This window comes from Taudactylus pleione, unplaced genomic scaffold (genome assembly GCF_031769625.1).
Source record: "Taudactylus pleione unplaced genomic scaffold, aTauple2 ptg000186l, whole genome shotgun sequence".
Classification (NCBI taxonomy): Eukaryota; Metazoa; Chordata; class Amphibia; order Anura; family Myobatrachidae; genus Taudactylus; species Taudactylus pleione.
The window spans coordinates 6712451-6784539 of NW_028284588.1; the positions used below are offsets into that span (position 1 = coordinate 6712451).

The 72089-nt window shown below is 42.5% G+C and overlaps 1 protein-coding gene across 1 annotated transcript; it reads left to right on the forward strand.

Annotated features, from left to right (window-relative positions):
- Positions 1 to 3018: 3018 nt before the first annotated feature.
- SLC39A6 (solute carrier family 39 member 6) lies at positions 3019 to 57983 on the forward strand. The gene is made up of 9 exons (XM_088476294.1): positions 3019 to 3775; positions 10704 to 10887; positions 15788 to 15957; positions 32869 to 33057; positions 36100 to 36199; positions 41533 to 41916; positions 49506 to 49586; positions 51753 to 51943; positions 55363 to 57983. Exons 1-9 carry the CDS (start codon positions 3188 to 3190, stop codon positions 55519 to 55521), a joined length of 2046 nt encoding a protein of 681 aa, XP_088332420.1. The 5' UTR covers positions 3019 to 3187; the 3' UTR covers positions 55522 to 57983.
- Positions 57984 to 72089: the final 14106 nt, after the last annotated feature.

A 72089-nucleotide genomic window follows, 5' to 3' on the forward strand; every position in this document is an offset into this window, starting at 1 on the left:
CGGGCCCATAATGCCCCGCATACTAGTACTTGTGGTTCTCCAAGTACCAGCATGCGGGAGAGGCTTGCTGGGACCTGTAGTTCCACAGCAAAAGACAATATTTTTAACTATTTAAAATGCACCACACTACATAATCAACACGGCACCCACAGGCGAGAGGTGCATGAGGTAGCACCGGGCTATCAGCCTAGTGTGCCCTGGTGAGTGGGGACCCCTTTATTGGGGGGTGGGTCCCCAACTCCCCAGTGATCCCCGGCCTAGGCTGACTAGCGATCAGGGGTAATGCTTTGGCTGAGGGACCCAGGAAAAGGGTTCCCCTGGCTGTGGCTTTACCCACCCGCTACAAAAAGTCTGGTGCTGGTTCTGGAATGTACAGGGGAACCCTATGCATTTTTTGTCCTATATCTCCAGAACCAGATCAGAGCCCAGTGCTGGTTGCGTTAAATACAGGTGATCCCTGTTTTTTGGCCCCTGTATTTTGACAACCAGGACTGGCTCTGAAAAGCCCGGTGTTGGTTGTGCTTTATTTGGAGGGAATTTGCAAATCATTAGATCGTGCACGATAGATCTTGTGTCACAGATTTAGGATTTTGCTGCGTATCATGTCCTGGAATGCAAGGGAGCTGCCGGGGAGAGTTCAAGGGAAATCGCTCACGATATTGCATCGTGTAATGTTAGGGGGGGAGGATGTATTTAAAGAGCATATGTTTTATCATTCCGTCAAGTTAAATAATTTAACATGGCAGAGTGATAAAATATATGATCTTTAAATATACCCCCCTAACATGACTGAGTGATAAAATATGTGCTTTTTAAATATATAATTTCCTTCCCCCCATCAGCACATTAATTTTGGGGGGGCTATGGGAGTGGAGTAGGTGCTGGGGGGGTGATACATTTAAAGAGTATATATGTTATCACTCTGTCGTGTAAGGGGGAGGGTGAAATATTTAAAGAGCATATGTTTTATCACTGTAATGTTAGGGGGGATGATATTTTTAAAGAGCATATGTTTTATCACCCTGTAATGTTAGGGTGAGTGATGTATTTAAAGAGCATATGTTTTATCATTCTGTCGTGTTAAATAATTTAACATGGCACTGGCAGAGTGATTAAATAAATGATCTTTAAATATACCCCCCTAACATGACTGATAAAATATGTGCTTTTTAAATATATAATCCCCCCAACCCCCACGTCCTACGCCCAGCGACGACCCCACCTCACCCTCATAGAGCTTGCCTGGCTTGCACTTGACTGACAGGCACTGAGACAGACACAGACTAAAGTTGCCGATCCACTGCAAGATGCGGGGACGACGGTACGAGTACGACATCATAATCGTGCCATCGTCCACCTAGGGGTGAAGTGCATACACTGAACGTTCAGTGTATGCAGATCAATCATCCCCGAACATGGCAACCTGACGGCGGTCGTCAGGTTGACAGTCATGTTCGGGCGATGATAGCTGCTAAAAACGACCAGCGAGCACGCGTATCGCTGGTCGGTTTTAACGTTTTACTGCCCTATTTGCGGACGATTTGCAAGCGATTGCACGATAACGACATCGTTATCGTGCAATCACCTGTCAAAATCGCCTAGTGGATGGGCAGCATTACTGTAATGTTTTACACTGCCAGTCTGCAGTGCCACAGCCAGCCCACAGAGCCTCTCTCCCGGGTCCCGGCCACTCTCTCTCCCCGCAGCCAGCCGCCGGTGCCAAGTAAGTTGTTGCAGCAGTGACAGTGTCGAAGTCTCGGCTGTTCAGAAGGGGCAGGCACAGGGTCGCGGGCGGTTACGATACGTGACCTCCGCGACCAGAGAGACCACAGAGAGTGCAGACTTGATGGAGTCGGAGGAAGAGCGCCGCTGATGCTGAACGGTGCTCAGCTCAGCGGCTCTGCTCCTCTACTACTAGTTAGAACTGATTGAAGATGGTAGGTGGAACAGCTGGGAGCCGGGTGACAATGGAGCCAGATGCCCCCTTTAGGGCTGGTGCCCGGCAGCAACTGACTCCATTGTCTCCAGGAGTTCCGCCACTGGTGAGCACATTGTCTAGTGTGAACCACCTTTAGTCCTCCTACACAATTTTAAAATGCCAAACTAGTCTGGTTTAACAGTTACCTTTATCGTTCCCATTATTCTTTCTATGGCTGGTTTGCCACCAGCGAGCTTCTGAAAAATCTGACCAACTGGGCCTGGCTCTCGCTCACGTGACAGCAGGCATGCATGTGACCTAACGTTCATGAGACCCACGCGTGCACTGCTCAGTTCTTATGGCAGAAGGAGTGAAAGTTCTTTCACTTTCCTCTGCCCCAGCGTATTCGGGAGGCTTGATGCCTAACCCACCTGCTGTTGCTAGGTGGCAATCGTTTTCCCTAGAACAAATCCAGTTTTCAGGTCTTAGATTCCTGCATACTAGTGTTTTAGTGAATACTAAAGAGCTTGTGTCTCGTTAAATGGAGCTCTCAGTACATATTGTATGCTAGCTTTGCTTGGCATTATTATAATAGTTGTATTCCAAAATAGTCACCTTATTTATATTGTACAAACCCAACAGCAGCTGTAACACAAAGGTGGGAGATGTATCAAGTCTTGAAAAAAGATAAACTGGAGAAATTGCTTAAAGGAAAAAAAACAAACAGCTTCTGTCATGTATCTAGCAGAGTGTTTGACATGACAGGTGCTGATTGGTTGATTCTCCACATTAATTCTTTCTACGGTTTGATACATCTCCCCCATAAAGCAGCAGAAAAATACATGAATGCTGCATACACGGAGTGTATTTAATGGTAAGCTTATTTCACAGCTACAGTAGTTAGTTATGTGTCCGTCGTAATAATAATATAAATAGAGGTTTCACAATGTGACAGCCTGCGGGGAGTAAATGGCACAGGTCCAGGTCACACAGCACCTGCCAAGAAACTACACGTCAATCACACAACATGAGAGTTTCCTCCCATAGGTGCACGAGTACTGAGGAGATCCTGTGTGGGTGTGACCGTGCGAGTACCGTACACAGTAGTACAGATACAATGAGACAGAGGAGCCCGGCAGGCGCGGCTACTGAGGGTGTGACCAGTAACGTGGCCCCGCCCCTATCCGGTGACAGCAGGCCGGGTACAGCCGATGTCACAGTGTCTCGGGGCGGGGCACCGTGTGTGTGCTGCCGCCGCCGCCGCCTGGGATGAAGAGGATGATGATGAAAGGGGTCTGCTGCACACGGTGCAGGATGCGGCCGCTGCTCGCCGTACTGGTGACCGCCGTTCTCTGCCGCCCGAGCGCCGGCACCGAGGCCGCCATCACCGTCACGCTGCCGCCGCAGGGTAGCGAGGGGTTCAGTCCGAGCAACGGCCAAGTGTTCTCCGTCAGTCCGGTCCCTCCTGCGATAGATCCGGTCCTGGCAGCACGGACGCAGCGTCACAACCTGCTGCTCCTGTTCCAGCGCTACGGGGAGAATAACCAGAGCCTGAGTGTATCCGGCTTCCGGCAGCTGCTCCGCAGCCTCGGGTTAGAGCGGCTGAGGCTTAACGCCTCCCGGCACACTCACCACGACCACCAGCATCATCATAATCATCACCACCATCACTCCCCGCAGCCCAATCACCATCATCACCGCTCGCCCGGCAGCCCGCAGCACGGCCACAGCAGCACTTGTGAGGAGGAGAGCAGCAGGAGAAGGCGGCATGTGACGTCTCCCGAGAAGCCGGCCAATCCCAGGCCCGATGGGAACCCGGCCAGAGCGGCTAGCAGTATCCCTGAAGATGGGGTGCAGGTGAGGAAGATGAGACCTGTGTAGCGGAAGCCAGGCGTGTGACACGTCTGATGTATGTGAATGCACTTCTGTCAGTACAGCCCGCCGTACACACTGTACATACTATTACACATGTGTAGATGGAAACAAAGAAAGAGGCCATGTGGGTTATGGAGCATACACACGGTCAGATGAACGATTTGAACTATGAACGATTTTTGACTGCACGGTCAGATTTGTCAGATGAATGATTTGAATGATTTTTGACTGCATTAAAATGAATGGAATCGTCCAAGTCTAATGGTGCATACACACGGTCAGATTTTTCTTCAGATCTGAACGATTACGATTTAAAAAATCGTTCAATCGTTCATATCTGAAGGAATATCTGACATGCCTGGACGATGAACGATGCGCATTCCCGATGGTCAGATAACGATATCTGACATCTGATGTGTTTGCAGTCAGACTCGGATGATTCCATTCATTATAATGCAGTCAAAAATCGTTCAAATCTTTGGTAAAATCATTCAAATCGTTCATCTGACAAATCTGACATCAGATATCGTTATCTGGCCATCGGGAACGCGCATCGTTCATCTGATAGATCTGACAGATATGTCAGGTTTTCCTTCAGATATGAACAATTGAACGATTTTTTAAATCGTTATCGTTCAGATATGAAGAAAAATCTGACCATGTGTATGCTCCATTAGACCTGGCCATTTTAAAGTGTGCATGTCCCAAAGACAGAAGTTTGAGAACATTTAGCTGCCCTCATAGAGTAGCTAGTTCTGCATTTGACCACATTGGCCTAACTTTCATTGTAGGATAATAATTTTATATGCTCACCCATTTCTCTGCTTCAATGTAATTACATTGAAATTAAGTTAGAAACTCCTTATGAAGTGTTTGTTTATATAGCACCACCAAGTACACAGAGCTGTACAAAGAATATTATTCGGAATTGGATTGAAGAGTGGCTGAAGAGCAGTGACAGGTGAGGATCCTGAAGCTTGGTAAGTATGCTACCCCTAACCCCTCCCACCCCCCCCCCCCCACCACCTAGTGCATAACCCTAACCTCCCCCCATGGGTGCCTAAACCTAACCTCCCCCCACCACAAACCTAACCCTCTCGGGGGGTGCCTAACCCTAACACCCCCTTCCCCTAGCCTAACCCTAACCCCCCCATCTCCGGGCTAAGTGTATACTTAGCCGGCAGAGAGGACGATCGGTCCGGCGTCGGGATTAACATAGGCGTTGGTATTTCAATGCCTATGTTAAATCCCTTGCCGGGATTACGCTGTCGGAATTGAGACCGGCGGCCATAACTACATCCCTAATTATTTATCACCTTCCCTGCCCCATTAGAGAGGAAATCTTATTAAATGCATTGAAAAAGCCGGAAACCATAGTAAATGTATTGAAAAAGCCAGAAACCATGTAAAGTGTATTGAATAAATCCGGAAATCATATTAAGGGCCATATCCAAATAGCCGTGAAAAGCTGCGGTTTGGCGAAAAGTTTACACTTGTACAAACTTTTCACCAAAAATGGATATTGTACTATCCTATTAGCTGCGGCTTTTCGCTCATGCGAATTTTGCACAGCTAAATGCGGAAAATAGTGTTCACCCAAAAATGTACAAAACCTCTATTTTGTGCTAAAAATGTTGGGACTTGGGTCAGAACCCTTTGGCCCCCCCCTAATGATTAATTAAGCAAAAATAATTTTTTAATAACTTAATTCCCCATAATAATGACACGTCATTTTGGTGGTCAAAATGTAAAAAGTGTTAGAAAATGGGTTTTAACGTAGTGTGGTAGGTATTTTGAGGTCTGTTTGGATGGGAAAAGTGTTTTTGGGTTTGCAGATGGCTGCAGTGGGTGTATTTTTAACTTTGTGTACCCTAAAATGACAAAATATATACTTGCACCCAGTTTTATGTACCCCTAATTTAAATGCAGCATTTATTTTGCCCAAAAACTTGCTTTCCATTATGTTTCCACTGTTAAAGAAAAATGAATCAATAACAGCCATTTCACACAATTTAAAAACGAAACTATTACACAATGTTAGTTTACCTTTTTTTTTTTTTTTTTTTTAGGGGTTACAGGCACATTTCCCAATTTTCAGGCACAGTTTTTTTACATTTTTTTTTTTAAGTAAATGCTGCATCGTGTTTTTTGTAATAGGATTGCCCGAAAACCCGCATATGCAATAGTGGCAAAAAGTGACACATTCAAGCGAAGGGTGCAAAAAGTTTGCACATGCAAAACGTAACCTAATATGATTTCCGGCTTTTCCAAAACATTTACTATGGATTTCCGGCTTTATCCAATACATTTACTATGGATTGCCGTCTTTTTCAATGCATTTACTATGGATTTCCGGCTTTTTCCAATACATTTACTATGGATTTCCGGCTTTACCTAATACATTTACTATGGATTTCCGGCTTTTTCAATACACTCTACATTGTTCCGACTTTTGCCCTCTTCCGTATAAAAATTCTGTAACACACGCACATTAAGGTAGATTTTAGTCAGCAGCCAATTAACCTTCCAGAATTTATTCTGGACTGTTGCAGGAACTAGACTCTAGTTCCTGCAACAGTCCAAAATAATAATAACCGCATATGGATGAAACACAAATTTAGCACAGAAAGGACCCTGGACTGGAATCAAACTCATGACCCTAGTGCTCTCAGGCAGCTATGCTATTCACTGAAAGTTCAATGAGATGCTTTTATAGTTGAGTTTCCACATACACTTGTCTTGCACAATTTGCTTTTTTTTGTCGTAGATTAATGATTGAAATGCTGCAGATTAATTGCAAATGCAAACGCTGCAAGATTAAAAACTCCCAGCATTTAAATAGTTTTACTGAAGTGAGGTGAGGACTGCTATTGTATGCTTTATGCTGTGTAATAGATGTCCCTTTTAAATCCTGCTATGGCGACTAGTGTGCCATACTGCAAGATGAATACTTGTGATAATACACTTCAATAAGTAGTTTCTTACGGCATCATCAATAATTGTTACATTAAATTAGAAACGTTGTTTGGATTTTTTTTTTTTTTTTACATACACCCATCAGCCATAACAATAAAACCACCTGCATGATATTGTGTAGGTTCCCCTCGTGTCGCCAAAACTGCTCTGACCCGTCGAGACATGGACTCCACAAAACCTCTGAAGATGGCCTGTAGTATCTGGCACCAAGACATTAGCAGCTGATACTTTTAAGTCCTGTAAATAGCGAGGTGGGGCCTCCATGGCACATCCTACAAATGCTTGATCGGCTTGAGATCTGGGGAATTTGGAGGCCTTGAACTCTGTCGTGTTCTTCAAACCATTCCTGAACAATTTTTGCAGTGTGGCAGGGTGCTTTATCTTGCTGAAAGAGGCCACTGCCATCAGGGAATGCGGTAGCCATGAACTTGGTCTGCAACAATGTTTAGGTAGGTTGTTTTATGTGTCAAGGTAACATCCACATGATTGCCAGTTTGCCAAGATTTCCCATCAGAACATTGCCCAGAGCATCACACTGCCTCTGCCAGCTTGCCTTCTTCCCATAGTGCATCCCGGTGACATCTGTTCCCCAGGTAAACGATACACACGCACCCAGGCCACCCGCATGATGTAAAAGAAAACATTAATCAGACCAGAACTCCTTTTTCCTTTTGCTCCATGGTCCAGTTCTGATGCTCATGTGCCCATTGTAGGCGCTTTCGGAGGTGGGGTCAGCCAGTCTGTGGCTACACAGAAGGCTGCGATGCTCTGTGTGTTCTGACACCTTTCTATCATAGCCAGCATTAACTTATTTTTTGTTAACAATTTGTGCTACAGTAGCTCTTCAGTGATATCAGACCAGACAGGCTAGCCTTCACTCCCTACGAGCATCAGTGAGCCTTGAATGCCCATGACCCTGCCGCCAGTTCACCTGTTGTCCTTCCATGGACAACTTTTGGTAGGTACTAACCACTGCATACCGGGAATCCCACTGAAGACAAGTCATTTTGGAGATGCCCTGACCCAGATGTCTAGCCATCACAATTTGGCACTTGTCAAAGTCACTCAGATCCTTACGCTTGCCCAGTTTTCCCACTTCCAACACATTAACTTCAAGAATTGAGTGTTCACTTGCTGCCTAATATATCCCACCCTTGTACAGGTGTCATTGTAACAAGATCATCAATGTTAGTCACTTCATCTGTCAGTGGTTTTAATGTTATGGCTGCTGGGTGTATCTACTAGGTTTGGTGGTTGGCAGGTCCTATGTTGCATTTATAGAACAGGGGACTTGCTCTCTCTTTTATATCTTTATACTGTATATATTTCAGAAATTATAGCTCACCACTTGCAGTATGAGCACCAAATGGGAAGCTCTGTAGTTTCCAGTAGGTGTCCTGCAAAGGATGAATTGCAATATATGCTCTCCAGAAAGTTGTTTATTCAATTTCCCATGGAGAAGTCTATCAAGGACATGCAAGTGCAGCAATAATCAAAAACAGTATATATACAAGTGATTTCACATAATGTATCAATTGGAACACCAAGGGGCCCATTTATCATTGAATATTTGTGGGAAAATCCCCCCAAAACACACGTTTTTGGGGGTTCACCTCAAATATTAAGTATCCAACGGATTTATCACTGTAGCCTATGGGTACTTACCGCATATCAGCCGGCGGAGGGATCTCCCGGATCCCTCCGCCGGCAATGGGCGCCGCTCATATGGAGTCCGCGGTGCTGGGCATGCGCAGCAGCCCCGAGTGCGCTCCGGCCACATCGCAGGAACAGGCTCCTTTCGGAACCCGTCTGCGGAATATGTGTGCGCTATATAAATAACTGGTAATAAATAAAAATAAATAAATAAAATGTGCCAGTTAAGACATCCGGCCGTTATGATCGCATTTTGCAATGCGATCATGGGCGGTACTGACATGCCCTGATCGCATTGCAAAAGCAATCATTAATAAATGGGCCCCCAAATATGTTAACTAGGTGATAACATAAGATAATATAAGTATTGAATATACAGACATTAAATACATATTCTAAAAAATCTTTGTGAATGGCAGATGTTGGGCAGTCCGAGTGCAGGGCTATAGCAGTGACATACTGCTAGCTATTCGGGTTCTCTATGCCAAATAGATTTGCTGTGCAGCTGCCCACATTTGTATATACATACACTTTGACAAAGACGCCAGCTGAGGGGTTGGAATGTGTACTGTAGGTGAACACACCCACCAGCCACTGGCTCACCAAATTAAGGAGGCCACGGTCCAAACTTAACGATTACACTGCATCCTTACAGCTTCCATTATCCCGACTACTACCTGAGCAGTAAGTAGTCTCAAGTGCCCTGCAGAATAAGCATCGTGGCTGTGCTCCCGGTCACTAATAGCTTTTGCTCCATAAAATTGATTAGCGCTTCGGGCTGACATAGAGGGAGGAGTTAAAGTGAGCTGAAGTTTTTTTTGTTAAATAAGACTTAAGCCCGTATTCAATTAGTTTCACGTACGCGATAAAGTTTCGCCTGCCGGTCTTTTCGCCTACATTGCGTATTTTAGCCGTGGAAACTTATCGTGTGTGTACCCGCTATTCTCCCTATTCAATTCCAAAGGACATGAAAACGGCGACACGCGAAGTCAGAAATGTGAAAAGTGGTGTCGGAATCGGGGAAATCAGCCTGAACCCCCCAAAAAGATGCAGAAACATTGGGGAACAATGTAGTAGTGCCGGATTAGCCTTAATGAAACTATTTGGGGTACTTAAATTCGCATAATTGCCACTAATTCGCGTCTTTGTACAAGTGGTGAAGAATGGCATAAAGCATTGTTATTTGGATAAAATAAGTAATCCTGTCAAATTTGGGGTACCTGAAAATGGGTGCTAGCATGTTTTAATGTCTGTAAAGTGTCATTTTAAAAAATGCGAAATTCCACCCTCTTAAAAGCACCTGCAACCCCAAAAACATATGACCCCTTCTTAGAGCACCCCCAGAACCTTATTTCTCTAGTTTGTGAACTTGTCCCCCCACTTTGTGCTTTTTCACCCCCAAATTCAAAGTTCTTTTTTGGGGTGTTCCTCCCTTTTTTTTTTTAAGGGATTTTTTGATGCAGTTATCCTTTGGGGGGCTGTTCTGAGTGGTTTCCCCACCTTAGCACCCCAAAATAAAAAAAATGCACTTCCTTTTTCCTGCTATTCAGAGGTGAATCTTTTTCGCCTACTACATTGCATTGACTTTCTGTGTACGCGAAAAGCGGATGGAATTGAATACGGAGATAAATTTCCGCTTGGCGAAAAATCGCAAATGGCGATATTTTTTGGCGGATCTCGGCTTTTTGCTTCTTATTGAATACGGGCCTTAGTACGCATTTGTTTGTGGACCATAATGAAGACATAATTTTTTATCAGCAATCTAAATAGATTGAAAGATCTATCTATAAATAATATAGCTGTGCCTAAACTTGTTGGTCCATGTATGTCTTAATTTTCATGGCCCTATCCCCTGAATTTGGGTTATCTGAGGTTGATGTCACATCCATTACGGAGGAAGGATGTAAATATAAGCAAACAGATAGTACATTTATACTTTTTTTTTTTTTTTTTTAAGAAACAAGGTTATTTGGTATATTGCTTTTGTTAAACTATCGCACCAGAGGGAGCGGTCTCCCCACTCATTCTCAACTAATCACTTTAGTCTGTTGTACAAATCTGTTACAAGTGAGATTCAGGGATTGTCTTTATCACAGGCTTGAATGAGTACTAACCAATATTGAGAATTCTAATGGATAACTGAGACTTTATTGGGTTTATATTATGTATTCATTGATCTGCCAAAATCTCCAGAAGCTATGTATAAAGTTGATGTTTAATTTCCATGTCAACAGACTTAATTGTTTGTAATGGAGATGTATCATTTGTCATTCAATTCCAGTGTTTAAATGCCTCAAGACTCCTGACGTGGCATGGCATAGACATGCAGATGCATCTTGGTGCAGATGAGTTTGGGTACATATGTCCGGCAATTATTAATCAGATTGACAGGAAGTCTTGCGTGATTGATGTTCATGAAGAATCAATGGCAGAAAGTAGCCAGGGTGTATATTCAATGAAAATCGGTAAGTATTTGTTATTTTGACAATTATGCGACTAGTCTTTTTTAAATTTTTATAAATCTAGCGCAGAGCCTTCTAGGTAGATGGTACTCTATTATTGGGTAAGTGTTTGGATTTGTCAGTGCAGTGGCAGGTCTGCTGAATTCTGCTATAACATTTACATTTGCTTTTTCAATGTTAGGAAATAACTGTTACCAAGGTGAATGTAAATGAAATATGGCTGTTTAGAAGTTTAGATGTGTCAACATAAGCTTTGTAGCTTTTCTGTGCTATGCAATGTTTTCTTAAAATATTACATACAGATGTGTCCTAATTAGGGGTGAGCGGGTTCGGTTTTACTCTGATCTTTAAACGGCATTTTATTGGCTATCGCCTATCATGTGTTTTGGATAGCCAATATAATAAATCCGAATTTGCGGTAAAGTGGTGATAAGAACCGAGTAAAACCGAGCCTGCACATCCCTAGTCCTAATACATCTTGCCTCAGTATGCCATGTGCACAAATGCATCTTCTTTGCAATGTGATGAGACTATTCAGTGATTGTGCTGTGCGAGAAAAAATTGTGGGTCCCAGGGACCCCTCACTTAATATAAATATTGGGCTCCTACTCCACATTTTCTGGGCCCCATCACATATTATGGGGGGTGAGGGAAGGGAGCAGTTGGGACAGTGCTGGGGGTTGGGAGGGGGTAAGGGTAGAAAGTAGGCGCTGTACTGGGGGCCAAGGAGAGGGTTAGGGGCATGCAGTACTGGGGGTATTGAGTGGGCAAAGGTAGATAGCAGCTGGGGCAGGAGGTGGCTAGGGGTAGGAAGGGAGCAAGGGTAGAAAGCAGCTGGTGCTGTACTGGGGGGCAAGGAGGGGGGCTAGGTGAATTAGTGAGAGAGGAGTACTGTGTGACTGAAGCAGAAAGAGGAGTGCTGTGCAGCCAGGTGTACTGAGCTTCCTACCTTAGGTCTTTTCAACTATTTTCTCAGCGCAGGGATTGGAATGGCACTGCTGCTGTTGTGGGCCCAGGGGTGTGTGACCTGGTCCTCCTGTGGTCGCCCTGCAGTGCTCCGCTCCTGGCTCTCACCTGCTCCAAGTCCACTGTTGTGGGCCTGGGGGTGTGTGACCCGAACTTCCTGTGGTTGCTGTGCTCCGCTCCCGGCTCTCACCTGCTCAGAGTCCGGCCTGGGAGTGGGGAGGGGGGGTGGGTTTGGCCATTCACACCAGTCCATGCCTTAGTGGAGTTTACAATCTATATATTGCCTATGACATTCTTATACACACACTAGGGTTAATTTGTTTTGTCAGGAGCCAATTAAGCTACAGTACCAGTATATTATTGGAGTGTGGGAGGAAACTGGAGTACCTGCAGGAAACCCACGCAAGCACAGGAAGAATATACAAACTCCACACAGTTAAGGCCGGAGACTAGCAGAGTTGCATGGGACCTGCCATGTCAAGAGGGGCTGTTGTGCGCAACTGCAGCAATAGTGTATGAGGACATATCTGTACTCCTTCACGTAATCTAAAAAATATTCTCAATCTGCGACAAAAAACCCTTAAAACTAATCCTAAATACTTGGTACACTATTAGCAATTTAGTGCACTATTAGCGCATTTAGGGCCTGATTGAGCTTGGATCGCAATTGCTATTACGCACGCAATCAGGTGATTGTTGCTTTCTGCGTGTGCATCGCAGTGTGTGTCCGAAAACCAGACACTGCGATCGGGACAGCGATCGTAGTGACTATGCAGAGTGATTGACGGGGAGTGCCGTTTGTGGGAGGTGACGGGGGAGAGGTAGGGGAAACGCAGGCGTGCCAGTGTGTTTGAACGATGTTGCAGGGGCGTGCATGAATTAGCCACTGCGATGCCCTACGCAGCCTGAGGTAATGAAGTTAGAAATTCCTGAGCAAGGTTAGAGCTTGTGCAAGTGTGCATGAGGCTGCGATGTTACTCGATGTTTTCGCAGTTTGGCTAAACATTACGGATGTGTGTAAGGTTAAGGTAAGGTGGGCGTCCTTATGTAGTGCTGTGACTGCTTATCGATCACAATGGATTAGCATACTATCACAGTTGAACTGCATGCGTAATTGCTATTGCCGTTGCGTTCGATAGTGACTCGGGCCCTTAGGGGGTCATTCAGACCCGCTTGCGAGCACAGGACGCTCGCAAGCGGGTCGATGTTCCCCCAATGCGCATGCGCACGACGGAGGGATCTCCGTCGTGTGCGAGACCCGAATAACGACGGCCAAGCCGTTATGGGTCTCGCACTAAAGGGGGCGTGCTGTCGATGGTGAGTGACAGCACGCCCTCTTTAGTGGGCGCGCCGGGGGCGTGGTTGCCAGACGGAGGCGTTCCCATGGGAACGCCTACCGTCTGAGTCCGGCCCCACTGACATCACTAGTGATGTCAGTGGGAGTGATTTTGGCTCTGATAGAGCCACAATCACTCCAGGGCTTGCGGCAACGAGACCGTACCGCAGGGTCTCGTCGCAAGCCCGATGGTGGCGATGGTCTTGACCATCGCCACCATGTTTTTGTCCGCTCGCATATGCTGTGGGTGGTCACCCACAGCTATGCGAGCGGCCAGGAGGCCGCTCCATTTTAAGGTAGGAGGGCACTGATTCAGAGCGAGCGCTCTGGTCAGAGCGTTCGGCTCTGAATCAGGCCCTTAGTACACATTAGCGCATTTAGGCCCTGATTCAGACCTGCTCGCTCAGCTGTGGGTGACCACCCACAGCTTTAGCGAGCGGCCAGGTGGTGGTCGCGACCATTGGGGCTTGTGACGAGACCCTTGTGGTAGGGTGAGCCGAGAGCTCACCACTGACATCACTCGTGCCAGTGGGGCCGCCCCCAAACGGCAGGCATTCCTTCGGGAACGCCTCCGTTTGGCCAGCCACCCCCCCCCCCCCCACCCTCCAACCTACCTCCCCCCGAACCGTCTACCAAACTGGGCGAGCTGTCGTTCAACATCGACAGCCGTCCCTTTTGGATGCGAGCGCCGGAGCGTGTGATTTCTCGCTCTCTCCGGGGCTCGCGCACACTGCTCGGCCATCAACCCGCTTGCGAGCGGGTCTGAATCAGGGCCTTAGTACACTATTAGCACATTAAGGTGCAAACTTCATGAACGAGTACATAATATAGGTGAAAGAGTAAAAGGTGGAGTGACTATACACGTGATTATGTTTAATCTGTTACTTTATACTAATTCCTTTGCGACAAAAAATACTATTCCTAAATGCAGTACTTGGGGCCTAATTTAGAGATGTATGCAATGCTGATATTTATGAAGATCGAGCGCTTGTTTGCCATTGCACATGTATGTTAGCCGCACTGTGCATGTGCAGCAATTGTTTTGCGACTACACAAGCACAGAGGATTCAATTGCAAAGTGAGTGACAGGTAGTCAGCTTCTGGTGGATGTAACGGGGGATGGCTAGCAAATGCAGGCATGTCTGACCGTTTAAAAACTGTTTCATGGACGTGCATAAATGAGCTATTGCGATCTCCTTCGCAGCATGAGAGCTCTGTGTATCAGGAGAGATGCTGTGTAGGTCAGACTTGCTGCATATGCTGAATGGCTGCCCGATATGCATCATTGCTACCAATGTTTACGTTTGTGTGTGACGTCGGACGGATATTAGAAGGCAACAGTGGGGCGTCCCTATGCTTGTGAAAGCTTTGGAGACATTAGCATAGTTTTGCAACTGCAAGCCGTGTGAAATCACAGTTGCAATTGCGTAAGCGTTCATCAGGCCCGACGGTTAGCAGGACGGCGCGGTCGGGTATGTGCTGTAGCTGTTTCCAGTGAAAGACCACACTGAGGGACGCCAAGACTACGGTAACTAATCTCCGATCCCTTCATATACACGGCACGTATACCCATCGGCTGCCATATCCTACAAGAGCACAAATTTGTTAATACACAAGTGTGTGCAACATAAGCGGGTCTCTTTACCGAACCTTTTTAGCACAGTACCAGCGGGGAGTAATTTGCTTCTTCAGTATATCCCCGTTGAGTGCACCTGAACTACACTCTAAAAACTTAAGGCAAAGTGGAATAGTTCCAACGTATAAGCATTGCTTTTGCTGTCTGTTTTTTGTTTTTGTGGATGTGTGTACAAGTATGTCTTTTGTATACCTGTATTAGAGAGTCCTAGTTGTAATACTAAACCGTTTAATAGTGCCAATACATGAACTACCTCATATTTTTTATACATTCATTTATTGCTAATACATTGAGTAACAGTCACCTACCATATTTCTTATATTTTTTACATTTAAATCAAGTTGTTATCCACTCACATTCGTACTGTATATCTATTTTCACCCATTCCTATATGATATTTTAAATAAAAGTGATAGTTATCCATTACAAAACGTATGAGACAATTTTTATTCTATTAGTTATATACGGATGGGCTTAGAAGTTTTTCATATGTCACTATTTCCTCGGTACACCATTGACTACTTAGAACACTATTAGAGAATTAGGACAGGAATTGGTGCTGTCTAAGTCGCACCAGGCATCTGGCACATATATGGCACAAAAAGGGTTGGTGCACGAGGACGCATCTGTATGTGTGAATTGTTTTCTTTCTCTGCAAGCCACCAAAGTGTAAGCATATTTTGGCAGAGATAAAGAACAATTTCTTAAACAACTACATACGCTGTTAAAATGATATACATATTTGCCTACACTCAAATAGCAGGGCATCCTATACTGTCTGCGACTGTTTCCATTAGTGAAATACCTCCTGGCAAGTCAGCACCCATCATTGCGCTGCCACGTGAGCACTGGGATCTCAAACATACACCATTATGATAATTACACTGAATACCCATGATATTCTTTTTGAAATCTTAATATAAACTATCAATGAATAACCTATTTATTTTTACCATTTTTGACAGAGTGGATTGGTGGCTTTATAGCCATCACTATCATAAGCGTGCTATCATTGCTGGGCATCATCTTAGTTCCTCTGATGAACAGGGTCTTCTTCAAATTTTTGCTAAGTTTCCTGGTGGCGCTGGCAGTTGGCACTTTAAGTGGTGATGCATTTTTACATCTTCTTCCACATGTAAGTCATTTACAATTTCTTTTTTTAAATGTTTGCTCTTCCTAATCCAATGAGTATATGTATTTACTTCAAGCAACTGTGTTACCTATTACTTATGTAGATACATTAGTAATGTAAGAAATTCTGTGTTATTGCCCGGCATTATACCTAAACACATTTCCATCTCAAAGAAGTTAAACTTTTATATTCTTCACTAGATTTACTTGTCAGTTCATGTGCAAAATGTGTATCGTGTTGGGTAAAACACCCTTTACAATTCTATATCCTGTAAAAAATTGAAAAAGAATGTTAGATATTAAAGATGAATCTCATACTTGGTTGAAATAAGAACCTAATATGTAATTTTTTAAATCCTGCATAAAGATAAGTGTGACAGCTGGCAATTGGGGGCTATCACTGAGGAGCATGTTAATGCAGAATTTTTGCAGTGGTGTTATCTATATAATATCCTATGGTCTGTTACGTCTCCAAAACAAATGCACACTGGGAGCCGAGGAGGTGTAAATATGTGGCCGGGGGATGGAGCAAGGGGCAGGACTGAGTGTATGGCAGACTGATGTGAAACTGTATATGCCCAGTACAATATACTTGTACGATAACTCAATCTGCAGAAAGAGAAATCTAACTCCCACAGTCTTTTCTTGTTCCTTCATATCTAAAATGAGAGAAGTGAAATGTGCTAATAGTTAAACAACATTTGGCAATCCTTTTGGGGGTGTCCCATCGATCCCAAGGTCCATTTTAATTCTTAATAGTAACAGTGATTTATTCACTCAGAGATTTAATAAAATGAAATGACACAAATCTGTGCACTTTTATTGAATACATTGTAATAATAAGGTGCGCATGTAGTAACATTCCATGACCATTACAGGATGATTATATAAGGAACTAAACAGTTCCTTCTAATGGCCTACAAATACATTTTAATGTACAAGGGTATTTAAATGGAATGGGATTGAAATCCCGGCGGCTGAAGAACAGCCGGTTCAAATCCCGACCCTGGAAGTTCGACTCTTCAGAATCCCGATGCTGGCTGTTAACTAGGCTAACTCTCCCTTGGTGGTGCCTAACCATAAAACTCCGGGGTTGGTGCATATCCCTAAGTCCCCCCGGTAGGTGCCTAAACATAACCCCCCCCCTCTTCCTGCACCCTAAACCTAACCCTCCCAGGGGGGTGCCTAACCCTAAATCCCCCTCGGGGGTGGCTAAACCTAGCCTCTCCTCCGCGGCTAATACTTGCCTGACTATGAATCGGGATTCTGTCGGGTATCCTGATCGTAAGGGGGCTAGCGGCGCCTGCGTTTTGCCCCGAGGCGGGATATCGACGGCCAGCATGTCGTCCAGATATACACTACATCCCATTTAAATGACACATGATAAAATCTTGTGTTGCAATGACTACGTAATGATAATTGTAGACATGTTATATGTTTAGGGGTCAATCCAATTAGGTGCGAGTTGCTGTTTTCTCTTCGAATTCGCTCAGCGAATTCATTTTGCAATACATTTAGCGACTCGCACTGAATCAGTCAGTGAATTCGCATTTTTCCATTTGCACCTCCCTGAGGGTGAGAGATGGAAATAGAAAATATTTATTTTAAGGTTAAAATGTCAGGACACCGTGCTGAACCCCTTGGACACCTCACCCCCCCTTATGACTAATTAGGCAATTGGAAGCTTCCAATTAGCTTAATTAGTCCAATAATTACATGTAATGTTTTAGGGGAGAAAAAATGGCCTCAAATTACCCCAAAATTAACTTTTTCGTTGGCTTGGGCACCCCAAATTTAATTGCAGTATTTTTTTAAATTGGAAAAGTGCCCTCAAAGTACCCCATAATCTTCTTTTCCTATTTTTTGCATATTTAATTAGTTTAAGATTAAACGAAAAAAGTTTATAATTTTTAAATTTTTTTTGTAAAGCACAAATTAGCCATTTTTCACCATTTAAAAACCTTCAGTACTCTCCTAATGCCCACAAACAGCCTTCTATACGGTCCTGCTAACGAAATTATAAATTTTGGGGGACCCAGGAGGGTCTCCACTTTTCATGCACATCTTTCATCACATTTGGCAATCATTTTGCAAACCTCCGCTGCAAGTACCACTAATAAGCACTTTGAATTGGATTGGATAATTTTCGGGTGCGTGCAGTCGTCGAGTTTCCTGAAACACACTCGCTACTCGCAATTTGCACCTAATTGGATTGACCTCTTATATTTGGAAGGGGTGTGTTCAAACTGATATCTAAATTGTGGTGTAAAAATAAAGCTGCCCAGCATTTGTGGGCTACAAGCAGAAGCAGCCAGTATTTACCCTGCATGCAAAAATCATAAATATTTCTTCTTCAGGGTCCATAGGGCTCCACAGGGAGACCTTGGGGTGTAAGGTGGTGGTTGAGGACCGGTCACCACACAGTTAAACCTTTCATCTCCTAGGATGCATCGGTCCATCCCCCTATAACCCGCCCCCGAGCCAGAGGTACCTCAGTTTCGTCGGTGCCCAGCTGGAGTCGGTCACCATTATGCAGTGGGCTGCTTAAGCAGCCCAAATAGCTTTTATTTTATGATTTGTTTATATTCTATTTTCCTGCAGAGCGTGCAGCAGCAGACTGTCCACAGGACGTCTGCGCTGCCGCTCCGTCACCCCTCCGGGCGCCACAATGCCAGATTCGGCTGGGGATATCGATGGGCATCCTGTGGGCCTTGCGGACGGACCCAGACTGCAGCCCGGACGCAAGGGGACAGGTAAGACATGTCATCACTTGTGGTGACACGTGGATTGGCAGTCATACCTCCGGTCTCAGGGGACAGAGTGAACACAGGCTTTGTCCAAAATGATCCACTAGACCACCAGGGTACATATGGAGTGGGATTCTAGCGTACTGGTGGTTACAAATCAGCATGGGAAGCTTTCCCCATTAAAGCGGCCTCTCAGCTCAGGGAGCTTAACTCTGAAGTCTCTTCCCTGAACTGCTCTCCTCCTCCGACCACGCCCCCTCAGAGGTCATCGGCAGCCATTTTCTCAAGGCTCAGCCACAGCTCTCTCAGGGAAACATGGGGTCCGGTCCCCCTACATACCTCTCCCTGGAGTCAGGTTATGTAGCGCTATAGCCAGCCAGATGTTGAGTCACTGACCACAGAATCTGTATCTGGAATCTGGTATTTCTGCATTTGTCTGTGACTTATGCTAGCACTGCCTGTTTATTTCTCTGTACTGTCCGTTTATATCTTTCCCTTTTTTTCTTACTTTGCCCTAACATCCAGGTGTATTCATGGTTTTTCCAGTGCCTCACATCTCTACAACATATGTATTTATGACGGCTGTCACATACAGTTGGTTACTGCACTGTGCCATTTTTGTGCTGTGTGCTCCTGCAGCTTGCCCAAGCGTAAGACAGGATCAGTATATTGCATTCCTACTTGTATCCTACATACGAAGTGGTTGCATTAAACCCAGTGCCATATTGTGTGCTATACTACTCTACAGCTATGTCTAGCAAAGGCAAGAGTAGCAAGCAAGCATCTGCTCCCATACTGCTATCATGCAAATTATGTGCTGCAGACTTAAGTGAGGAGGATTTGATACAAGGTGGGTTATGTGTTATACTCCACCAGGCCCATCAGATCCCCCAGCTCCTGCCCAAGAGCCCCCCTGGGCTTCCTTTTCTCAGGTGGTGGCTACTATTGCGGACGGCCTAGCGGTACCAGCTGTAATTCCCCCTATGGGGGATACAGGTACCTCCTATGCCCCCTCCATGGGTTGACCTACTCTTCAGCTTAGTACAGAGTCTGGTGGCTACCTCCTTTCAAACTATGTTGCAAGGTCAGAATCCCCTACCCATAAGCCTTCTAAGCGTCCTGTGTTATCATCATAGTCAACGCAGCTCTCATATTCTGAAGAGTCTTCTGAGGAGGCAAAAGATGCTGATCTCTCTAACACTGACTCCACTCTGGGGGAGGATGAGTCAGTCTAAAATTAATATTCCTGCCTTGGTGCTGGGCATACACTATAGAATTATCTGTCCAATCTGGCTGGTTGGAATGAAAATCTGGTAATGTATAGGAGCAAATGACAATCGATTATATGGTTTTAAACACTGGAAAACAGACAAAAACGATTATCCAAATTGGTTACATTTGTTTTATTTAACCAATTTGGTTGAACGCCCATTTTTGTGTTTTCCAGGGTTTGTGAACAAATGTTCAATTGTCATTTGCTCCCATACACTACCAGATTTTTATTCCAACCAGCCAGATTGGACAGATAATTCTATAGTGTATGCCTAGCATTACTTATAGAAGATGACGAGCCAGCCCTCTATCGGATTAACTATTTGAACACATGGCTGCAGCCTGGCAGACGCCTGGTAAGAGGTTTCAGCCCCAAAAATGTCTGACCTCCTGTTATCCATTTTCTGCGGCTCATTGTTCCAAATGGGAGACTCCCCCTGCGATAGATTCACATGTTACGAGTTTAATTAAAAGCGCCACGTTGCCTATCCCTACAGAAACCTCTTTGAAGGATCCTACGGATAGAAAGGTGGAATCTTGTCTTAAATTGATATAATCTCTCTTAGGAGCTGTTGCCCGTCTGACCATGGCTATTGTATGGGGAGGGCTAAAGCTATAGAGAGCTGGGCTGACTCACTTGAAGACTCTCCCTCAGATGCTTCTATGGATCAGATGTCTTTCATCGCTCACATACGAGATGCAGCTTCCTATATTGGAGGAGCGACGTTGGATGCCAATCTCCTAACCAGAGTCTCGGCCGCGGCCGTGTCTGCCCACCGTACCTTGTGGCTATGCCCATGGAAGGCAGATGCGGATTCCAAGAAAGGCCTAGCAGTGTTACCCTAGATTGGGAAGATCTTGTTTGGCCCAGACCTTGACAAGATTGTACCTACGTTGGCGGTATCAAAAACTGCATTTCTGCCTTCAGCAACTACTGCTACAAAGCCTCGGACTACATCTTTTAAGTCCTTTCGTCCTCATGGAAAGCCTAAAGGTCAGTCCTTTCCTAGGCAGTCAGCTTCCACTAGGGCTGCCAAGCCCAAGACCAAGCAGGCCTGGACCACCAGACGCTCTACTTCAAAACCTGCGGATAAGCCCTCAGCCTGACAGGACGGGCCATCCTCTGGGGGATCCCAGAATGGGAGGCCGACTTCTTCAGTTTGTCCAATGCTGGTATCAAACCACCACTGATGCTTTGGTAAGAGAAGTGGTGTCTCACAGGTATGCCCTCTCATTTCTTCGATGACCTCCCCACCACTGTTTCTACACAGACCCTCCTTCAGACCCGAACAAGGCCCTACAGATCTCAGCGGGGGACTGGTTATTATTCTACTCTTTCCTCAACCTCAAATCCCTCAGGGTACCCAAGTTCAGGATGGAAACCCTACACTCTATAATCCTGGCTATGGAGCCTGGGGACTTTATGGTATCTCGGGATATTCAGGACGCGTACCTATAGCGCCCTCACATCAGCGATATCTCTGGTTTGCTATACTACAGCAACACTTCCAATTTCAGGCTCTGCCCTTTGGACTATCCACAGCTCCATGGGTGTTTACCAACATTATGGCTATCATGGCGGCCCACCTGCGTGGTCGGGGTGTCCGACTGCTACCATATGTGGACGACTTCCTGCTCTTAGGATCCCCAGAAGTGCTTCACCGCCATCTGCAGCTAAACATTGCTTTCCTTCCCAAGAATGCATGGTTAATCAACTGGAAAAAGTCCCCTCTGAATCCCTCAAGAGAAAGATTGATTCATCTGGGAGCCCTGCTGGATTCTCAGGATAAGAGAATCTTTCTGACATCAGAAAAGATCTCCACACTTCAACTACGAGTGTGCAGATGTCTCCACGGTCACCGGGTGTTGATCCACTCAGCAATGCAGGTTCTGCGATCCATGGTGTCCACCTTCGACATGGTGGAGTATGCTCAGTTCCACTCCAGGCCTTGTGCAGAGGCTGATCCTCTCCAGGTGGAACGGGTTACCCCATCGGACCAAAGCTCAGATGATGGTACTCTCTTCGGTGAGTCCCTCTCTTGGTGTCTCCTCTAACCAAGGGTCGCCCCTTTTGGATCCCGGACTGGGTACTCCTAACAGCGGATGCCAGACTCCGCAGTTGGGGCGCAGTGACCGGTCCACACTCCTTTCAGGGCAATTGGACATCGGTCGAATCAACCTTGCCAATCAACATATTGGAACTTCGAGCTGTCTACAGGGCCCTCATACTGGCCCAGAACATACTTCACGGAAAACCTGTACAGGTACAGTCCGACAATGGCTTACATCAACCATCAAGGAGGCACTCTGAGTGGGCAGCAATGACAGCAGTGTCCCGCATTCTGACATTGGCCGAGGGTCACCTCCGGGCCATCTCTGCGGTGTTCATTGGGGGAGTTCTCAATTGGGAAGCAGACTTCCTCAGCCTTCATGACATGCAACCCGGGGATTGGTCTCTTCACCAAGAGGATTTTTCAACTCCTAGTGAGCAGATGTGGCCTCCCAGAGGTGGATCTCATGGCCTCCCGACACAATCACAAACTGCCTATGTACAGGTCCAGAACAAGAGATGCCGATGCAACCCTTGTAGATACATTATCAGTGAAGTGGACCTTCCAGTTTGTGTACCTAATCCCTCCGGTCTCCCTTCTTCCTTGAGTTCTTTGGAAGTTCAAACAAGGCTGAGGCACTGTTCTGCTGGTGACGCCAGCTTGGCCCAGACGTCATTGGTACTCAGATCTTCGGAGTCTCTACATCGACGCTGCATTCCTGCTGCCTCAACGACCGGACCTGTTGTCTCAGGGTCCTTGCCTTTACCCGGACCTGGGTCGTCTGTCTTTGGCGGCGTGGCTCTTGAGACATCCCTCCTGAGGTCCAAAGGATTCTCTAGCTCTGTAGTCAAAACTATGCTCTGAGCGCGCAAGCCAGCCTCTGCTCGGATCTGCCACAGAGTGTGGCATACAGATATGCCCAGCTAGTTTGTTGCTCCATACAGCCATGTAGCATGCCAAGCATCTCGCGCCACACCGTAATCGTGTAATACAACTTTTTGTCCACCAGGTGTCACTTTTCCTAAACTACACCGCACATGCGTCAGATTTCCAAAGCATTTTCTGTATCACCGCCCGATGATTGACAGAAGCTGTGATTCTGTACATTATAGTACAGCAGTTTGGTCATGGAATCAGCGCTGTAGAAGAATGTGTAAAATTGAATATATATATATATATATATATATATATATATATATATATATATAAAAAATCTCACACACATACACACTAGCTGGAGTACCCGGCGTTGCCCGGGATTTTAGGAATGTTTGTTTAGACATCATCCTCCAACAAACCTCTCCTTAGGCAGGCCTCACGAAAAGTGTGACAAACTTCCCCATCAGCAGTCCTAAGGTCTTCGAAGGAAGGAGGACCTGTAATGGTGTAAAGCAAACTTCGGAGGTAGAAGCCTTCAAAATTTGTTGTATGTACAGTGTAAACACGGCCAAGCACTTCTGTTGCTCTGGTACCTGGATGACCATCTACAGTGGCTCCCTATTTTCCGCGCATAAAAACTTTGGGAGAAGCATTCCATGTGTAATATTTTGGCAGCTCACAGTACAGCAGGGTCCTTGCAAAGTCATCATTTTGACACAGTTTGAAAAAAATAAGTAAATGTTGCGTAATTTGGTATAGTCAGACAGCTGAGAATGCTGGGAAAGCCTGCTAAAGCGCTCTCCGATAATAAACATGAAGATCACGACAAAACATGACAACACAAAAGGTTTGCTCCGAGGCCCTACCCATATGCCGTGAGGCCCCAGAATGAGCGTACAGCAAAAATTTAGGTTTTTCATTAATTCGAATTTAACAGTAATTAATTTTCCATTTTTAATTTTTTTTTTTTTTTTTACTCATGGGCTCAGACAGGGGTCACAGGCACGCACAGCTTTCACTGAGATGTGATGAATGTGCTTACGTGTACTGTACTAATATGGCATGACTCGGTAGCGCAAGCGTCTTTTTTTTTTTTATGGGACTTTTTACCTTCAAATGCGTCTGAATCACACAGCGGTGCGAATTGATAGCACAAGCAGCTTCTGCTGATTAAAATGATATGCAGCATGCCTATGTCTTGTGAGCCAGGGTGGGTGTATCTGCGCGCAAAATGCTACGTTACAGCATCAGCGACTGTAAGGCTGCCCGCTATTGACATTGTACACATTGCCTGCTCTAATTTGCACACTTCACATCATGTACACAACAGGTGTAGCTCTCAACATGGATAGTGTGTGTGGGCTAGTGGTTAAGATGTGCACCTTGGGTGTCCCGGTTTTGAATCATGGAAGGGTAGGTTTTGTTTTTTTGTTTTGTTTTTTCTTTTAGTTTTTAAGTCTTCACTACTGGATTAAAAATGAATCACTTTGTGTGTGAATTCTGTTATTTGTACAAATACATATACAGATGGGTCCTCATATATCCAGCCTCCTTGCACGTTAAACAGGCCTTCTTGTCGTGCCATGCCATGGCGTGACTCGGTAGTGCGAGCGTCTTTTGAAATGCGTCTGAGTCACACAGTGATGCGAATTTATAGCACAAACAGCTCTGCTGATTAAAATGATATGCAGCATGCCTATGTTCTGTGAGCCAGTGCAGGTTTTTTTTATTAAAACAATATCTTCTATACCTAGGGCTCCCTTTACTTTCTCGGTCATTTACAATTGTGGGGGATCAGCACCCCTTATTTCTGGTGAGCAGCATAAGGTATTAGAAGCACATTAGTGTATATTTTATACTCTCATTTTTAACATTGGTCATTTTGGACAGTTCTATAGTTTAGCGCAGGGTTGTATATGTATGTGTTTACAGACATGTTAATTATTTCCATCAAATTTGCATATGTACATACATGCATATTTTATATTTTTTATTATCCTTTCCTGTGTAGTAATTAAGTACAATGTTGACAAGCTACCTAGTTGTTTGAGAGACTTCCCAGTCCAAACTGGCTTCTGCATGTACAGTCTTAACACTCAAAAACACATTTGAGAATGAGGAAAAAAATGAAATTTTTTGGCAGAGTGGAATTATTTGAAGTCACAGTAGTGGTGGGAAAAATGTAAAGAATGCAGTTCTGAAAGCTACAGGCTCTCATGTTAGGCAGGTTACTAAAAAAACACAAGGGAAAAGCCAAATGGGTTCTTAAAGTAAGTCCCGACTGCTTCTAAAAGAGAAAATAATATTGATTTTAGAATACAAGGAATAAGCGGACTCAAAGGCTAAAGAAATAAATCAGATTTGCAAAGACAGGCTGAAGAGAAAATGGTCCAGTCTGTAAGTAAAGGGACAAAACCTTTTTTTAGATTTGAGAGGAGCAAAAACAAAAAATGTAGGACAAAAGTGGTCTAAAGAGACCTATTAGTATAGCAGATCATCTAAATATGTTTATCCATCATTTTACAGTAAGTTGCTAAGTAAAGGATACACCTTAAAGTATCTTTAGTATTGATGCAAAGTGGGTAGACCTGCATCATTTGAAAGAGGAGAGGATCCTGAGAAACCTTTAAAATAGACATGATGGGACCAGATGGGTTAAATGCTAGAATAAAAAGACATACACATTTTACTGAATTATTCAACTACATACAAAACCTCAAGACTGACATTCAGCTTGTGACACACAAACTCTGGACGATTGTGGACAGTATTGTCTGGCATGTATTGTCAAATCCGACTGGCGTGCAATAATGCTGCAGATAACAGCAAAATTTCATACTGGGAGCCACCGGTAACATGGAGTACAGGAGCATATGGCCCACTCTGATCTTATTGCTGACCCCTTGGTACAAGGCTCTGCACATTGTCTGGGCTCGTGAACACTAGACGCAAATGACTGGAAACGTGTAGCCTGGTCTGACGGGTCGACTTTCCAATTGATTCAGGCAGATGAACTATTACGCATGTGGAGAAATCCCCATGAGACAGTGGACCCTGCAAGTCAACAATGGACAGACCAGGGCGGCGATGGCTCTGTTATGGTGTTAGATTTTTTTCAGCTTGTAGGCATTTGTACCTCTGATATATCTGCAGACATCACTGACTGGCAGATGCTATGTAACCATCCTTGCGGATCATTTGCGTCCATACATGTAATGCATTCACTCAGCACGACAATGCGCCACCGCAAATGTCAGTAGCCTCCAGATTATGGCATTCCTCTGAGTTTAGAATCGTGATTTGGCCCCCTTGTTCGCTTGATATGAACCCAATAGAATACATGTGGGATGCAGTTCAACATGCCATCAATGGCAGGGTTCCACAAAAGTTGCATATTAGGCAATTGTGGAGCATTATTCAGGAGGCATGGTGTACACTATCTACACAGTACATCAGAGAGCTTGTGAGGTCCATGCCCCATCGCGTTGCTATAGTCCGATTGAAAGTAGGACCTACGCGTTACTAGACTGGTGTCCCAGTTTCTCTGGCACACAATTGTATAGTGGAATGGAAACATCGCTGTAATACAAAATTGTAGAATATATCACATTTAAATCAAGCATCTAAAAGTAAAGATTGTTTCAACCAAAGCTTTTTTTTTTTTTTTTTTGACTGGGTGATCCACCAGGAATGTGTCTAGGGCATAATGAATAGCTCCAAATATCAAGCTAGTTTGGCATGAAACCTGCTGGCCTCTGTGAGAAAGCTAAGGAGTAATCTCACTTTCCAACATAACAATCTAAGTGCGCATCCAAGTTAATCAAGGAGTACCTGCAGAAAAGGAAAATTGAAGACTTGGAATAGCCCAGATCTCAATCCCTTTAATCCTCGCCTTAAACAAATTGCTGCCCAATGCTCTTTTTTTTTTTTTTTTTTTTTTTAAATGAATTTTACTGGCCTAAGCTACAGTATGCGACAGTGGTGTACCTAAGATGCGGAACAAGAGAACAGGGGTGGTTTCTGGGGTTGTTAGTTGCTAACACATGGCTGGAAGTTTGGCCCTCTTCTTTTTGTCTGAGCGCACCATAATGTCACTGTGCCTATATGCTTTTAAGCTGAACAGATACGTTTGTGCACACTAAAACTACAGCGCCAAGGAAGATTTCTCAATCATGTCTGGGCCAACCCCAAAAGCCAAAGAGCACCATTCCTAGTTAAACTCCTTTTTAGTAGTGCTTTATTGGAAAAGCTATTTTAGCAGAGTTTATTTAGTAACTTTTTATATTTTTCTATAGTTTGGCAAAGCCTGCTGTAAGAAACAGTAAGCTTTGCTAGTTTTCTATTTGTGCAGCGTTTAGTAAACCTATAGCTGATAATATGAGGCCTTTTATATGTTTACCGTATCCCTAAATTGAAAGAATCCTTGGATTTGTCTCCTAAATAAATGCAGAATAAGTTTATCACCAACGAGGACTTGATCAATATTAAGGGGCAGAAGAGAGACAGACCAATAAGTATCATTATAGAGGATATACAGCCTGGTTCCTGGGTTCTGCTATTGGACTTGATTGGTCATCATGCAATGAGTCAGGAGAGATTTGGTAAAAGCTAGGTCATTTAATCCTAAAGTTGAAAATGTTAATCATATTAACAAAACAAGGGTGAAAGCCGATATTCCAGTCCCTGTTTCTGCCAACATCCACACATTGGGAAACATCAGGTTGTTAAAGATCTAATTAATAAAGACGGTGGGACAGATGACTGGTATCTCTTATGAGATTTAATTGTATGTCTCCCTTTCAGGTTGAAGAAACTTAAAAATGTGTTTTAATGCTTAACTGGTCTATAAAGACCACTATTCCATTGGAAGATTGAGGTCCAATAAAGGCTTTTTTTGGTTACAAAAATGTAAAGCTTCATGTTTATTCTGGGAACATACCAGAGTACTTGGATAATATACCAATTTATCCTTCATTAAGATACAGAAGTGAAAATAAGAAGACAATATTTAATTGAAAAAAAACCAAAAACTATTGAGGTGACACAAAAATCACTTGATCATCCAGAATATGTTTCTTAAAGTTTTGCCAAGAGAACCCTATGTTTGTGGCCACAATCAAATCATTTTTATGACTAAACTTCTTTTGAGGTTTTCTTTTTTGTTGTTTAGGGTAATGCTAGACACAATGGAAACAATTATGAATTGTACGCAAGTCTGCCGCAATTGTGCTTGCACTGAATAAATGTGGATATTTGGCTGTGTGAGAGCTGCACATATCTATGCAATCTCACCGTCCCTATCCATTTGCTTGTGCGCCTATAATGATGATGGTTTCATATACACTAGCCCTCTGCCTGAGGCAAGAAATTTGTCTGAAATTAGACGAATCTCTATGTACTCACTTCTGCATAACCGATACACTCCCACATCGCACCCTTAATCAAGTTAGGCTACAAGTGATCACCCATTTAAACCCCTTCGGCCATAAGTGAGATGTGATTAAGTTTTGTACGACTTAGAATCACTGCTAGTTACGCATGGTTGAATGCGATCGGTTACAGAGCATGTGCAGTGCTGAAAATACCAAGATCCATCTGCAAAATTGATTTCCGTACAAATCTGCATTTGCCCTAATGATTTTAATAGTCACTTGATGTGAAGTAAACCAGCATAATTTCTGGTGCGTCCACATTCAAACTGCCTTTTCGTTTAGGGACAGCAAGGGTAAGCCAGGGCCAAAGCCCTTGCAATGACTATTTATTAGACTAGTTTCTATGAAATACTGTGGGTGATATACAGTATGTGTGAGGTGTTTGCCGCACAAAATTTGTCTACATCAACCAAGGGTGAAAAATAAAATTTCAATCTATACACACGCAGAGGGAGTATTTTAGTGTAATAGAGAGGCATCCTTGCGGAAGCAGATTTATAGGATGCAAATGTCCAAATTTCCTTTGCAACTCAACATCATCAGTTTTTCAGAATTTTACATTTTTTAATTTTTAAAAAGAAAACTTAAGATTCATCATGAATTGAGTCTGGTGCCATTACAATTATATTTTTCTCTTAGGAATGTTCTAATGCACTAAAGGCACTTATCCTTGGGCAAGGTGGCATATGAGTAATCTTCAACTCTTAACTACTCACTCAACTCCTGGAAGTAAAGTATCAGTGCAACTTGTAATTGCAGTATGTAAAACAACTTTGGGTGCCTCAATCCACCCAGAAATCGTGAAACGAGATTATTAATTATTGGGTGCTGTTTCCATTTAACAAATAACTATTCCATAAATGTGACATAATAAAACAAACTCTTACTCAAATTCTCAATTCTCCTTGTGTCCTTTCTATACCCCAACTTGATTGATTGATTTTTTTTTTCCAAAATATTATCCAAAAAAGGAAGCTAAAACAGTGTTGTATATCAAATGATTATCAACACCCAAATGATATGTAAAACAAAAATTTTCAGTATCCGTTTTCATATTGTTTTGTGTAGACTTTGCTTCCTCAAAAGGTGTTCCATTGGGTAGAAGAAATACAATGCCTTGCAAAAGTATTCACCCCCTTGGCTTTTTACCTTTTTTGTTGCATTACAACCTGTAATTTTATTTATTTTTTCAATCTGATTTTTATGTGATGGATCTGCACGAAATTAGTCTAATTTTGTGAAGTGAAATGAGAAAAAAAAAAAAATATATATATATATATATATATTATAAAAAAGAATCTTTATAAATAAAAATTCTGAAAATTGGCATGTGCATTCACCCCCTTTGCTATGAAGCCTCTCAAAAGTTCTGGTGCAACCAATTACCTTCAGAAGTCACATAATTTAGTGAAATGAAGTCCACCTGTGTGAAATCCAGGTGTCACATGATCTGTCAGTATAAACACACCTTTTCTGAAGAGCCCCGGAGGCTGCAACACCACTAAGCAAGAGGCATCACACCATAAAGACCAAGGAGGTCTCCAAACAAGTCAGGGACAAAGTTGTTGAGAAGTACAATTCTGGGTTGGGTTATAAAAAAAATATCCAAATCTTTGACGATCCCCCTGGTGCACCATCAAATCCATCATCATCAAATGGAAAGAACATGGTACAACAACAAACTAGGGGTGAGCGGGTTCGGTTTTACTCAGATTTTCTCGGATTTTTAAACGGCATTTTATTGGCTATCGCCTATCATGTGTTTTGGATAGCCAATATAATAAATCCGAATTTGCGGTAAAGTGGCGGTAAGAACCAAGTAAATCCGAGTAAAACCGAGCCTGCACATTCCTACAACAAACCTGCCAAGAGAGGGCCGCCCACCAAAACTCACAGACCGGGCAAGGAGGGCATTAATCAGAGAGGTAGCACAGAGACCAAAGGTAACCCTGATGGAGCTGCAGAGTTCCACAGCAGAGACTGGTGTATCTGTGCATGTGACCACAATAAGCCGTACACTCCATAGAGCTGGGCTTTATAGAAGAGTGGCCAGAAAAAAAACATTACTTAGTGATAAAAATAAGAAGACACGATTTGAGTTTGCCAAAAGACATGTGGGCAACTCCCCAAATGTATGGAGGAAGGTGCTCTGGTCAGATGAGACTAAAATGTAAGTTTTCTGCCACCAAGGAAAATGCTATGTCAGGTGCAAACCCAACACATCCCGTCACCCCAAGAACACCATCCCCACAGTGAAACATGGTGGTGGCAGCATCATGCTGGGGGATGTTTTTCAGCAGCAGGGACTGGGAAACTGATTTGAGTCGAGGGAAAGATGGATGGTGCTAAATACAGGGATATTCTTGAGCAAAACCTGTTTCAGTCTGCCTGTGATTTGAGACTGGGACGGAGGTTCACCTTCCAAGCAGGACAATGACCTGAAGCATACTGCTAAAGCAACACTCAAGTGGTTTAAGGGGAAACATTTAAATGTGTTGGAATTGGCTAGTCAAAGCCCAGATCTCAATCCAATTGAGAATCTGTGGTCAGACTTGAAGATTGCTGTTCACAAGCGGAAAACATCCAACATGAAGGAGCTGGTGCAGTTTTGCCTTTAGGAATGGGCAAAAATCCCAGGGGCAAGATGTGGCAAGCTCATAGAGACTTTTCCAAAGCGACTTGCAGCTGTAATTGCCGCAAAAGGTGGCTCGACAAAGTACTGACTTTAGGGTGGTGAATAGTTATGCACGCTGAAGTTTTCTGTTACGTTGTGCTAAATGTTGTTTGATTCACAATATAAAAAAACCCCACAACTGCACAGTTACAGGCATGTTCTGTAAATGAAATGATGCACAGCTTCAAACAATCCATTTTAATTCCAGGTTGTGAGGCAACAAAACATGAAAAATTCAAAGGGTGGTGAATACTTTTGCAAGGCACTGTATGTACTAAATGTTTAACATATGCAGATAAAGTAGTCTTATAAACCAATCCTTTTTTTTTTTTACCTAAGGTAGCTTCTACTTATATCAGGAAATGATTGATATATCATTCTCTTTGTCCATAATCAAGCAATGTTAAAGAAGAACTATTATATACCTTGGATCATGTCAGGGCAATTTTAATTGATTTCTCCAAAACAGAGGCATTCAGGAAGATTGATAAACATGATTATTCATGTAGGACCTTTTTAATGACCAGTTCCATTCAAAAATAATTTAGCATTATGGATCAAGGGGAAATGACATATATAAGGTTCAGGAAGAATTAAAGGTACATTTTACAAGAGTGGTGGCTTGCAGGGCTCAGGTTTCAGCAGACCATTTATGCAAAGCAGCGGGGTAGTCATCTTTAACCAGACACTATTGTCTGGATAAGATCTTTAGTAGATGCTTAGGTTTGAAAAACTTTCCTTCAGTTAGCAAATCATAAAAAAAATAATTTTTGCACTGTTTTATAAGTTACTCCTGCTCTGTTTTAATATAGTGCTTGGGTACATTTCATTCATGATGGCTGCCATGGAGTTTGTAAAGAAAATTGTCAAATTATTACTGTTAATTTTAATTTCCTTGAAATACTCAATGGCAGCCTTGAAATCCCACCTGTTATGTCTTTTTTTATATTTTGTAGGACAACTCAGGAGTTTCTCAGAGACACTGAAGGGAAAGAGGAGTCACACAATAAACCGTCCGGGTTGTTCCTTCTTCCTGTCTTTGCTCAATTGTCTAAGGTCTTAAGCCTTTTGTGATATTCCAAGGAAAAGAGATCAACTGTAATAATTTGTTCTACTCATAAATTTTGTATGTTGGATTTTGTTAAAGTGATAGAGTACTGCACCATCACTAGTCGGCAGAATAGCTTCATTGTGACTTTGTTACTTGTGGTTCAAAATCCCTGTAGGAAAAAAAAAAAAAAAAAAGCTTTTCTGTCTTTTAACATAGAAATTCATGTCAATATCACCTTTTCCATCACTAAACATTCACGAGTGGATTTATTGTAACGTGCCAAAGGTGTCCCAATAGTTACGCACTTGGCAAAGACTCAGCCTTACTTAGCCAACATGTTGGGCATCTTAATAGCTCACAAAACCTGTGTGATGGCACAAGCTTTTATTTTGTATTGTATCTAGTTTCCTTTGTATTTGTCACCAATTGCCCTTAGACCGTTTCCTTTTAGGATTAATTGATAGTCCGAGTAAATCAGTGTGTTTCTATTTCTCAAAACCTTCACTAGAACATACAATTTCAAATACCGGTACTTCTTTGATTTATGTTTTCTAAAACTCCCCTGCATAGTAGAGTAATTGTTATAGCTTAAGATAAGGAGATTTGCTATATCGGGTGTCACTGTATGATTGTTGACTATTTGTTAATAACAAACCTACCTCTGTTTCCATGTTACAAATATCATTCTGTTTACACATGTTTGTGGCTTTAAGGCGTACCATAGTCATTGAATATATAAATGTATTTGTGGTTATTTTGTTAATGTCAAAATTAAAAGGAAAATCACTTTTTTTTTTCCCCCCTTTCAGTCTCATTCCAAACATTACCATAGCCATGGTGGATCTGTGGATGAAAGTCATGCAGATGAAAAGGCTGAAGAAAGTGCTCATTTAGATGCAACTTGGAAGGGCCTGACTGCGCTGGGGGGCCTGTATTTTATGTTTTTAGTCGAGCATTTGATTACTTTGATCAAACAGTATAAGGACAAAAAGCAAAAGGTAAAATGTTATAATAATTCAAATTGGACAAGTTTGATATTTTCTTAGGGGGAAACCCTGTTTAAAAAATTTGAGGATTTTTTTCTTCAGAACTTTCTTTCCAGAAGGCTAAAATGCTGATGAAAAAGGTACCTCTAATTTGCTTAAAGCAACAATCCCATTTTCTTTAATAGCAAATGAATTACTTTTTTGTAACGTAACTATTCTTAGCTATCTTCCCACTTATCTCTTTCCTTTTCAATATATCTCTGGAGGGCAAGCAATAATGGCTGCCAAGAGTTACAGCTCTATGCATGTAATGAATTGGTAGACATTGTCTGACTGCCTACACAACAGCACAGTCAGCTGGTTTCTACCTATACAGGCTCTGTCCTGGGAAGACAGGAGGGAAAGGATGACGTCATGTTAGTCATTTGACAATGTGAAAATCTAAAGAAGTATCAGTCATTAAGGGGTCAATCCAATTAAGTGCGAGTTTGCTAAAGCGAGTGCGTGAACCCAAGAAATGAGAGATCCATTTAATATTGCCAATTAGCTGTAGTTGCTGTGAGATTGTGCAACTTTTCTACAAACTGTGACCTGGGAGAAGTGCATGCAAAAGTGGGGAAACCATCCTGGTCCCCAAAAAAGTGACAACTGAGATAACGGGACCATATAGAAGGCTGTTAGTGGCCATTGCGTAAATACTGGAGGTGTGTAAAATGTCTTATTTTTGCACTTTTTATTAATGATTGAAAAATGATCACAAGCATGTGTTTTACAGCAAATTAAAGTCTTTCTAGCATTTTGGGGGTAGAGGTAGTGGTGGTAGTAGTAGTAGTAGTAGTTTTAAATTATTTTCCACATAGTAGATTAATACTGAAGACCTCAAAATTATGAAAGAATAAATATGGAATTATGTTGTAAACAAAAAAAGTGTTTAAATCAAAATATGTTTTATATTTTAGATTCCTCAAAGTAGCCCCCTTTTGCTTGGATGATCGCTTTGCACACTCTTTGGCATTCTCTTAATCAGCTTCATGAGGTAGTCTCCTGGAATGGTTTTCCAACAGTCTTGAAGGGGTTCTCAGAGGTGCTGATCACTTGTTGGCTGCTTTTCCTTCATCCCGCTGTCCAACTCATCTCAAACCAGCTCAATTGGGTTTAGTTCGGGTGATTGTGGAGGCCAGGTCATCTGACGCAGCACTCCATCACTTTCCTTCTTGATCAACTAGCCCTTACATAGCCTGGAGGTGTGTTTGGGGTCATTGTCTTGTTGAAAAACAAATGATGGGGTCCCAGTAAGCGCAAACCAAATGGGATGGCATGGCGATGCAGAATGCTGTGGTAGCCATGCTGGTTAAGTGTGCCTTGAATTTTAAATAAATCACCAACAGTGTTACCAGCAAAGCACCCCCACACCATCACACCTCCATGATTCGCAGTGGGAACCACACATGCAGAAACCATCCGCTCACCTTCTCTGCATCTCACAAAGACATGGCGGTTGGAACCAAAAATCTCAAATCTGGACTCATCAGACCAAAGTACAGATTTCCACTGGTCTAATTCCTTGTGTTTCTTGGCCCAAACAATTCTCCTCTTCTTGTTGTTCATCCTCACTAGTGGCTTCGTCACAGCAATACGACCATGAAGGCCTGCTTCACGCAATCTCCTCTGAACAGTTGATGTTGAGATTTGTTTGCTACATGAACTCTGTGAAGACTTTATGTGGTCTCTAATCTGAGGTGCTTTTAAGTAGCAGTTTCTGAGTCTGGTAACTGTAATGAACTTATCCTCTGCAGCAGAGGTAACTCTTGGTCTTCCTTTCCTGGGGCGGTCCTCATGAGAGCCAGTTTCATCATAGCATTTGATGGTTTTTGCAACTGCACTTGAGGATGCGTTCAAAGTTCTTGAAATTTTCCGTATCGCATGACCTTCATGTCTTAAAGTAATGATGGACTGTAGTTTCTCTTTACTGAGTTGAGTGGTTGGTGCCATAATATGGATTACAACAGTAGCCAAATAGTGGTGTCCACTGTGTACTAACCCTACCTCTGCACAACACAACTGATGGTCTGAAACACATTAAGAAGGCAAGTAATTCCACAGATTGACTCTTGACATGGCACACCTGTTAATTCAAAACCATTCCAGGAGACTACCTCATGAAACTGATTGAGAGAATGCCAAGAGTGTGCAAAGCTGTCATCCAAGCAAAAGGGGGCTACTTTGAGGAATCTAAAATATAAAACCTATTTTGATTTGTTTTAACACTTTTTTTTTTGTTTACAACATAATTCCATGTGTTCTGTCATAGTTTTGATGTCTTCAGTATTAATTACTATGTTGAAAATAATTTAAATAAATAAAAACCATTGAAGGAGGTGTGTCCAAACTTTTGACTGGTACTGTACATGTCCCACATCATTTACACCTCCACATATCTGCCCCACATCATTTATACCTCCACATACCTGCCCCACGTGATTTACACCTTCACATACCTTCATCATTTAACCCATTACTGAATTATATAGAGAAATTCAACTGAAAACTGACATGACTTTATTGGCCAAATTATGCTATTTAATCCCCTCCAAGTGCATGAATAGTCATTGGGAGGGGTGTACCAGAGGTTCTGCACTGTGTCCTAACATTTTTCCCTTACAATAAAGGTTTTCCCTACCTTTTTGAACTGCTCAGGGTTTGGAATTGAATTGAAAATGTATCCCAACTCGCACCTAATTGGATTCACCCCTAAAGCTGTAAAGGAAAGAAATACAAATTCTATTATAAAAGCTGCCAAGAAACATGCAACTTATTTAATGTATTTTTACTAGCTATCAAAAGTAATGGTTATCACTTTTTGTATTTTACACATGTATATGGACAGACTTATACTTGTAAAAGAGGCATGCTGTATATGAAATATTTTAGTCTAGGGTTACATAAAGAACAGTAAAGATAATCGTTTTAAGTGGTGAACTAAGATTATGTTTAAATCTGTTTTAATCAGCTTATGTTTTCTTACCGTAATAAATTTTTTTCTCATTCACTAAGAATCAGAAAAAAACTGAAAATGAAGAAGAATTAGAAATTAAAAAGAAGCTGTCAAACCATTCACATATTGAAGAAAAAGAGGCATCAGAATCTGGTTCCCGTAAGTATATATTTTTAACACTGCATATACTTTACAAAGCCAAAAAGTTATATACAATATAAGTGTGTGTTTTTGCTTCTTCTTTTTGTATATAAAAACTACTATTTCCGGGTGAGCAAAAGCTTCAGTAACTTATTTTTCTGGAAACCAACTTGACTCCTATGTGTATACAGAGGGTAGGCTGCAAGGGAGGGCTGAAAGACTCGCATGATTAAAGCAGAAAAACTATTAAATTGGCAAATGGAAGATTTTTAAATACATATGCGTCCTCATACACCTAGCCTCAATACGCCATGCGGCGCAAGATATCTGGTGCAAGTGAGCCGCCAGGTCCTGGGCGACTGGGCTTGTGCTGAGCTGCTTTTTCACCTAAAAACTAAACTTCGTTGCAAACGGATGCGACAAACTGCTTTACAGGTTTGCAATGATTCATTTGATATGCAACACTTGTATATCTGTGTGTAAATTAATCTGCATACGAAGCACAGACTTTGGCGTGGCATCGTAGCAGTGTGCATACAGACTCAGACTCCGTCACACACACATATACAAGTGTCACATTTAAAATTAATCAGTGCAGTCTCATGAAGCGGTTTGCCACATCCGCCTGTGACTATGATGCAATTTCGGGCACAAAGGACAGATGGGACCTGGCACTCAGAGAAGGGCTGTTCGGCGCGACTGCAGAAATAGTATATTAGGACACATCTGTATTCTGTGCTTTTGTTTCCTGATTTGTACTTTTCATAATATACACATAAAAAACTGTGTCCTAAAAAAACAGGTACAGAGCTCTGTCCAAAATGACTTCTCCATGCTGCCGCTGTACTGGTATTCCCAAAACTAAGCTCTGTCATTGGGTGTCGTTGGTTGTCTTTTCTACAGTAATCTCTGATTGGCTGTTGGGATAATAGTGAAACAGCAACCAACCAGCTGTTATGTGCACCATCAGGTTTTACTGTGGCTATATTGGAATTCTTGCTATAGCTGGGCCTTCTTGTGACCAAACCTAATACTTGATGATTTAAGCTAGGCATCCACTATACAATTTTCTGTCAGATATCTGTCCAATCTGGCTGGTTGGAATGAAAACCTGGTAATGTATGGGAGCAAATGACAATTGTCCATTTGCTCCCAAACACTGGAAAATAGCCAAAAATGGTTGTTCAGACAAATTTTTTAAAACGTACAAATTTAATCAATTTGAACAATTTTTTTTCGTCCTTTTTTCAGTGTTTAAAACCATATGATCGACTATCATTAGCTCCCATACATTACCAGGTTTTCATTCCAACCAGCCAGATTGGACAGATATCTGACAGAAAATTGTATAGTGGATGCCCAGCTTTAGTCTGTCTGGTTTTATGGAATAGAGGTAGTTTTGGTGATTTTATTTGATGGTCTACTATTGACTGATTTCTAGAAGTGTATTTATTGTAAGACATTGCATTGGCTCACACCATGACTGAAGTAATGATTTTTTATATTAAGAATTTCCTAGGACTTTCTATTCCAAAATTATTGAATGCGAAAAATCAATTACAGAGATAATGTGATCTGAAACTAGGTGATGTGTTTTTTTTTTCCATAGTAGATATATGCGAAAAACACAAACTATGTTTACCTGTGTATGTGAAAGTGAGGCAGATAATTTAATTTTTTAAATAGAAGTACTCCAATATGGTACTTAAAATCTATATTTACATGGTTTTGTAATAAGGTGCATGTGAAAAGACTTCAGTTTTGGTATCCCTGTATTTTATATTAAGCATGACAATCTACAAAATGGCCATAACATGTTATGCACCTCCATAAAAGAGTTTATTAGTTGCATGGATATAAACTGTTTCTATTTTAGCTACGTTTTTAGGAGTTCTGGGGGGTCTTAAGTTTATGCATAGCTGAGCCACTTGCTCCTTTAAAACTTGAAAACGTTATGAGTAATCACAAGCCTAGCACAGAATGTGACACAGACCCATGACTGTCATATCTGTCTAATCCATTGTGCACATCAAACGGTCTTTCACATTAGAAATATTGCATGCATGTCCTGTGATTTTTCCATGTAACGCATAATATAATTATCAGTGATATGTAGAAAGCTATACTGATTTACAAGGACTATTCATTTCAATGGATTTTTTTACATGCAGCACACAACTCCATAAAAATCAGTGTTACAAAATACACTGGTTAAACAGTTTAACTTGTAGTTGGCATATACACAATATGTTCTCTTAGAAACCAATGAACTTTTAAGTGTGGTGACTTGTTTTTAACATACTGAAATGGAACATTAAGTATCATTAAAAACCATTGCTGCATATGTGCACAGATACGAGTATGGACGCAGAGTTTTTATATTTAGCTGTATTTGCATGCATTGCACTTTTATTAAGCTTAGATGCTTAGGTTACCATCAATATACAAATTAATGCTAAAGCTAACTGCACATTTGCTGGTCTTGGCGCATGGCAAAATTGCTGGTGCAGCTCTTTCTACTGCAGTAGGAGATCCTGGCAATAAGTGTCCTTCTGCTGTGAGTAATATCACAGTGTAACTGGAAGCCTTATCTGGTCTCCACAGTGCATGCTCCTGCTTCTGGTATGTTAAGTAAATATTTATATCCTCACCCCACTACCTCTTTACTTTGCTATGGGGCCTGGGAATTGTTATGTGAGCAATTTCGAATTGCTAGCAATAGTCCTTTTTTTTTTTTTTTTTTTTTTAACCAAGGTGTTATAAGATTAATAATCAGATTAGGTAGGCGCTACACTGAATGCATATGAAAAATGAAATCCAAATATGATAAATGCACTACACAAAGTGATATGGATCAGCGCTACACTAGGTCAGCGCTGCACTAAAATGTGATGGGAAATAAAATAAGTATACTGCACAGACTGGTTTAATCCAATATACTTTGTATATATTTATTTGTAAAAATCAGGGTCACAATGCCCTTATATGCTATTTATAGGAGTGAAGTGCACTGGTGTGAGTGAATGTAGATACCTATGGATGGACCAGGACTGTAGGTATCAGTTGGGATAATGATCTAAAAGTCAATGTCCTGGGTGTGCAATAGGTAATCTATTAGTATATTGAAATGGTAGACTACTTGTAGTCACCAGTAGTCTCTCTGATATAGAGCTGGTGAATGTCTGATGTACGCGGGGTGTTGCAAGATTGTGTCTGGCGGGGAGGCGTCCCGTATCCCCCAGGTGCACAAACTTACCCTCAGCGTCCTTTACCGCTCACCTCCGGGTGGCGACATCCACTTCGGTCTTCAGCCTTCCAGTTCCTCGTTCCACTATGTGTGTCAGCACGCGTGGATCCACGCGCTGACTGGGAAACAAAGTCCTCACCGTGGGTCTGCGAGACTTCCGGGTAGTGAACTCTCGCGAGATCGTGCACTTGCCTGGGCTCAGCAGTTCCGTTACGGTGGCTCGACTCGGCGCCGCGAGGAGACTTCAGGAGTGGGACTCGGAGATGTATGTGAATCTCTTGGGTGAAACAGCGGGTGTCTTCCGAACGTGTATCGGCTATACAGCCTTCCTCAGGGGTTAATGTGAGCCATCTTGTGTGTGACTTTAAGTACTCTATGCCGGCAACCATCTTTGTTGAGGTATTAAGTAATCATGTTGTTGCGGCGGCCATCTTTTTTGTGGGCTAGTAAAATAGTCTCAGTATAGATGTCGTTTATTTGCTATTTAGGTATCAAGGTGATACCTAAATATTGGTTAGATACAAAGATGCATATGTAGCCATCTATATTATATAACCAGAAGTGGGTGGTGCATACTTAACAGGAGGAGTCTGGGGATGGATTATTGCATTATAACAGACCTAACTTCATTATCTGCATTGAGACCCTGTGGTATAAAGGTTTTTAATGTGTAGATCCATTTTAGTTCCTCTCTATTCAGTGTGCCCTCAAAATCTCCTCCTCTCCAGTTATTTTCCATGCAAGCAATTCCTATGTACCTCATCCCTTTAGGGTCCTGTCTATGTGCGTCTTTAAAGTGTAAAGAGAGGGAATGAGTTTCTAGTCCCTTCCATATATTACAGCGATGTTCAGATATGCGGGTTTTCAGGTTGCGTTTGGTCCGACCCACGTATTGAAGGCCGCAGGGGCATTCTGTCAGATAAATAACCCCTGTATTGTTGCAACTAATATGTTGTTGTATTTTGTATGTCATATTGGTGGTAGTAGATGAAAATTTTTCAATTCTTTTAGTGCTACTGTATCCTTCTCTACAGTTTTTACATGTTCCACAGGAGTAAAATCCTTTTCTGATCCCTGTGTTTCCTAAGGTCATTTGTCTAACGGAGTGGGTCTTGATGTAATTTTTGTTTCAGGTCGGAGGCTTTTCTGTATATTATTTGTGGTCTAGCTGGTAGCAAATCTGAACTTATTGTTCCATAGTGGGTTGGGTATTCCCATTAAGGTCCGCAGCAAGCACAAATCACATATGACTCCCCTAGAATCCTAGCGCGGGTTTCCCCATCCCTTTGTTTTTGTCATCTAAGATTGCCATGTAGACAACAGTAGTTTTTTCCTGTCCCTGTGCTTTATTTATTGTCATGCCAAAGCAGAGTCTTACCGGGAATTGAACTTGTTTAAAAGTAAAGAATAGTTTTTTCACATAAATGTAATCGCAACGGTAAACAAAAAGGGAATATGACATTTTTTATTAGTAAACAGGGCTTATATAAATTTTTCTGGAGAAACCAAATAATATATATCAATCTCTACATGATATAAAATAAAGTTCATCGTTGTGGGCGTAAGCCAAGAAAAATGCTCAGACGTCTGTTTTTTCATTGACTTGCTTCACTAAAATCGTCACCGCTCTGCTCCCTTTTGTCATACAATAATGTTCCATACACCTAAACCTTCGTCAGCAAATGCTCTATAGAATAGCGAGAACTGCATCAAAATTTATATATATATTTTTTTTAATTTCTTTACATCAGATGGTAGAATGTACCATAAGTGTCAGATATATGAAAATTATGTAACAAATGTGTATTGTACATTGTGAATCAATTTTAATGATTGTGTCCGTAATTAATAACGTTAACATATTTGGTTAGTCGCTTGCTTAAATAACTCATGGTGGAATAGCAGAGAGCTTCAATTTAGTGACTGTTACGTCAGTTGGGCTACTGATGCTGCACAGTGTAATTCTAGAGAAAAAGGAAAATAAGATACTTGCAGAGTAGTAAACTATTTCAATAGGAAGAGACATTATACAGTGTACTGTAGTAAATATTGCCTCTTGGTGATGAACTTTAGAAAGCTGTTTTTCATCTTGCCCACTATATAGATCATGAAAGCTACACAGAGGATGAGACACAAATTGTAACACGTTTCCAGTCTCAACAGCCAGTTGCCCCAGAAGAAGAGGAAGAAGAGATAATGATTGCCCAATCTCATGATGAAACAAATTACCGGGAGTATGTGTCTAGAGGATGTGAAAATAAATGTCATTCCCACTTCCATGACACACTTGGTCAGTCTGATGACCTGATACATCATCACCATGACTACCACCATATCCTTCACCACCATCATCACCAAAATCACCACCCACACAGTCACTCACAGCGCTACTCCCGGGAAGAGCTTAAAGATGCTGGAGTGGCCACTTTGGCTTGGATGGTAATCATGGGCGATGGACTGCACAACTTCAGTGATGGATTGGCAATTGGTAAGCTCATTGCAGCAGGCCTGTTTTGTTAGTTATTTTGAGGCAAAGATGTACAGATGTTTTTTTGCATACATCTTCCTTGTGCATTATAACAGTCGCACCATGGTGTGGCGTGATTCGGGAGCACCGAGCATCTTTTCATGCAAATTTTTCCTTCAAATGTGTCTTAGTCGCAAAGCGATGTGAATAGGACGTACAAGCAGCTTCTGCTGATTAAAATGTAATAATGATATGCAGCATGCCTATATTCTGTGTGCAACTGCTGGTGTATCTGCATACTAAATGCTACCTTAGTGTCACAGCTGCTGACACTAACATAACAAGGTCAGATGTATGTGGACACATCTGTATAAAATACTGTAAACATTATTTTGCTTAGAAGGGAGAAATGTATTTTGATTTGTATGCTGCATCATTAAGTGGAAATGATCCCCCAGGTCCTTTTTACGTAGTGATGAGCACGAAGAGTGTTAACTGTACTCAAAGCATGTGAGGAAAACTCATTACAGAACCACTGAGCCCCTTCACTGTAGGAAACTGCTGTAGCGTTGGGGCCACATGTAGTTTTGTCAGTTTGTTGAGGTGAAGGATAATTTGTGTACTCAGTAGTTCATTGCCTGTGTTTTGTGCACCCCTGAACTTGCAATGAGTGGTTTATGCAGTGGCAACCTGATGGATATACACTACAACCTATCCTGCCATATTTACCGACTTTTAGGCTGCCCCCTCCGGCCTCTCGTCACAGCAGCTGGGCGGTGCGGGGGGGGGGGGGCATGGCGGCTCAATGTTGTCATTGCGTCCCCGTCCCCTGCTGTACAGAGACGATAATACAGGCACTGTAAAGTGGTGGGGTGAGGCTACAATGACCAGATTCAGCGCGAATCGCGTCATCGCCCCCCCCCCCCCCCGGACTGCCCACTTTTGCACAGTAAATTGGCAGTCACTGTGGGGGGAGTGCGGGCGGCAACGGGGGGGTGCGGGCCGGTTTCGGGAGATTGGCCTAGTCTTCCGGGTGGATACATACTATCCCGACCATTTCGGGAGAGTATGTATCCTGCTCTATTGCCTCCTCATTAGTCGCCCGTTTTGCCTTGCACTTCAAATTACTTCACGGATATCACAATCCTGAAGTATGCTTCTTCGTCCATTTTTGCCTTCTGCTAATATTATTTTCTACTTCAGGGTCCATAGGGTATCCACAGGATACCTTGGGGTATAGGTGTGACGTCAGTCGCAGGGCACCAAAGAGTTAAGCTTTCAGCCTCCCAGGATGCACTAGGTCCCCCTCCTATACCCCGCCCCCGGGCCAAGGCACCTCAGTTTAGTTTGGTGCCCGGCCGGAGTCGGGTGCACCTGTTGGAGTGGGGGCTAGAAGAGCCCCTGAAGCTTTTTCTTCATGCAGCTGTGGCTGCACATCTGGATGAACAGCATGGACAGTCAGTCCTGACGTCCATGCTGTCTTCCCTACACCCCGCCGGTACCAGAACGCCGGTACTGATCCGGGGATGCTGGTGGGCGTCTGGGGTCACAGCTAGCGGTGACCCCAGATGCTCCGGACCATGGCCGGATTCAAGGGGGACAGAGGTAAGCAGCGGGGTCCCGCGGTGGGTCCCCGCTGATCACATGGTCCTAAGTCCCCAGGCAGGGGGCTCCCTGGGGACCGGCTGCAGCGTGGAGCCAGGCGACCAACCTGCGCTTCCACTACCCCCTGGGACAGCGGACCGCAGCAGAGCGGTAGCGCTGCGGCGTCCCAGGGGTTAAATGCATGCCAGGGGAGCGCGCCTTCCCTGTCTCACAGCCGGCGCCTCCCCCGCTGCACACAGCCCTCTCTGCATGCTGCCGACTGGTCCTGTGGCAGCGCTCCTCCCCCAGGCCAGCCTCCTCTCGGCTCCTCGGCGGCCATCTTCTCCAGAACGCATGGTGAACGCTGCTGGAAGCACTGGACGGAAGCATCGTGGTCTAGGTCCCCCCGCATACCTCTCCTCCGCTGTGGCTCAGGTCTGTGTATGCAGCGCTGTGTCTTACCAGGCCCTGTGTCTGTGTAGTTGAGTAATCAGCGCTGTTAGTGCAGGAATTGTTATTTCTCTGCATTGTATGTGACTCTGCTAGCGCTGCCTGTAACTTTTCTTCTCTAAACTGTCAGCTTTATTACTGTCCCTGTTCTTTCTGCTAAAGCCCTTGTGGTGCGGTGCTGCAGGGTGGTCTCTCGCCTATTTAATACTTAATTGGTGAGAGAGGTCACATACGTGGTGCCATCATGTCTGAAAGTGATTTTCCCCTCCGGCTACAGTGTACCACGTGCAAAGTACCGTTAGCGGAGGGGGAGGGTAGCGCGGAGGGCCTTTGCCGGCAGTGTTTGTCCATGGCGCGGCCTATTACGGTTACAGCACCGGTACAGGAGCCGCCCTGGGCTTGTTTCGCTCAGGCGTTAACAGCTTTAGTGGGCCAGTTAGCTCCGCAGCCCGCGTTTACTCCGATGGGTTTGTCCCAGCAGTCTGTGGTGTCGTCACCCATGCAGGGGTTCCCACGACAATTGGTGGTACCCCACAGTCTCCCTATTTCCCCGCTCCCGGGTTCTCAGGAGCCAGCGTGGGTTAACTCCCTGACGAGTTCTGTACAGCACTTGTCGGATGTGTTGCAAGGGGAGTCTGTGATGCGGCCTCATAAAAGGCCGGTGGCGTCTCTGTCCGCTCCTTATGAGGATGACGAAGGGATGTCTGATGATGGGGAGATTCTGGATCCTTACGATCAGGAACCTCTCCATACTAAGGACGCTGATGCTAAGTCCAAAGTATATATTCCTGGACTTATTCGGGCGGTCCGCACAGCCTTGGTGATTGAGGACGAAGTTCCCCCAGCGGCTAAATCTAAGTATGCCTTTTTCAAAGATGTGAAGGGCGATGCCACAGTCTTTCCTCTTTCGGGTCAGTTGGTGGACCATTTAGAGGAGGCGTGGAAACAACCTGGCAAAAGATACCAGCCGCAGAGACGCCTGGCGGTGGCTTATCCGTTCGCAGATAATTATTTTGCTAAGTGGGAATCCCCTCCACAGGTGGATTCTCACGTGACCCGTCTTGTCCGTAGTGCCACATTGCCGATGCCATCCATGTCCTCCCTTAAGGATGCTACGGACCGCAAGGTAGAAATCTGCCTGAAGTCCGCTTATTCCCTTGCAGGGGGGGCAGCACGGCCGGCTATGGCCATTTGCTGGGTTGCCAGAGCGATGGAGCGCTGGGCGGATTCATTAGAGGCTTCTTTTGAATCCGACTGTCCGGCCGAACAGGCGGAGGTGATTCGGCCACCTACATCAACGAGGCGGCTCTAGACATTAGTACTCTGGTGTCTAGAATTTCTTCAGCAGCGGTAGCTGCTCGTCGCACCTTGTGGCTGCGATCCTGGAAGGCGGACGCAGATTCCAAGAAAGGTCTGGAAGCGTTGCCGTTTACCGGAGAAGTTCTCTTCGGTCCGGATCTGGATAAGATTGTGGCCAGGCTGGCGGCAGCCAAATCTGCTTGTCTCCCGTCGGCCGCTGCTCCTTCTGGTTCGGGACCATCGTCCTTTCGGTCATCTAGGGCCCAGGGCAGGCCCAAACCACAGTCGTTTCCTCGACAGGCTGGCCCTAAGAAATCGGTCAAGCCCCGGAAGCAGGCATGGAGTACCAGACGTCCGGCCCCCAGGCCAGATGACAAGCCTGCGGCCTGACGGTCCGGGCCTCCCTTTGGGGGATCCCAGGGTGGGAGGCCGCCTGCTACAGTTCGCCCAGTGTTGGTCGACCACTACGACAGACACTTGGGTTCTGGAGGTGGTTTCCCACGGATACGCCCTCTCCTTCCGGCACAGACCCCCGGCTCGCTTCTTCACCACGGGTCTCCCATCAGACCGGAACAAGGCTACGGAGCTGCGGAAGGTATTGCACACTATGCTCCAGGCTGGAGTTATAGTGGCTGTTCCATTCTCCCAGAGGGGCCAGGGTTTCTATTCAAATCTATTTTTGGTACAGAAACCCAATGGGTCATATCGTCCGATTCTCAACCTCAAAGCACTCAACAAGTCTTTGCGGGTCCCGAAGTTTCGGATGGAGACCCTACGGTCCATCATTCTGGCGCTGGAACCTGGGGACTACTTGGTGTCATTGGACATACAGGATGCTTACCTGCATGTCCCTATTCTTTTGCGCCATCAACAGTTCCTCAGGTTTGCAATCCGCAGCGACCACTTCCAGTTTCGGGCGTTACCTTTTGGCCTGGCAACAGCACCACGTGTTTTCACCAAGGTGATGGCGGTCATGGCGGCTTCTCTGCGGCTGCAGGGAGTCCGCATGTTGACGTATTTGGACGACCTGTTATTGGTGGCAGGATCTCCAGAGCTCCTGTTACGCCACTTGGACCTGACCATTGCACTGCTGCAACGGCACGGCTGGCTGATCAACTGGCAGAAGTCCACTCTAATCCCGTCTCGGAGGATTCTGCATCTTGGAGCCTTATTGGACTCGGGACAGCAAAGGATCTTCGTGACGGAGGACAAGATCTCTGCTTTACAGTCAAGGGTGCGCAGTTGCCTGCACAGCCGCCGGGTTTCCTTACACTCGGCGATGAGGTTACTGGGCTCCATGGTGTCGGTGTTCGACATGGTGGAATACGCCCAGTTTCACTCCAGACCTCTGCAGCACCTGATCCTGTCCAAGTGGAACGGGCTGACTCAGTCTCTGAAGTCCCAGACGATTGTGCTCACCCAGGAGGTTCGCCTGTCCCTTGCGTGGTGGTTACAGACGACCCACCTCAACAAGGGTCGTCCGTTCTGGGTTCCAAATTGGGTCCTGTTGACAACGGACGCCAGTCTTCGGGGCTGGGGAGCAGTTTCGGGTCCACACTTGTTCCAGGGCAGGTGGACGCCGACAGAAGCGGAGCTTCCAATAAATATCTTGGAACTCCGTGCGGTCTTCAATGCTCTCCAGCAGGCACAGCGGTTTCTCCAGGGTCACCCGGTGCAGGTCCAGTCGGACAACGCTACCACCGTGGCCTACATAAACAGGCAAGGAGGAACTCGCAGTCGGGCGGCTCTCGTAGAGGTCTCTCGGATCCTGGTTTGGGCGGAGCGCAATCTTCCGGCCATATCAGCGGTCTTCATCCCGGGAGTGCTAAATTGGGAGGCGGACTTTCTAAGTCGCCAGGACGTTCATCCGGGGGAATGGTCCCTGCACCCGGACGTTTTTCAACTACTGGTGGACAGGTGGGGTCTTCCAGAAATCGACCTCATGGCGTCCCGGCACAACAAGTTGCCGGTGTACGGGTCTCGCACAAGAGACGAAGGGGCATCTCTGGTGGATGCTCTGTCCGTCCGGTGGACGTTCCGGTTCGCATACCTGTTCCCTCCGGTCTCCCTTCTTCCACGGGTAATCCGGAAATTCAAACAGGAAGGAGGGACGCTCCTGTTGATAGCTCCTGCGTGGCCCAGACGGCACTGGTTCTCAGACCTTCGGGGTCTGTCCGTGGACAGTCCTCTGCGGTTGCCGCTACGACCGGACCTTCTGTCTCAGGGTCCTTGCCTTCACCCGGACCTGACTCGGCTGTCTTTGACGGCGTGGCTGTTGAGACGGCCATGCTGAGGTCCCAGGGGTTTTCCAGCTCTGTGGTGCGTACCATGTTACGAGCTCGGAAACCGTCTTCCGCGAGGATATACCATCGCGTGTGGCATACGTTCTTCCAGTGGTGTCGACCGAGAGGTTATGCACCGCGGGAGTTTCGTCTGTCTCGGATTCTCGCCTTCCTGCAAGCGGGACTAGATCATGGGCTTCGCCTTGCTTCTTTGAAGGTACAGGTTTCGGCCCTATCTGTCTGGTTTCACCGTAGGATTGCTACAATCCCGGATGTGCGCACCTTTATGCAGGGTGTTCTCCGCATTCAGCCGCCCTTTGTTCCACCTGTGGCGCCTTGGGATTTGGCTGTGGTCCTGAGGGCTCTCCAAGGACCGCCGTTTGAACCACTGGGCTCAGTGGATCTTAAATGGCTAACAGCTAAGACTGTTTTCCTTCTGGCCATTGCTTCGGCCAGACGTGTTTCTGAGTTAGGGGCTCTTTCTTGTAGACCCCCTTTCTTGGTTTTTTATGGGAACAGGGAAGTGCTCCGCACTCGGCCCGAGTTTCTTCCCAAAGTTGTTTCCCAGTTTCATGTTAACGAGGAAATAGTTGTTCCGGCCTTTAACTCACCTGGTCTTTCCGTGGGTGAGGCCTCTTTGGATGTTGTGCGGGCCTTAAGGACTTATGTTGACCGCACTTCTTCGTTTAGGAAGTCGGACGCTTTGTTTGTCCTCTATGGCTTCCGTAAAAAGGGTTGGCCTGCTTCAAAGCAAACTTTGGCAGCCTGGATCCGTATGGCTATTTCTGAAGCTTATCTTCATGAAGGCCTACCGGTCCCTCCTTCTCTGAAGGCTCATTCCACTAGGTCTGTGGGTCCTTCGTGGGCAGCTCGACGTGGTTCAGATCTGCAAGGCTGCTACGTGGTCTTCTGTCCATACCTTCGTGAGGTATTACAGGTTTGACACCTTCCCCTCTCAGGATGCTTCCTTCGGGCGGCGGATTCTCCTTTCTGCACAGGAGTGTCCCCACCCTTAAAGGATACTGCTTTGGGACATCCCCAAGGTATCCTGTGGATACCCTATGGACCCTGAAGTAGAAAATATGAGATATGGTAAGAACTTACCCTTGTTATCTCTATTTCTACGAAGTCCATAGGGTTCCACAGGACTCCCGCCCTGTCGCACCTGTGCTGCAGATGGGCTTTGCTCTGGTCACCGGTTTTCCGTCTCCCTCTGGTGAGAATGTGATTCTTGTATGTGTCCAGATCTTTGTTCTCTCTCTTCCTTCTCCTCCTCCGGCCTATGGCTTGGTAACTAACTGAGGTGCCTTGGCCTGGGGGCGGGGTATAGGAGGGGGACCTAGTGCATCCTGGGAGGCTGAAAGCTTAACTCTTTGGTGCCCTGCGACTGACGTCACACCTATACCCCAAGGTATCCTGTGGAACCCTATGGACTTCGTAGAAATAGAGATAACAAGGGTAAGTTCTTACCATATCTCATATTTTTTGCATAGTTCGATAATAACACCTCCTTAGACACCTTAGCTTGTGAAACATTAGCAAGTTGAGCTGTCTTGACTTTAACACCTCTGCCAAATACACCACATAAATCGCCTCTTATTGTCAAGCTATTAAGGTCTTGTGTTGCAGCATTGCTATTTTTTTTTTTAATATATACAAGACACTGACCATGTTGGATGTTATTTGCCTAATTAACATATGAGCCACACTATTGTGGGCTGTTATTATTATTTGCATTTTATCAAGCATTCACATCTCAGAACAATGCAGCCTATGCTGAAGTTGACACAAGGCAAGGTCAGAAAGTGTGCCTACATAGGTCCATTTGTCTACATTATTTTATTTATTTATATTTTGGCATCATATATGTTTGTTAGACTTTACAAAGTACAATTTATGCATGTGTGTTTGAGGCTTTAACGTATGCATCTTTAGTACCTGTTAATTTTGAAATGATCTTATTATGATATAAAATAAATACATTTTTAATTACAGGAGCCGCATTTACTGAGGGTTTATCAAGTGGATTAAGTACTTCTGTGGCCGTTTTCTGTCATGAATTGCCACATGAGTTAGGTAAGATTTAAAATATTTCCATTATATTACTGCAGGTTTAATTAATACATGTTTGTCGTGTTTCTAGCGTAAATAATGCTATATAAAATATGTACAGTGCCTTGCAAAAGTATTCACCCCTTTGCATTTTTCATGTTTTGTTGCCTCACAACCTAGACTTAAAATGGATTGTTTGAAGGTGTGCATCATTTCATTCACAGAACATGCCTTTTTTTTATATTGTGAATCAAACAACACTTAGGACAGCATAACAGAAAACCTCAGCGTACATAACTATTCACACCCCTAAAGTTAGTACTTTGTCGAGCCACCTTTTGCGGCAATTACAGCTGCAAGTCGCTTTGGATAAATCTCTGAGCTCGCCACACCTTGCCCCTGGGATTTTTGCCCATTCCTCAAGGAAAAACTGCTCCAGCTCCTTTATGTTGGATGGTTTCCGCTTGTGAACAGCAATCTTCAAGTCTGACCACAGATTCTCAATTGGATTGAGATCTCGGCTTTGACTAGGCCATTCCAACACATTTAAATGTTTCCCATTAAACCACTCGAGTGTTGCTTTAGCAGTATGCTTCAGGTCATGTCCTGCTTGGAAGGTGAACCTCCGTCCCAGTCTCAAATCACAGGCAGACTGAAACAGGTTTTGCTCAAGAATATCCCTGTATTTAGCACCATCCATCTTTCCCTCGACTCAAATCAGTTTCCCAGTCCCTGCTGCTGAAAAACATCCCCACAGCATGATGCTGCCACCACCATGTTTCACTGTGGCGACGGTGTTCTTGGGGTAATGGGATGTGTTGGGTTTGCGCCAGACATAGTGTTTTTCTTGGTGTCCAAAAAGATCAATTTTAATCTCATCTGACCAGAGCACCTTCCTCCATACATTTGGGGAGTCGCCCACATGCCCTTTGGCAAACTCAAATCGTGTCTTCTTATTTTTATCACTAAGTAATGGCTTTTTTTCTGGCCACTCTTCCATAAAGCCCAGCTCTATGGAGTGTACGGCTTATTGTGGTCACATGCACAGATACACCAGTCTCTGCTGTGGAACTCTGCAGCTCCTTCAGGGTTACCCTTTGGTCTCTCTGCTGCCTCTCTGATTAATGCCCTCCTTGCCCGGTCTGTGAGTTTTGGTGGGCGGCCCTCTCTTGGCAGGTTTGTTGTGGTACCATGTTCTTTCCATTTGATGATAATGGATTTGATGGTGCTCTGGGGAATCCTCAAAGATTTGGATATTTTTTTATAACCCAACCCAGAATTGTACTTCCCAACAACTTTGTCCCTGACTTGTTTGGAGAGCTCCTTGGTCTTTATGGTGTGATGCCTCTTGCTTAATGGTGTTGCAGCCTCCGGGGCCTTCAGAAAAGGTGTGTTTATACTGACAGATCATGTAACACTTTGATTTCACACAGGTGGACTTCATTTCACTAGTTATGTGACTTCTGAAGGTAATTGGTTGCACCAGAGGGGCTTCATAGCAAAGGGGATGATTACATATGCACATGACAATTTTCAGAATTTTATTTATAAAGATTCTTTATTATATATATATTTTTCTCATTTCACCACCAAATTAGACTATTTTGTGCAGATCCATCACATAAAATTCAGATAAAAAAATGTAAATAAATTACAGGTTGTAATGTAACAAAAAAGGTAAAAAGCCAAGGGGGGGGGGTGTGTATGAATACTTTTGCAATGCACTGTATATATTACTCAAGTGATGTACTTCATATCGGAACAACAAATTGTCAATATCGTGCAGTGTGTATGCACTACATTGTGTAGTGCACACTCCTGTGGGGTCGTCAACTGCATCGCCTGATCTTCTGTACAAGCAGGAAGATCAGGCAATGTAGCTGACTATCCCATCTAGCGCAATGCAGTGGGGGCTGGCATATTGGGCGGTCATACACCGGATTGCCCAGTGTGTACGGAGCGCCCGATATGTCGGCACTTGCAACATGGGTCGTATCGCTGGGTACAGAATCGTCAAGTGTGTATCCAGCTTTAGATATAATGCACCCCTACTTATGCTGCATAAAATGTATGGGGAAGCATCTTATTTATATATATATATATATATATATATATATATATATATATATATATATATAATTTTTTTTTTATAGTTTGGGGTAGAACTAATGACAGTGTTTGTATCCCTAGGTGATTTTGCCATCCTGCTGAAAGCTGGTATGACTGTAAAGCAGGCTGTATTATACAACGTGCTGTCTGCAATGCTGGCATACCTTGGCATGATAACTGGCATTCTCATAGGCCAGTATGCAGAGAATATTTCAGTGTGGATCTTTGCACTTACAGCAGGGTTATTCATGTATGTGGCATTGGTTGATATGGTAAGTGCATACCGTCGATTACATCTCAATCTACATGTATTAAAATATGGTTTAAATTACACAGACTGTTTAAACTAGATGTTCTGGTTAGAAGTACATTTGAAATCCATCTTTTTGGTAAAAAAAAAAAAAAAAAGGCTAAATAAATGCCCAACAGCACTTCATTGCCATTACGGTTATAGAGTGATTGAAGAGAGCCTTTGTTCATGTAAATCCTTGTTCTCTTTGATATATATATATATATATATATATATTTATTAGATATATATATATATATTTATTAGATATATATATTTATTAGATATATATATATATATTTATTAGATATATATATTTATTAGATATATATATATATATTTATTAGATATATATATTTATTAGATATATATATATATATTTATTAGATATATATATATTTATTAGATATATATATATATATTTATTAGATATATATATATTTATTAGATATATATATATATATTTATTAGATATATATATATTTATTAGATATAGATATATTTATTAGATATAGATATATTTATTAGATATAGATATATTTATTAGATATAGATATATTTATTAGATATAGATATATATATATTTATTAGATATAGATATATATATTAGATATAGATATATATATATATTAGATATAGATATATATATATAGATATATATTAGATAGATATATATATATTAGATAGATATATATATATTTATATATATATTAGATATATATATTTATATATATATTAGATATATATATATATATATTAGATATATATATATATATATTAGATATATATATATATATTAGATATATATATATATATATTAGATATATATATATATATATTAGATATATATATATATATTAGATATATATATATATATATATATATATTAGATATATATATATATATATATATATATATATATATAGATATATATATTTATTAGATATATATAGATATATATATATATTTATATTTATTAGATATATATATATATATTTATTAGATATATATATATATATATATTTATTAGATATAGATATATATATTTATATTAGATAGAGATATATATATATATATATATATTAGATATATATATATATATATTAGATATATATATAAATTTTTTGCTTTTTTTTTTTTAAAAAAACTGGTCAGTCACTACTAGCCGATACTGCCACTATGTATTGGGACAAGGAAAGAGAATTTGTTCATTTTGACCACACGTATAGGTAGTTAAATTGTGTACGGTTAGCCCCCTGTGGCTTATCGGCTTATTTTTTTGGGGGACAGTTAATGAGATTGGAGGATGACCACACATGCAGGCTTCCAGTTGACATCTCTGGTAATTTTTTTACTGTTTCTGAGTATGCCCCATAATGAGATCAATTTATATTGTAGCTAAACATTCTGCAATATCTGATCAGTTCTCCAATAGCACAGTGTTCATTGCCAGCATTACACCATTAAATTATTGCACTACATTTTTGGTTGAAGCAGTGGTTACTACATAAAGAGGCTTCCTTTTGCAGTGTTTAATCACTTAATGAACAATTATTATTTTTCCTCCAATATTGTGTTTTTTTTTTTTTTAATTTAAGAAAGTTTAGTAAGTATTTAACAATATTATTTAAATCTGTTATTGGAAAAAAAATATGCTTAGGTGGTGTCTAGCAGTCCCTCATGTTCATAGGCCCCAATTGTAAACTTATCTCCCACCCCTCATTGGCAATAGACCCTCCCCCCCTCCCCAGTTGACACTGTTTAATAACCCAGCCTCCACAATGTACTGAATGTGTGCACCGAAAAAAAAAATGGGCCTGGCCACTCAAAATGGAGGCAGACCAGCAAAGCACGCCACCCATTTCTCGTCACTCTGGGAGCATTCCTCTCCATTCCATTCCAAATACCTTCCCTGTATGGTGGCTTCTCTGCAATGGGGATCCTGTAAAGTAAATAATCTTCCTGGGCAGACAGTGTCTTCAGTCTGCATTCACTATTCATGTAGGAGATCACATGGTCCAGAAGATGCCTGTTTGTGTAGTAATACATCAATGTCTTCCTCATACAACAGAGGCGCAACCAGACTTGTGCCCCCTTTCTCCTCTACAGCCACCTGCCCCATGTGTCTCTCCAGTCTTCCTGTCTTTCCAGCTTCCTTTAGGTGTCATGCTTCTGCACCATCACTCCACCCTTCTGTCTTTACAGCCTCTTGAACTCCCGGCTCTCTAACTTCCTGCCCACTGTTTCTCAGCCTCAACCCCGTCTGAGTCTCTCCGCCTCCCCCTCTGAGCCTCAACCCCGTCTGTCTCTCCGCCTCCCCCTCTTGAGTCTCTCCAAGCCCAGCCCAGTGCAGCCCACTCTTTCCTGCTGCTGCTCCATCTTCAGGCTGGCGGCTCCTCTCTTCAGTGTCCAGCTGCATGACGTCACGTTGCTGTGTCTGTGGACAAAAGAAAAACTTTATTGTTCCGTCCACCTACGTTGTCTGCCTCGTCTCCTCTCAGTGCAGTTTGTCCAGTTTTTATGTCAGATGTGAAAACGGAACAAACTGTCTGACTGGCGGTAATGTGTTAGGGGTTACAGCGTACCGTTTCCGAATTTCTTAATGGTACGCCGCACTACTAATTTCCTCCCACATCCATGGGGCATGGAGCGCAGTGGAGTGTGTGTCTGTGGGGACTGATGATCAGTAACCCAGATCAGCCAAATAGTGCTTGGGGGGGGACAAAGTTCCCCTCCTCGCACTATTGTCTCCGGTGCATGCGCTTCATAATGCCGACTGGCTCCATCTGCTATGCTGTCATGTGGTCTCCCAGCAAAACAGTACTATTTAGAAAAAAAACAAACACTTTTTTCTTTAAACATTTATTGTGCTCTGCCCTGGAGAACGCATGACACCATAGCAGACGGAGCAAGAGGAGAGTCCAAAGCGAAGGAGGAAGATGCTGGGGGGACCTGCCCAGCTGAAAGCAGGTAAGTGTTACCTACTATACGCCACCTCACAGTGGCGTATGGTAACACCATCAAGTTCCGAAAATACATAATTTTCGGAATTTGATGAATACCATAATTTCCATATCCCCATACTAATGTATGGGGAGTGTGGAAATTAACGCAGGGGGACTTAGCATGTCTCTGCATGAATACTAAAATAACTGTAGTTAAGGAAAATGTCCTTAAAAACGTTATTTTAGTGTTGATGAATAGGCACCTTAGTCATATATTTGTATCAGTTGTTTGCTTTATTACCCCAGACTTTGCATAAGTCCTTATTAGTAAGGTTTCACAGGATAGTGCTGTACCTCAGTGAGTATTTCTTACTGTATGATGTATCTATATGTGAATTGTTAAACATATTGGATGTAAGATTAGTTGAGAACTTATATTTTTAATTTTTATTTTCAGATACCAGAAATGTTGCACAATGATGCAAGTGATCACGGCTGCAGCCGGTGGGGATATTTTCTGTTACAAAATGCAGGAATCCTTTTAGGATTTTTCATCATGTTGGTCATTTCTATATTTGAGCATAAAATTGTCTTCACCATTAAGCTACAAGTCTAGGTTGCCCAGCCCAATTTTAACTCCATGCAGTAAGCTAAGTTTTATATATATATATATATATAATATTTTTATGCTTTTTTTTTTCCTTAATATTTTTGTTATGCAGCTGGTGTGTGTGTATGTATTTTTTATACTAATTGTACAAAAACTGCAATTGTTAACTGCAGAGATGATGCAGACTGTGAGTGGCTACATTAGCAAATGGGACACATGTGCCAAAACCAAATTTTTTTTTATTATTCATTATTATATATTATTTTGTAATGTATTTGTTTTATTTCCACGAAAAGCTGACATGTTAACCTCTGGTGAATCAGTTATGCTAGAGTTTAATTTCCCCATTTCCCTCCCCCAGTGTGTCCTTTTATATGTTAATTTCAAAGAGGCAATGTACTTGTTTAGTAATAGCTTTACATAAGAAAAATGGCGCCTATGAATTAGATCCTATATAAATAAATATTGTTGCATGATAAATACTTTCCAATTTTATGTTCAGTGTAGTATCAGAAGGAAAAAGTTCAGTGTATTTATAAAGCACAGAACAGATATGCAATGATAGTAATTTGAGATGTTATCTAAAGATTGATCATTTACAAAAAGAAGAAAATGAATTGTAGTGAATTATCCCTGAAATGGATAGTGAGGATGGGGACAAAAGTTGTCCGTAGAGGTAAATAATCGTCCCCTTAGAGGTAAATGTAAACCACCTTTATGTATCCAGTAATGCACATATAAATAAAGCATGATACTAAGCTCCATATAATTGTGCCTTATGTATTGCTTGCTGCCATAGATAGTTTCTTCTATTTTTTTATTTGCCCAAGTATACACTAAAGGTTACTACCATACCACTGTACTGTGACACAGTATGATTGCAACAAATCGGTATTCAACTAGTATTTCAGGTTGTGGCCCTATTCAACCATTATATTTTCAGTAATCTGTTCTGTCATAAGCAAAAAATAATATTCTATTTTAAGCTAATAAAAGTAATACAGTAAGTACAGTTGGGGAACCCATAGTTTGCAGCATACAATAGAGATTATCACAGCTACATGATCAGGTCTTTAAATTTTCCCACATTTATCATTTTAAAATATCTGTTTGGATTTAAAGTCATAACTCCCCAGCCTTCAAAATGTGCTTTGGTGTTTCCATTGTTTTTTATTGTCAGTTACTGATATATAGACTACTTTCCTATGGTGTGCCATGCGTGTTCTGATGACTAGCCCAGTACGTGGTTTTATACTAGACTCTCTAGTTAGGACACATTTTGTATATGTCCTTATTAGGGCATATTACATTCATTCATTAACTGGGTTTGTAACTATACTGTTCTACACATTAATACAGATAAATCTGCAATACATAAGAGTACTTGAAGAGAGGCTTTAGAATGTATACATTTGTACATGCCAAAGGTTACCATTGATGCTGTTACATCTTGCCATGTTTATGCACCAGCTGATAAGCACTTGTCTATTAAATTAGTTTGCAAATGCTTCATATCTGATCAGATTTTTGAACATTTTCAGTTATTGTTCCCTTATTTAATGTACTCTTTTATGTTACATATTTATTTTACATTTTATTACATTTATTTTGCATTGAAACGCACTTAATTTTTTTATTTTTATTTTAGGTTTCGATGTGTACAGTATTCTGTATTGCAAATAATACTTTATACACAGTTTGTCATTGTTACCATTGGTTCCCAAGAAATACTTTAGTTGTGTAGAATTTACTATAACATTATTTTTTGTGTAAATATTCACAATTTATTGCAAGTATTTCCAGAAAAAAAAGTGCATTTTAAAAGCAATGACTGTGAATCCTACATTTTCATTTCATTATTTATGGGTTTGTTTTAATATGTGAAATACAATAATATACTATTTAAACTGTCAAGCTGAGTACTGCAAGCACCTGTTATGTTTTTCCTCTGTTTTTCAGATTTTCCCGCTTGTAAGTTTCTTATAGTATTGTGTAGATACAACCCCCACCCCGTTCTGAGCAAAAGTTGCATAGTTTGTGTGAATATTTATTAGCATTTTTTTCTGTTTTAAATTGTTCTCAATCATAAAATATAGAAGAAATCTGTAATCACAATTTCCTTTTTTTTTTTTTTTTTACTTCTGGTGTGTAATTATTCCAGTCTGTCAACATGCCTTGTGGTATTAAGTTACCCTGGAAAACATGCACTGTCAATATATATTGATTTGTAATTTATTAATGTAAATGATGTGCTTTTAGTCACTGTTGACCTTGTGTATCTCTCAACAAAAATCCCAATGCAAGGTTTTGGCATAATTTAAACCAAGTCTTGGTTGTTTACATTAGCTGCTGCTGTTCGGTTTCCACATTTTGCATGTCCAAAATATGTAACATGCCATTTTGTATTTTTGTTTTTGTACAAATATACACTGTATTGTAGATTAAATAAAACACATTGCAATATCAAATTGTTTTTGCAGTTTTGTATAGGTAGTCTTGAAAAATATAAACAATAGATATATTTTAGTTTTTGGTGGACAGGCTTCTAGTTTACTACTATATATACATTGTACATATTCAGATCCCTAAATAAATTACTGCTTTCCTACTGTAGATAGGTAATAAGTGATTGTTTTGCCAGATATGCAGTTGGTTAAATTGCTTGTTTCTTTTCATTATGTGATGTATCAGTTATATATGCTGCCAAATCTTAAATTTCAGGAAATAAACAAAGTGTTGCTAAAGCTGGGTTACACATTTAGACGACGGATTAGTCAGCAGACCGATCCACCGCCAGAGTGGCTGATTGGAAAGAGTGTATAGTTTACCAATTGTCCGCACGATATGTCCATGCTGATATCACAACTGAGCGGGCATTTAAATGCCCGCCACGTTGAGAGTTCAGTTTCTGATTCCCTGGCGTTTGGCGGTCGCCCATACACATATAGGGATGCACCGATATACGTATCTTTCAGATAGATCAGCATCAGTTGTGCTGCAGGGCTGACCTGATATTTCTCTGTCGTTAACAGACATATCAGGAGTACACACCCGCTGATGAACTCGCAATATATTGCTCATCAATAGAACAAGCGATATATCGCCAAGTGTGAACTCAGCATTACCCAGAAAGACGTACAATTAGCATGATTAATATCAAATATTGGTTTTGCAAAAGCCTGATTGATCCTTATCATTTAATTAGATTGGTAATGGCTACTTTCCATTGTTCTTAAGCTACTTATTGGTAAAAATCTTTTACAGCATACAGATCACTCACCGGGCTTACTGTGAATCTCTGCTACACAACAACCTGCCTACCTACAGTAACCTGCCTACCAACAGTTTCATTGAACATCTTCAATCATGTCCAGATTATTTGTGATAGTTCTATTTCCTTGCTTATCAATTAAGGGTAATTCTACATCTGATCACCCCCAAAAAAATGAAATGTCCACCACCCATCTCAGATTCTTGTGATTTTTTTATTTATTTTTTGATTATAGAGGATGTAAAAAAAACTATTTTTGCCAAATATCTTGACTGTCTGACTGTGCCTAGGTAATATACTCCAATATTAAAGCCCAGCAATGGTGCATTAATATTAATTTGAGTAACTTCCATTCTGCTTACACTTTCTGTGAGGCATAAATGGGATCAGTTGTGCTGGAGGGTACACTGACCCTTGTAGTGCCATTATGGAGGATCTTGGGGTGCCTCCAGGTAAGTCAGCGTTCAATTTAGAAATACCTAAATATATGACCCAATAATGGTGCTATTATCATGTAGCGTAGGGACCTCCAGAATAGAGATGCCTTGCCAGGGCCTGGTGGCTTACCATATATTTGCAAATGTATGCAACTGAGATCTCGGCATTACTATTATCTTGTATGATTTAAATCACTTTTTGCTGGCCTAATTGCAGTGTCCTGGGGGAATCTGTTTTTTTTTCTTTCTTTCCTCCTGTATTGTCAAGGATATTTGGCTATTATGTCATTGCAATGACTGTAACACAGATGTGAATCATTACACCTCTTGAATATGTAAACTGTTCTCCCAAGCATAGTACTGCTACATTTAATTATCTCATCTTATGTAATCAGTCATTCAGTTAATAGCAAGGGCTTGTTTGTTTCAGCCTAATAAAATCTTCATATTTGATCCATAATGTCAGCATTAGTGCCAAGACTATCTAGATGACATTGGGTGCTGATGCGTATTGATTGTAGTCACTGGAAGCTCTTCTTATTTGGTGCTGTCTACACATCAGTCCAATTATTCTGGTTTTACATTTACAAAACAGTAATTGACTGAAAGGCTAAAAAGAGACAGGATTGGGATGGCACTTGCCTTCTATCAGGACATTTATTTAAATATGCTACTCAAAAAAGATGACCAAGTCTGGACAAAAATGGCTGAGTACCAGCATTTCAGCAGTGTCACAACCAGAGATGTTAGAAAGAGCAACCTCCTATCAATATTGACTCTACCTTTTCTGGCTTAGACTCTGCGCCCTACAGTACTGTCTGTAATCACCAGGGGGAGGATGAACTTGGCTGCTTTTTCTTGGCAGGTCATCACCCCTATAATAGGTTATCATTAAGGATTAACAGAGAACATTGAAGATGTAAAATGCAATACAATGACAAAGTGCAAGATGTCAAAACTGAGACACAAAAGCAGGGTTCACACAAACCCAACAGTATCTAAACTGCCTAAACAAGAAGCTAAACTGATTTAAGACTTATCTACCTGAGTTAAACTGCCTAACCAAGATACACGGATTCACAGACAATTACCAGATACGGACTCTGAACAGTATCAGCAGATAACTAGCAAGAGAAAAAAGACCTGATACTTTGCTAAACCTCAGATTAACAACAAACCGTAGTTATAAGTAATCAATTTGAAAGTTTACACTAAGGAAGTTGAAACCTTAATGCAATTAGAGTGATTAGCACTAGCAAAACACATGAAACCTACACCAGAATCGGGAACAAAGTAGGCAGAGCTATTACTGCCCCACAGAGAATGGGTCTGAGCAGTTGATCTGCTACCTGGCACCATGCCACCAAATGACTGGCTGTGACATTGAGCAGGACCACCTGCTTAGAGGAGAACTTTAACTGAGTGTTTATCAGAGTCAAGGTGTCTAGCTGACTTACCTTCTGCATAAATTATTGGGGTTAATCAAAATCACACAAGAATATTTACAACCATCCACTGAATTCTAACCTCTTTAAGGTGCTCAAAGAGGCCATGGTCATCAAAATGGACCTGTGAAGTGCCTATAACCTGATCTGTGTCCAGGCTGAGAATTAATTGAAAATGTTATTCATCATATAGGATGCCCTCTACAGAGCATGGTTAAGGAATATCATGACCACATGATATTGCTGTCTTCTTGATAATTGTCTATTTTCCAAAATGGTGTAGTGTTCCCTTTGAGCAATCCAAAGTCAGCTTCGTGGGACATATAATGTTAGCAAAGGGCATAGAAACAAAATTGAATTTTTTTTATCTGGTCAATTGACCATTGCCCAGAGGGATCAAGGCAGTCCAGAAGATCATGGGATTGAGATACTATCACATATAGTCACAAATTTAAAATAGTTATTAGCCATATAATTTGCCTTGCCCAAACACTCATATGGACACATGGCCTCTCTAGACACATCTGCACCAATACCCCAATATACTGCTCTCATTTGTGCCTATACGCATCTGAGAGTTCAATAGGAGCCATTTTCTCCCAGAAAGATGGCAAGGATGTTATTCACCTTTTGTACCTTCTTTTTTAAGAGGATCACCTCCAACAAGGTCAAGTTACAACACTGGGAAACCAGGAGTTGTTGGAAACAACTAAATGGAAGTACGTTCTTGAAAGGTTCATATGCCCTTTTCTAAAAATACTCTTGAGAGATCAAAAGAGTATCCCATTCACAGAGCTCAACTGTGACATGGGAATTTGGGAGTAACGTCATCATGGCCCTCATTTAATGGAGGAAACTTTCTTCAAGAACTTTCATGGGTGAAGAGGTTGAACTATTTACAGGCATAGTGGCCACTTTTCCTAACCAGGTGACTTTATAACATACAAGCCTTAATCCAGCAAAGTCCAGACTGACACACACTCCTGAAAATTTTTTACTTGAGGGTAAAGCCATTTTACCTCTAGACTTGATCCTGGGATCAGCCATCTCTTCAAAATTGCTCAACTGGATCCAAGTCAACATCACCGCACTCCTCAATGTGCCCAGGGCACCTGAAGGCAAGAGATTTGATATTCCTTGCTTCCACCTGGAAGGCCTACAATTGGGACACGACTCATATTTGTCAGGGTATCCTTCAATCAGAAAAACAATTGTTTTGCTACTGTGGGAAATTGAGCAGCCAACTGTAAGGATATTATTTTCTCCTTTATCCAATCTAGAACTACCTATGAATGTACCAAGGTGTCACAAACCCTGTCCTTCAAGCTCCTGATACCACTGCATATTTCAGAGGCCCCACATTTCCATTGACCCATGATTCCTTTAATTTCATCACCAACTCCCCCAGCCCCTAAGATAACACCGTCCTGGTTGAAGTAAATAATTTTTCCAAGACTACTTCATGGTGTTGAAAAATGTGCTGCTTGAACTCCACTTTTAATCCAAGTACCATCATCCGTGAAATGTATAGATGAAGCTAGCTGACCAATCCCTTGAGCAGTTTCTATTCTGCATTTTCTTGGATGCCTAGATATACACTGTATCCTCATTCTATCTTAGCTACAGTTTGAACCAGGTGGCCATCTCATCTTCTGTCTACGTTTCTTTCTGCAGCCAGGCATGTACCGATCTCCAGGGACAGTGGAAGACATTGCAAAAGCAGCTGAAGATGCTGATAAAGCAAAGATGAAACTTTGTTTCTATTCTGGTACTTCAGAGTCTTGTCTTGTTTGCCTATTTATCATCTTCAGCTTTGTCCCTAACAATTCAAAATCCTCTAACCCATCAACTTTGGTTTTGTCCCTCTTTTTTTTACCCATTGTCTTCAGCTTGTACTCTCAGGGCTAAGTGACTTGTCTTCTCATGGTGTGTCTCTGATATCGTACCTCAGGAAAGTGGTTATCTCTTGGAAGCAGCCACCACTCTGACAATTTGCCTTTTCAGCCTGCAAAACCTTTAATGTAGTAATCTGTTGATTTCAGCATGGTGGCACTGTGGTCAACAGTAATGCCTTTGGTGCATGTGGCTGGAAGCCGACAACTACAGGCTTGCTTTTACTGATGACTGATAGCGGCGTGAGCTCCGCTTACTATAATCAGTGATTTTGGACATCTATGCCTGGGTCCTACGCCCTTTGAGCAATATACTTACCTGGATGTGCATATAGTGCCAAATGTAATAGGATGAGAGTTTAGAAAATGTGAGAATTTTAGCAGTATACTCTAACATTGGTCAAGTTTTACCTTCAAAATTGGGAAAATATGTTAATGAGAATTTAAATCATACGTTTTTTTTTTTTTTCCAGTCTAAAAACATTCGAGTTTGCATGTTCTCGGACTCTATTACATTGGCCGAGTTTAAAAAGTGTCAGTTTACTGCTAAACTCACATTTTCTAAACTCTCACCTGATTACATTTGGCCCATAGTGTGATTTGTTTTCATCCATTATAGTTACACATATTGGGTTAATCCCCACGCCAGGATTATAGTGTTGCTCATCTTGCTGGATCCCGCTATTTACAACACTTTAGTGTGGGAAATCGAGGATTTTACCATCTGCTCAAACTTTCTGGTAACTATATTTATTAAGCTGTGAAACTGCACTATGTGGACCGTTATATAGCTCTATATCATTTTATACACAAGAAAAATATATATAGTTGCTACTTGCGCCATAGGACTGCTGCTTTGTCCTATTCCAAAGGTACAACAAACCTTGTAGTTTCACTGCAGTATTATCCCCCAGCTTATTCCTCCCCTGGGCTTTTCAAAATAATATGGACAGAACTCAACATGAACAAATATATGATGTTTCTTTAACGACCTCCCTCTTTGGGTTGGCTCTTTCCCTTCACCACCCGTTAAATGGAAAGTACTCACCAATTAACCATCTTGTTTCATACATAAAAAGGTTTCTTGAAATATTCCGTCCCACACTCAAAATTGCTCGACTGCATCCAACATCAACAGTGCATACATCTCTGAACCGGGCCCCCATGTTGGCATATATCCTGCAAGGCCTATCCTCTTTCCCTTCAGACCGCCCTCTTCTGCTCCCTATATTACACCGCTCCTGTCCCCCCACTTTCGTATCCTTCATGATCAATGCCCTACTGTGCTACCGCTGTTGCTACACAATCTCATCCATTATCCCACCTCCCCCTGTATCTTACCACTCCTACATATTACGTTTTTATGGGTAGGGTCTTCAAATAATATATGCTATACAGTACAGATGGCAAAGATTATTATATAGATGATGGTTGGGAGGACACAATTCATTTTACTTTGCCAGAAGCTGCTGTGAACCTTCCACCTAATTGTGTTGAATTATGAAAGCAGAGGATACATATTCAGAAAAAAAAAAAATGAAGGCAGCGCTGCTTGATCGCTCTTCCTCCCAGTAATTAAAATCAGGAGGCAAGTGTATCCCAAAAAAATTACATAATTTATTGAAATACAATAACCCGCAAATCACAAATATCAACAATATATGTAAAAATAGATACATGAAAAATGCATATAAAACCCAACAACCATGTATGGCTTAATAAACCTAAATGTGCAGTCAATAATAAATGTTGGTAAATCTAAAATAAAATTCGGAATAGTCCACAAGCACTGTCCAATCAGGATAATTCTGTTGATGTACTTCAACACCTTTTTCTGTAGTTTCACTGCAGTATTAATCCACCAGTTTATTCCTCCCCTGGGCTCCTCAAAATAATACGGACAGAACTCACCATGAACAAATATATGATATATGATGTTCCCTAAAAGGTTTCTTTAACGACCTCCCTTTTTGGGTTAGCTCCACCTGGCTCTTTCCCTTCACCACCCGTTTAATGGAAAAATACTCACCAATTAACCATCTTGTTTCATACATAAAAAAGTTTCTTTAAGTATTCCGTCCCACACTCAAAGTCAACAAAGACACCAAATTCTTCTACGTATTATTTAATTTCATAAAAAGGTCATCAAAAATAGTCCATTACGATCAAATACATGTAGATGAAAATAGGTTCAAAATAGATTACCCAATGACAATACACTGGAGCGTGTCCTTACGTACCCGGGAAGTGAGGATATGGCTCCTGCCTGATGTTAAACGGCAATGTGCAATCTTAAGTGGATAACCTTACATGAATTCCATAAAAAGAAGCAAAATCAGATCTACCACCATCAATGTGTTTCAGACATGTAGTCCTTCCTCAGGATGAGGTTTGGATCACACAGGGAATACTTTACCCTTACCCATAATTCCCAATTACAAACAATTACATCCATCCAATAAGATACTAATCAGCGTTTTGTTCCTCTATAATGTATATGTGTGTGTGTATATATGTGTATATATATATATATATAGTGTTCCCTCTAGCTCCGGCGGCAGGCAGGGCGCCGGAGCTAGAGAGGGCAATCTTGTGCGAGAGCCCGAAAAGGGGGCGTGGTTATGAAAAGGGGGCGTGTCTATAAGACGTGTCCCCTTTTCGTCATACTTGGGGGCGTGCCCGGCGCTTACGGACATGCCGGGCAGCCCCCAAGCGCTGCAGAAAGGGAGAATAGATGCCGGGCGCATGCGCCCGGCGTCTATTCTCCGGCGGTGACCGGGTCACCGCATGTTTGTCCACCCGCGGGACACTGCGTCCTGCGGGTGAGAACGGCTCCCGCAGGCTGTTAGGGCAGGGTGCTTTTTGCCCTCCAGAAGGAGGGCAGGGCGCCGCGCACCGCTAAAACAGCCTAGCGGGAACGCTATATATATATATATATATATATATATATATATATATATGTGTGTGTGTGTGTGTGTGTGTGTGTGTGTATATATATATATATATATATATATATGTGTGTGTGTATATATATATGTTGATGGATCATGTGTAATGTGCAAGCTTTGTAAAAGTAAAGAGCACTTATGTGCTCCTGGGGTATTTTACACAAGCGCTACAGTGTCCCCACCCAGTGTCTCAGAAGCTGCTGGGCACAGAGTTGTCCAGACTCAAGAAATATGTGATATAGATAAAGTTTCGTGTCCATTGCTAACCTTATATGCGTATGAGTGTATAATCAAGTATGTTGTTTATTAGATGTACATGAAACAAATTGTATTAAAAATGGATGTTTACTATATAAATGAATAAAGGAGTCACAATGCTCCTGCCGAGAAATAAATGTCACACAGAAAAAAGGCTCTTAGCTAGGGCACACTTGGACAGAATTTTATATAGAGAAAGCGTTTAAAATGTAACTTTTATTATATTCATATAAAATTGTGAATATATGTTGTATTATATTCATATAAAATTGTGAGGTAATTTTATAACATATATTCACAATTTTATATGAATATAATACAAGTTACATTTTAAACACTTTTTTTTATATGACATTATGTCCAAGTGTGCCCCAGCTAAGAGCCTTTCTTTTTTTCTGTGTGTCATTGTATGTCAATTTATAGGCTTTGGGAGCACCACCAACATCATAAATTTATGATATTTTGAGAAATGCAGAATGGTTGGTTTATTTGCATATAATAACTAATTATATATAATCTATCACATTTTGGCTCTGTGCGGAACTTTCTCTTCTTGTGAGAAATAAATGTCCAAAGGCTACAATAATGTTCTGTTATTGATAATGGCTCTAAGTGGGTGAGGTAAGAGGGCTCCTTTAGGGTGCCTCTTTCCGCAGGGCACAATAATGTGTCTTCGTCTCCCTATGGCCAGGTTGGGAGCTCGTCCAAAGTGTGTAGGGGACGGCCCAGAATGTTAGTCTGTTCTTATAATAGGGTTGCAGGTAACATAAGGAGACACTTTTAGGGTGTCCCTTTCCATATAGCACTAAGGACCTCATTCAGAGGCGGTTGTTAGTTGCAAGCGGTCACACTGAATCAGGGTGGCCGCTTGCATCCTGAACGACCGCCTCTTTGTCGATCGCTAACACCCACAGCTCTCGTGACCGACATGGGTGATGGTTGCGATGGTCAAGACCATTGGGGCTTACGACCAGTCCCTAAGGTTGGGTCTGGGCACTTGTAAGCCCCAGGGAGCTTCCTGCTCTGATCGAGCAGGAGGCTTCCCACTGACATCAGCAATGATGTCAGTGGGGACGCCCCCAAACGGCAAGCGTTCCGGCGGGAACGCCTCTGTTAGGGCAGGCATGCCCCCTGCCCGCCTCCCAAATGGGGCGAGCTGTCACCATCGACTGCTCGCTCCATCTGCTGCGAGACCCCTAGCGATGGAGCGTCCATCGCTAGTTGGGTGTCGCGCATTTGCACGACGGAGCCGGCTCCGTTGTGCGCATGCCCAGTGGGGCAACATCGAGTTGGTTGCGAGCACTCAGCGCTTGTGACCGACTCTGAATGACCCCCTAAGTGTCTACGTTTCCCTTTTACCACTGAAATATGACAACCCGAGTTGGTCCGGTAGTGAATGATTCTCAAAAGGGGATAAGTCCTGTGTCCTGTGAGTGTAGGGTGTATGTTTACCCTTGCTGCGGGCTGGCCTGCCATATAAGTGTATCATACGTCCCCTCACTAAATAATACTGGCACTGTAGGTCTGTGTATAATAGGTGTGAGACAAGACAGGGGCGGCATCCCACACTCCTGTCCTTACCTTAGGTGGTAATCAGTCTTCCTTGTACAGTGCCTGTGGTCGCCTGACGTCTCCACTCGTGGCTTCTGGTAACCCCTTCTCCAGGGCGCCTTCTGCCGGGACCGTTTCAAGTATCCACTGGGTGGGAGCGCCGGTAATCTGTTGCTTTTGCCTGGGTGATTGTAGGCGATGCTGGGTGGCTGTGCTGTGTGAGATGCCATAGTGTCACGTGCCAAACAACGTGTTTCAGCCTGTCGGCCTTTGTCAAGTTCACCCATGCTTCTCTCAGTTTTGCTTATGTATTCTGTTCTTCCAATCAGATTCTCAATGGGCGTTGCCATCTGTCCATCATTATAATGGTGTCCTGGTGTGTGTTGTTCTGTGACTTCATTACAATGATGTCCTGGTGTGCATGATTCTGTGGCTTCATGCAGGTGCTCATAATTATCCTTTGGTTGGATTATATAATGTACTGAATGTATATAAATAAGAGTAATTCAATAAATGTGCTGTTTTTGAACATGAGGTCTTACTCTCTAGTTCATGTACTTCTTATGTGTATAACTTTAGATTAATAAGCAAGAAGAGGGAGAAAGATATATGATATATATTTGATTAGTCTCGGGGATTAATTAACTAACCGCAAACCTCTCACAATATGCAGATACATTTTCTACATGATCTGGTTAAATCACTCCCATCATTCATCAGCGACACAACGGAAATACTTACCACCCTTCAGTAAATTGAATGGCAATCAGATTATTTGTTAGCTACAAGTGACGTAACATCAGTGTACAGCATCATAGATCACACACAAGGAATAGAGGGCACCAAATACTATTTACAAACAAAGACGGGCATGGACCCCACACAAATTTACTTCATCGTGGGTAATGGACATTATCCATTTCATACTATACCACAATTATGTTTGGTTTAACAATACCTTCTACTTATAGACAAGAGGAACCGCCATGGGATCGAGGGTCGAGCCAAGCTATGCCAACCTCTTTATGGGGAAATGGGAGGACGAGCACATATGGAGTGGGCATGGCTTTGGTGCGAACCTCATCCTATGGCGGAGGTATATTGACGATATCATCTTCACTTGGAAAGGCTCATATTCGTCACTACAAGAATTCATTACACACATGGCAAACAATAATCAGAACCTCAAATTCACAACAAATATTAGTCAGGACAAAGAGTTCCAGGATCTTGAAATTTTCATAAGTGAGAATAGGATACATACGAAGACCTACAGAAAGAGCATAGACGTGAATAGCTATATACTATCTACTAGTGGACATCACAAAACATGGCTTGAAAACATACCAAAAGGTCAGTTCAGGCGGATCAGTAGGAATTGTTCCAGGCTAGAGGACTATACTGAGCAATGGGAAGAATTAAGTCAACAATATATAGAAAGAGACTACGATTTCACACTGGTGAGACATGCATTCACAGAGACCGCAACACTAAATAGACAAACACTTCTTGAAAAGAAAGTGAACAAGAAGAAATGGGACATAGAGCAAGTGTATTTCATCACAGAATACAACAGATCAGCAAACAGAGTTAAATGGATACTTCAAAGACATTGGGACATCCTCCTACAGGACAATGATCTCATTGAGATTCTTGGCACTACAATGGATATTGTGTTTAGAAAAGCTCCAGACATCAATAAGAAACTGGTGAGAAACAACATAAAACTGACTTGCTAAACACAGACCACTCATGAAGCACACCAGCAGATTAAAATAGTGTGACAAATGTGCAGGATGTAAAAACACACGGAACAGAAGCACTAAAAAACTGAGTTCCACTCCAACACTGTGAACAAAACCTTTAAAATGAAACAACAAATTACATGTGAGACAAAAGGTATAATTTACATGCTCAGCTGTGGATGTGGACTTGAATATATAGGCAGGACAATAAGACCCCTCAAAGTGAGGCTGTATGAACACATACGGAATATAAAAATCTCACACGAAAACCACAGTGTCTCAAGACACTTTAAAAAGGTACATAACCCATTAGACTTGTATTTTATAGCAATATCCAACCACGCAGGAATTGGAGAGGTGGGAACCACACAGACAATTTTAGGCAAACAGGAGATGAAGTGGATCTTCACCTTTAAAGACAATGACACCAAAGGGCTTAAATGTGGATTTCAACAACCGCATACTAACAAGACAATGTGGGTTGTGACTACATCTATCAGACCACATAAGCCCACTTCTTGCACATATGAGAAGATAAACACCTCCAATTGATTAGCATTCATTTAGGAATAAACACCAGATCAACTAGACTGCTATTTCTTTAAACGATAATTAATACACAATAGACGTATTATACAGCGGGACCTTACAGAGGGACAAACGGACAACATTCAAGTGACAAATACAAACAGAACTAGACCAACACCACTACATGGTTTGAAAATAATGATATGACTACACATTACCATATTGACTGACAATGCCCACCACACAGAATGGGATTGAGTACACGGGACGCCACCATATACATCCCAATGGCTTCACATGACTCAAATAGATATAGGGGGAGCATGCGGAGGACGTATCTCCGATTACTGCTTACTGTATAAATACAAGCACTTCTAGAAAAAATACTATATTATGTCCACCAGTGGAATTTAACACCTACAGCGATACATCCCTCTCTAATACTCCGATTTTCATAATCCCCTTCCTCTTCTTTTCCCCCTAAGGTCCCCCCCACCCTCCCCCTTTTTGCCCCCCCTCTGCATATATCTTTCTCTTCTTGCTTATTAATCTAAAGTTATACACATAAGTACATGAACCAGAGTTTACTGACCCATGTTCAAAAACAGCACATTTATTGGATTACTCTTATTTATATACATCCAGTACATTATATAATCCAACCAAAGGATAATTATGAGCACCTGCATGAAGCCACAGAATTACGCACACCAGGACATCATTGTAATGAAGGCACAGAATAACACACACCAGGACACCATTACAATGATGGACAGATGGCAACGCCCATTGAGAATCTGATTGGAAGAACAGAATACATAAGCAAAACCGAGAAGCATGTGTTAACTTGAAACAGGCCAACAGGCTGAAACGCATTGTTTGGCACGTGACACTATGGCATCTCACACAGCACAGCCACCCGGCATCGCCTACAATCACCCAGGCAACAGCAACAGGTTACCAGTGCTCACAGCCAGTGGATACTTAAAACGGTCCCGACAGAAGGTTACCAGAATCCGAGAGTGGAGCCGTCAGGCGATCACAGGCACTGTACAAGGAAGACAGATTACCACCTATGGTAAAGACAGGAGTGCGGGTCACTGCCCCTGTCTTGTCTCACACCCAATGTACACAGACCTACAGTGCCAGCATTATTTAGTGAGGGGAGGGGACGTATGAAACACTTACACGGCAGGTCAGCCCGCAGCAAGGGTAAACATACATCCTACATTCAGTGGACACAGGACATATCCCCTCTTGAGAATCATTCACTAGGGACCAGTTTACCATTCACTACCGGACCAACTCGGGTTGTCACATTTCAGGGGTAAAAGGGAAACGTAGGCACTTAGTGCTATACGGAAAGGGACACCCTAAAAGCGTCTCCTTATGTTACCTGCAACCCTATTATAAGAACAGACTAACATTCTGGGCCGTCCCTAAACACTATGGACGAGCACCTAACCTGGCCATAGGGAGACGAAGACACACTATTGTGCCCTGCGGAAAGAGGCACCCTAAAGGAGCCCTCTTACCTCACCCACTTAGACGCATTATCAACAACAGAACATTATTGTAGCCTTTGGACATTTATTTCTCGGCAGGAGCATTGTGACTCCTTCTTTATTCATTTATATATTAAACATCCATTTTTAATACAATTTGTTTCATGTACATCTAAAAAACAACAGCGTTAGCGCTGGATATGAAACTTTATCTAAAAGTAAAGAGCGCCATATTAAAGAGTACAGATCAACACAAACCAATCGTTCCTATGAGATAAGAGACTGTGGAACTCATTCAGAGTTGGTCGAAGCGGCCGCACGGTCGTACGGGAAAAGGGGCCGGATATGCAAATGATTCCCTTGCAAGTTGCGTCCCTAAGTTCGGATCGGTAGCTGGCTGACCAAGGGGAGGAAGCGGCCGGAAGACAAAAAAATACGCCCCCTTCTCGTATGCATTACACGTCATCTCCGGGCATATAAGGATTAATCGAGACCATCGGAACTGGTCGTAGAGCTTAAGGTTGACTATACCCTCTCTAAAGCTCTACGATCATGTCAGTGTAAAAACCTCCCATGTCACATGTGCCATGACGCTACTTTGTTAATTATGCACTCCCATAAACCGTATGCACTCCCATAAAACGCTGTTCGCATAATTAGGCACGACTGCGTTCGGATCTCCACTCCCCCGTTTTCAAGCACCTTACCCTGTTACCACCCACAAACGCCTCATTCTGTCACTCAAACTACCGACCTGGCTGTGTTCAAGGAGAGAGAAATTTCTGATCGTAGCGGCTAGTTTGCGCACGCGCATTGCGAACTTTACGCATGTGCAGTATAGCGAACATCAGTGGCGTACGACTGTGCGGCCGCTTCGACCGACTCTGAATGGGGTCCAGTGTGTCTTGTCACAGTAAATACTGTGTGCACTTATTGGAATGTACGTGTGGTTCCCAATATATTGGAAGAATTACACGTATGTTAAAAGTAAGAC

Coding starts and splice junctions, on each gene's coding strand:
- SLC39A6 (XM_088476294.1), top strand. CDS start 3,188: ATGAAGAGGATGATGATGAAAGGGGTCTGCTGCACACGGTGCAGGATG. Junction 49,587..51,752: donor TGAATTGCCACATGAGTTAG/GTAAGATTTAAA, acceptor TTGTATCCCTAG/GTGATTTTGCCATCCTGCTG. Junction 51,944..55,362: donor ATGTGGCATTGGTTGATATG/GTAAGTGCATAC, acceptor TTTTATTTTCAG/ATACCAGAAATGTTGCACAA.